The sequence below is a fragment of the Typopeltis vanoorti genome, chromosome 11 (genome assembly GCF_054136105.1).
Source record: "Typopeltis vanoorti isolate ZY-2024b chromosome 11, IOZ_Tvanoo_1.0, whole genome shotgun sequence".
Taxonomy (NCBI): Eukaryota; Metazoa; Arthropoda; class Arachnida; order Uropygi; family Thelyphonidae; genus Typopeltis; species Typopeltis vanoorti.
Genome location: NC_143559.1, coordinates 111,268,147 through 111,340,235, shown reverse-complemented (window position 1 = coordinate 111,340,235; position 72,089 = coordinate 111,268,147). Strand labels below are relative to the sequence as shown.

The window sequence follows — 72,089 nt, the reverse complement described above, 5'->3', positions numbered from 1 at the left end:
GCAAAGGAAGATATCAAAATTTTCTGCATAGTGGTGTGCTACTGCTAGTTACTTCATCTGAATTTGCTACCAGAACCACGAACTTATTTTATTATTTTTTTTATAGATATTTAATATTTTTTTTTAAATGTTCTAATATTTAATATATTTTATGTTGCTCCCAAGTAAGATTATTATCAAATCTATAGTATTTTTTATACCGTTGGTGGACTAAGGATATTTCCGCCCCTATTTTTTTATGAATTTTATAATATTTTTTACATAGTCCGGAAATTTTAGAAACCAAACGTGCAGGATTCGACCCCGCGGCCTGGGGTTGGAAAGCGAGTACGCTAATCACCCAGCATATAAAATTATAAATATGAATTAATATAAAATATATTTTATAAATATAATATATATAAACCATAAAACATAAAAAATAGAAAAAATATAAATAAATTGAGAATTATACATATATAATTTTCAATATAATCAACATATTATTGATATTAAATAATCTTTTATATTGCGTATACTGTATACGAAACGATTTTAGTATTAAAGAATAGATAAAGAATAGTTCTCATAAACGAGATTCAATACATTTTCAAATAAAGTTTATAATCATATCAATAAAGTTCATTTATTTTTCAAAGAAATCAATTATTTAAACAAAATGTATTTATAATTTTCTCTGGAATTTTTATAAAGTTATTTGAAAATAATTAAACTCTTTTGTTTACAATATTAAAAACTTACACACCAGACAAATTTAATTATGTGTATACTACAAATGGAAATAATTTCTGCATCACCTTAAAATTTGAGCAAGAAGATCGACAATAGCATTTTTTTAGGTATATGGAAAAAAAAATATGTACGAAAGTTATCTAAGTGACATAGAAACAATCATCGTTGCTTTCTGTTTCGTTAAATAAATAAATATACCGAGGATTTATAAGTATAATTTATGTATAAATTCAGCAATAAACAATATTGCTGAATTTATACATAAATTATACTTATAAACCTTCCCAAATCATTCTATTCAGTGACAACTGAAGAAAACTACTCCCATCTTTTAAAAAGTTTTCTGTTCTTAAGTGAAACTTTATATCACTGATCGCAGTTGAAATAGGGAAATTGTTATTTATTAAGTTATAATCTACATAAATATTATATTTTCCAAATACTTTGTAATTCATATAGGAAAGCAAACTACATATTTTATAAATAGAAGAGAACAAACATTGAACATCTTCCTTTAAAAAATGACATATCCTACCCTTATATTTATCTCTGCCAAGGAGGTCCAACAATAAACAACATTACATTTTTTCCTTATTAAATGCCAATACTAATACGAAGAAAACGAAATATATGTTAGAATATATATTTAAATAAATATGCGTTGATAATGCGATATAGATGTATTCTAATAATATAAAGGATGTGTTGAATTATATTTCGTTGTTTTGTACAAATTTATATTATAATATAATAATTTGAGTAATTTATAGTTAATTTTAATTAAAAATAATATATTCACATTCTTTATATTTGCATATAAAATAATTGGAGTAAAAATAATCCAATAATATATTATATTTCAAATTTTATGTTTTAAAAAATAGTTTATAATTCACATCCCTAATTTAAATTAAATTAAATAATTTAAATGAACATCCTTAAAATAGTGACTTTTGTGATTACAACCTAGGGTAGCGGATGGCAATGCTGTAGCCAATGAAGTTTTAACTGAGGCTCGGCTATTGCCGTTACTCAGCCATGACCAGAGCTTTTAGCTCAATAACACCATCCCCAGATGTTCTTCAATCAGATGAAGGGATAAAGAGCCAAGGACTCAGTCCATCTCCCCCACCCCATCCCTAAAAAAGTGACTTTGTGTTCATTTTCCTAGTCCGAATAAATCCAAACGATTGTTTTTCCTTATCCTATTCTAAACATTCTTTAAAACTTACCTGACCATTGACTTCATTATTAACTCTTAAGCCAGAAGTATTTCATACGGAATATACAAATCCGAATCGAACTGTAGACAGATTATAGCTGGGGGTATACTAGTGTTAAAGGTCGGTACTCAAAGCAGCATATTTTTCATGTATGTGGATTAAAAAAAAAAAACTGCCTTTGGTGATTTTCACCTTACAGACATGTAAACCTACATAATCGTGTTCACAAAGTAGTGAATAGACTACTTTGCGATATAGCACAACTGAAGGTTATCTACAGTATGATATTTTTGATGATTTTAACAAGTATTTAACACGTGGTTTTTATCAAATTGAATGATTATTTTTCATTGTTTTATGACTGGATTGCACAACGATGTTTGCTCTAGGAAAAAAGAAAAAAAATCGAAGTGACCGTGAGCCTTGGAGAATCCAACCCCCATCCTTCTCCCACATTCATAATCGTGCTGTATTGAGTTACAAAAGGGTTATATTCTATCTACACTTATAAATAATTCTATTCATAACTATCGATCATATCGATTTTTGTACGGCATTGTTGGAGTTGTAACTTTTTGTCTTCTTTTAGATTAATGTTATTATTTTCACCAGCCAGTTTCAGTACAAGCATTCTGCACTGAGTTGACTGTATTGCGCCTGCATTTTTATCATCATTATTTTAACGTTTCCGCATGCTCGATTTGCAAAAGAAACTCCATCAGTGGTTCGAATATAGACATCGATTACAAAGTATTTTTGTTTTATTTTCTAGAGCACACACACAAGTAGGATTATCTGTTCTGGAAGATACTCTCGAATTCTTCTTTAGCTGTTTTTACAATGATTAGCCCTCCGATCTATTTTAAATATCACTCAATACGTCTTTGCAGAACGTATTGAGTTAGGAATATCTCCTGAAGGATTCAAAGATATGCTGTTGCAGGGAACTTGCTTGGGACATACTTTTATATGCTGCAACCATAATGAATTACAACTTTATCATTTAAGTTCGTTTTTTTTACGAATAAATCATACAATGATGACCTTTCTTCCAGAAGACAAATCTACCAATAATAGTTGAAAGTTTTTCGCGGTCGATTAATATTTGATCAGAACTACAGTTCTGATCAAATATCAATCGACCGCGAAAAACTACCAAAATAAAAAATATTATAATTTATATCTTTAACATAAATTACATATTTTGCTGATTCGTTGTATTTAACAAACCATTTGTTCTATTTCATTCCATTATTATAATAATTTGTACTTTGATTAGATTTAAAATCTTTCCCTTTTTATTAAGACTAAAATTTCTTCAGTATAGTCCCGTTCTAAATCGGAGGCAATATTTACGGAAAATTTTCCTTATCGGTTTTTTCGAGAATATGTTTATAACTTGCTTTTCACGAAGGATATAGCTTTAACTTGTATTCTAACTATGAAGTAGGTTTACTATTTAAATTCTGATCATTACTAAATACTTAAAAGGAATCTGTAAATATATATTATCATTTATAATATCTTTTACCTTCGTTCCATATTACAAATTTCAGTTTCTTCATAACCCAATTTCAGTACAAGCATTCACTATTGAGCTGACTGTATTGCACCACATAATCTTCTCGTATTCAATACTTTTTGCTCGATTAATATTTTAATATTAACCAAGTGAACGTGAACAAAAAGCAATCTACTGATAAAGCAACATTTTTGACGTAGAGAATTATGTGACATCTTATCAGCAGATAAGCATTCACGACAAGCAGAAGATCTCTGATAAGATATCAACTACTCTAATAACAGAGATGTCTGAAATAAAGTGTCTTGTTTAATAGAATTGGTCATTTTTATTGCTATTTTCACTAACACTATAATCAAATGTACAGTATGGCGCAAAAAAGCAGTAATATAATTATAACGATATATGTTATGAGGTAAACGGGTTTATTAACAAAGTAATATGGGTTTACCCCTGATGATTCCGACCACAGATGCGAGAACCTTGGCTTGCACAGTGCCAAGAAGAGTCAATTCATGTTGAAGGAGAGAAAGGAATACGATGATGAACGAATTCGTCACCAACACCCGAAATCACGTACTTTATATTTAAAAATTTCCAACTGCTATACAAACAAAATAGTTACCACTTTAAGAACTAGAATTTTCATAAAAGAAATGCTAATTTTCTGGCGTATAATAATAAACACTCATAATTGACCACCCTCTTCAATGAAGTAGGACCCAGTTATGGCATGACCGGATGCACACCATGCGGTGAACTTCTCGCTGTGAAGAGGTTTCTCTTGAACAAATTCTGGTCTTGAGAAACCAAGGAAACTGTCAGTTCGTCTGTTTATATGACCGCTTAGATGGAAATGCTTCGTCCGAGAATCAGACCTTAGAGAAGGAAGGACCGATCTTTATAGACATTGGCCAGCACGCTGTGCAGTGTAATCTGTTGCTGTTAAATACTGACCCACATGAATGACGTACGAAAAGGCACCCAGCTCCTTAAGGATTCTCTGTAGTGATTACCTCGATGTCTCAAGTTTTACCGCTGGTCGGCGTTGACTGCGTTTCGGAGACTGTAACACTTACTCCAGCACACGACCATAATTCTCATTTGTGTTAATAGTTCGTGATCTGCCAGAATGCCCTTTGCATTGCGGCAAAACACTCCCGGTACGTCGAAACCTCTCGAGTAAGGCAATGATGACACTATTGCTTGGTCACACTTATGAAAACGACGAACAAACTGTTCACAAACATGTTGTAGGCTTGGACCATTTGCTCTACCGACTCCGTACGAACGAAAATAATGTTCAACAATAAACGTCTTTTGTTCAACGTCAACACCATTGCTGCAGCTAAAGGTAATAGAGTAGACGCTACGCACGTGCTCTTCTATTAATGTGCATGCTGTCGAACGACATATCTCATAACGGTGTACTGAAGGGGTGTCGAAATTCAGTACTGTTTTTTTTTTTTTTTTGTTGTACCGTACCGTATGACATTCTTATAGGTATTATTATAAATCTAAACTGCAACTTCAAGTATAAGCCAGAGAGACTTTGAAATATTTCTGTATGCGGTATATTCAATAAAAGTCGTGTTTGTGCTAGGAGTTCTCTCTCTCTCTCTCTGTATATATGTACATTTTCATAAGTATAGTATTACTGTTATCGTACGCCCATGAAATCCAAACGTCTAGTCATTTCTGTTATGCAAATTAGAACAAATGGGGATGGACATGAGTGGATAGGAGGGTGGACGGACATCAAAAAGTGGTATATGGAGAGGGAAAATCGAGGCGAAAACAGGCGACTAGTGATGTGCCGCAAGGTTCAGTGCTGCGATCATTGGTATTTAATTTGTACATAAATGATATAGGAAATAATCTGAAAAGAAATATTCAGTGTTTGCTGATGATGATGCGAAATTAGGTAGAGTAATATTAATCAAGTGATGTGCAGAGCTTGCAAGACGATTTAAATAGGCTGTCAGTATGAGAAAGATGATGAGTATGGAGAAATGTAAAGTTATACATTTTGGGATAAAGAGATTACAAGCCGCGTATCACATTAATGGCACTGTACTCCAGGAAGTTGATGAAACTAGAGATTTAGGCGTGACAGTAGACAGAGAGTTAAAGTTTAGAGGACATATTGCTAAGTTGCTAAGATATTTCATAAGATTACTTTGTTAGTGAAGAACACATTAACAAGTAGAGATAAGTAATTCTTATAGATAACTAACTGTCAATTTTTAGGGAAAGACAACGTATGCTGTTATATTAATTAAAAACTTTAATTGATACTTCCTATATTTCTGTAATGTTAGATTAACATCTTCAGGGAACATAAAATTAATGATATGTGCAGGCAGGCGTTAACACCGAACAAATATGGCTGAAGACAACAATTGAAGTAGGTCCTAGAGTCCTAAAAGGTGCCACCTAGTGGGCTAAAGTTGGTAGTACATTTGGTAAATTGGGCTGATGTTTTAAGAATGCAAGCTTCCCATATTTGGGGCAGTCTCATGCATCCAAATTTGTTGAGCTTTGGGGATTTTTTTAGAGTGAGGCTGATTCCAGGAATAATCTCTCATATTTATACTTGCTATGGTGAAGTAAGGTATTTCTTCAAGCGTATTTTGTGGCGGGTGTTCAAAGCATGGTCACAGCAAGTCCTGAGTGGCAGTATTGGTGGAAACGGATATAGTCCTTATGTTCAGATATTCTGATATTATCTGTCCTGCCTGTTTGGCGTAGTAAGACAGTTTGCAACTACCTTGGGAGAGCGGATAAGAGATGCCAATTTTTTATATGGTTTATAACAAGTTGTCAAGTCATATTTTTTTAGGATTTTTGTTAGTTTTTGAAGTACTCCGAATATAAGGAATGGTGATAGATTTAGAGTAGTCCCTGTTATGGAGGGGGGGGTTAATTGGTTTTAATATTTTTTGGATTTTATGAGAGTTGTAGCCATTGGTTACAAAGGTGTTAAGAATATGCTTAAGTTCAGTGGTAAGGACATTGGTATCTGAAATGATTAATTTTGCCCTGTTATATAGGGTTTTTATAATCCCATATTGTTGGGGGGGGGGGGTGATGGCTTGTGAATGTACCTGTATGTGTAGGTTTTCTTTAAGCAGAGAAAGCCAGGGATCCATCAGGCTGGCGTGTAATCAGCGTGTCTAGGAAAGGGAGATTGTTATTGTTTTCTTTTTCCAAGATAAACTGGATCCTGGAGAGTTGATTGTTTAAATGCGATAAGAAGTTGTGGAGTGTGTCCAAGCCATGCTGCCAAATAGCGAACACATCATCTGCATAGCGTAGCCAAACAGTAGGTTTAAGTGGAATCAAGTTTAAGGCTTTTTCTTCAAAGGTCTCCATAAAGAAGTTGGCCAGAGGTATAGAGAGAGTGGAGAACCCATAGCTGTCCCCTCTATTTGTTTATAGAATTTTCCTTGCCAAACGCAATAGCCTGAGTTCATGGTAAACTGAAATAGGGCTGAGATATCGGATGGAAATTTGGCTTGCATGAGGTCCAAAGTATCTTTGAGTGGGACATTGATGAATAAAGAGGAGACATCAAAACCGACTATTATGTCAGTGTGTTGGAGTGAGAGATTTTCAACACTGGCTTTAAAGTGAACTGAATTTTTTTATGTCTGAATGTGTGTTGCCACTGGCAACACACATTCACATTCACATTCACACATTTAGCCAGAGTGCTCACATAATATACTGGAAAGTTGCCAGTATATTATGTGAGTATTCTGGCTAAATGTTTGGCTAATGGGTCAATGCCATCCACAGTGGGACGTAATGGCACATTCTGTTTATGGAAAGAGTTAAAAGGTTTTAGCTTGTTAGTCACTTCTTCAGGCCAAAAAGTAGCCATCTTCAGGAGCCTATGGAGTGTTCTGATTTGGGAGCTGGTGGGATCATATTTTACAGGGAGATAAATAGACCGATATAATAGTAAAGAGGAAAGCTTAGTTGTGTAGTCAGTTTTATTTAGAACTACAGTGGTATTTCCCTTAACCGCTTTAATAATAATTATTTTACTGTTATTTTTTATTTCCTGTAGAGCTTTGAATTCTTCTTTAGATATGTTGCTTTTTGGAGGTTTAGCTTGGGTAAGAACACCGGCTTCATCCAGTCTAATATTGTTGGCAATATGGTTGGGAAGGTTGCGGATAGCACGTTCTACCTGAATCATTATTTCTTCAGAAGGAATTTTTTTCGGTGCTACGGCGAAGTTGTGGCCTATCGAGAGTGCGCTGATTGCTTCAGGCTTCATGGTAAGGGATGACAGGTTTATTATTGTGTTCAGAGATAGTTATTAAGGAAGGAAGCAGTTATTTCTCTTTATAAGGCCTTGATACGCCCACATCTGGGATTACTGTGCTCAAGCCCCCTGGGTTTCGTGGGGATGAAGAAGTTGTGGAGAAGTTTCAGAGGCGAGTGACCAATATGGTGAGTGGCCTGTGGAATGTTCCCTATGAGGATAGATTGAGGGTGTGTGGATTGCAGGAGAAATGTTTCAGTACTTGGCTAGAGGGATCAGAACAAGGGGTCATCCCTGGAAATTGAATAAAGTGTGGTTAGTAAGGACGTGAGGACTATAATTTTTGCTTGGAGAGTGGTGATTGAGTGGAATGGGTTGCCAGAGTCGGTTGTGAGCTCTTTGTCTGTTAATGGGTTCAAGGAGCGGTATAAATAGATTGTATGAATAGATTGGGTTTCCAGCAATGAGTCCTCAGACTCCATGGAGGTGCCCGTGTAATAATAATAATAATAATCCATACTCCCCCCCCCCCTCTGTTGCCAACTTCTCAGAGATATCTACTTTACTTTCTCATCTATAGTCCATCCACTAAGTTATATATGTTTGTCGTCCCCTTTTTGTTGTTTGTACCACATTACACCCCAAAGACAATCAATCCTACTCGTGAGTCATAATTGGTACATTCACCTGAGTACCAGCTTCTAACATATACCCGTTATAATATGTATTCTAACCTTAGAGAAATTCTGAGGCGCAGTTCTCTCGTAATATCCTTTAATCAGACAGCATATGCTATGCTGTCTGATTAAAGCACTATATAAACGAATGATAACAATCGCTTTTTTTTTTAATGAATGTCGTTCTCATTATTACAGTAATCTTCGGTATTGTGTTTTTAATTGTTATCTGTATTGCGCATTTGGACATCCTTATCTTTTGTCACATTGAGATGACATTTCTCTTCATTCAAAAAAATAAAAATAAATAAAATAATAATAATAATAATCACGAGACGACACGGCTGAGTGGCCACGTTGTCTCGTGATTGATTTTCCAAAAATGTCCAAGACATTCTCTCTCTTTACTTTCCTTATGATAATCCTTCAAATAATCTATTCATTTTTAAAGGTTAACTTTAGATTTTTTATCATCGATATGTGTCATAAACATACTGTAATTCGACTTTATAAATAAGCATAATTCTATTAGATAATTTAACAAAATATAGCATTAGAATGGTGACATAATGATGTAAAAATAAATAAAAATTAGACGAAAGAAAAAAAAAATAACATTTAAAAAAAATCCTTAGCCGCTCACAGTAATAGGGTATTAATGGTTTACCATTTTTCCTGGGTAGTAGTCGCATAAAAATTGCCCTTGGAAGATTGTCATATTCGTTATCGGTTTCGTTGCCACATCTGCAATTTATTTATAATTCTTATTTCCATATGTCACCGGGATAAAACGACCACTCCTCCTCCCTTCCTTCCTGTATTATGCGTATACCCTACGCGTACATTTTCGTTATACTGACACTGTACCATGCAGGGTTTTGAAACCAAATAGAGAGAAGTGAATAGTTAATCCTTATTCGTCTTTTACTTCCTGTTTTACACTTACGCATTTATTTTAGTACAGAAATAGTTATATTTATTTTGACGTATTCCTGATCGAAGTTAATTTCTGTAACCATTCTTAGTTCTTAGGATTTGGCTACGTGGAGGTTTTTTAAAGTTGGTGCTGTCTTGGTTTTATATGCGTTTATTTGCTGATCATCCTTAAGCCATGAAAATAAATCTTTATTTGGTCTAATACTTATTTTCCAATGTCCTTCTTGTATCTACATGTAATTCGTTCAAATTTCCGACTTGGATCATAAAGTACTATGGGTTTTATTTATTTATCTTTCATTGTCACCTTCCACAACTCCAGATTTCATACATGCATTTGATTATTCAATACTGGGATATTTATTGGTATAAATTAGTGGTCGGGACAAACCCGTATAGTAAAACTAATTAAGCTTGAATAATACACAATTTACATGTTTTGCATGTAAATGCTAATGACTGATGTTATAATTATAAATTGATTAATGTGAATGTTTATTTTCGTCAGGTCATATTTTTCCAAATTTTGCAAGAACGGTTAGAGACGAATTATAAATAGAACTGGGTATTAAATGATACTCATTAGCGCTGAAAAATATCCTCTAACTGAATGCCGATAATCCCAGTTTAGTTGCATGAAGAAACTCACCCTTCATCCAGTCTTATACGGATTCTAATGAACTAGATATGAACTGTCCTATAATAGCATTAATTTAGTTTATTTGATAACATGATACATTAAGATACATGAAATAAAATAAACTGTTCTGTCATAGCTTTAATTAGGTTTATATTATTATTATTATCATTGTTATACTGGACTCTACATGGAGTCAGAAGATTCATCGGGGGAGACCCAAACTATCCACACAATATTTATCATACCATTTCTGGCTCATTGACAGATGAAGCACTCACAACTGAGTCAGGCAACGCATTCTATTCATTCACCAGTTCAGTATCAGAATGAAAAATCTAGTCCTCATATCCTTGATCATCACACTCTTACTCTTCTACCACTATCCCACGGCTGAAATATTTCTCCTGCCCCAATCTTATAAAACCTTTTAGCAACTTAAATGTTTTCATCATATCCCCTCTTCTCCGCCTATAAACAAACCTTTGTCATCCGAAAACTCTCAGTCTATCAATGTAGGGAGCATTACTTATATCATTCACCAACTTGGTCACTCACTCGCCTCTGAATTTTTTCCACCACTTCCTTATCTCCAAGGAATCCAGGCGACCAGACCTGAGCACAGTAATCCAGATGTGGACGTATCAGCACCTTATAAAGAGAAATAATGACTTCATCTCTGCATGTTAGTGTGTTTTTCAATAACCAAGTAATCTTATGAGCTATCTTGGGCACCTTAGCAATATGCTCTCTGAACTTTTCCACATTGAAATGTCATCTGTTATCCCGTGTTATCCCATGCTGCCAGCTTATTTAAATCATCCTGCAAGCTCTGTACATCGGCTTGATTAATTATTGCGCTACCAAACTTTGCATCATCAGAAAAAAAAATCTCACAGGTCATTTCCTGTGAGATAATATTTACAAATAATATTTACAGATAATATTTACAAATTAAACAATAAAGGTCCAAGCACAGAGCCTTGAGGTATACCGTGGTCACCTGCTTCATCCTGGGCTCTGCTCCTCTATACACTACTTTCTGGTATCTGTCCATGAGCCATTCACTTATCCACATCACCAGTTTAATATCCATCTCCATTTGTTCTAATTTGATTAATAGTATTCTATGGGGTATCCGGTCAAAAGCCTTAGCAAAATCCACGAGTATCACCGTGTAGCCATTCCCCCCTCAGTCTAACTCAGCTGTCTCTCTATTATAAAAAGTTGATAAACTACTAAGGCAAGACCGACCTTTAACAAAACCATGTTGGCCCTCATAGGGTATCATATTCTTATCCACCCATTCTTGAATTTTCCACTCCCAAGGGGGGGGGGGGGAAGGAGTGGAAGACCAATTGACAATTCCCTTGCACATTCACGTATTACCCGAGCTGATATCCCAATCCAAACCTATAGCAGTATTTGCATTTAAATTCAGCGTTGCAATACCCAAAGTATCTCTGATTCATTAACTTTAATTCTCATATCAGTTATTGCTACAGAAGACATAGAAATATCCTTACTCTGGTGTTAGACATTTGAAAAGTGACCACTCGGTAAAGCTATTATTATATGACTCTGTCACCTCGGTACCATCAGCGATCACTAAACTTATCCTTTCAAAGTCATTATTGATTTGATTTTCCACGGCGAAAGAATTCTTTGGAATTTCCTATGATCTGCTTGCCTAAAATCTTCTCATAATCTGATTTACTTCCTTACTATGCTGGTAACCTTTCTAGCCTGAGCTTTGTACTGCTCGTAAGTGTGCTGATCACTTTTATACTCATAAATTCTCCGTAACATTTTCTTTTTTTTTTTTTTTTTTTTTGCAGATCACTCCTAATATTCATAACCACTACCTTATTTATCTTCCTGACCATAGGAATGCATTCCTATAGTGCTTCCTGCTGATTATATCCCATGCACTGCTAAAATCTTTCCCCTGCAGTTTTTTATGCCACGGGACGGATGTAAGCTGCCTCCGAAGCTTTTTATAATTGCCTAACCTGTAGTTCCGTATATACCACTTATTAAGAGAGAAATCCTAAGTCAGCCTCCCAAGTCAATACCGCATGATCACTCTCACCAATCGGAGGCAACGTGGATACATTACTTATGCAGAGATCTTCTGAACCTATAACCAGATCCAACACTCTCACACCACGAGTCCCTTCAGTATGATGACAAGTTTCTTGGCTGCCATTGGCTCAATGCCCAAATACGTTAAGAGAAACTTGAGTTGAGATCTGAGATTAAAATAGATTGAACATTTAAAATTTAATTTTAATATTTAAAATTTCAGATAAATTCTGCTAGTGATGCACTTTTCATGACTAAGTACTTTCTGCATAAAGATTATTGAATTTAGAAAAGATTTCATAACATGAAGTCAGGTAATCACTCACATACCACATCGCAGTAGCATGTGGACACTCCCAAATGGTCCAAAATACCATTTAGTGATATTATCACGAAGTGGTTTTATTTTTCTATCATTCTTCCTTCAATATGACCATTAGTAATATGCTTTTGTTCGACATACCCATCCTTAACGTCCTAGTTCGTACCGAAACGCGAACATTGTATTACGTAGATTTCGAGATTCTGTGCAGGTCAGTCAAGTTTTTCCACACCGTTTTCCTTGGACTTCGTAATAGCACATCAGCAGTACTCCATCGTGCATTACTGTGATGAAAATGGCATCTACCTATTCTGTAAAACTGTCACAAAGCAAAAAAAATTGCATTAAGAAATGCATTGCATATTATTTGATGTTTATCTTTCCAGCCATTACAACTTAACTCCGAGTCTATACTTGAAACAACTAGAGACACGTCTTAGCCACTCGACAACACAGTACAGATAACGCACACAGGTACAAAGCGTGCCCGATCCAAAAAGGATATGCGATATGCGACATATATAACTAGATTTTGTTTTTGGGTTTACCTCATTATGATTTCAATCACGTATATATATATAATCTGAAATGTAATCTGAAATTTAAAATAAAATAAAATATTACATATATTATATTATATATATATATTTTAATTTATCATAATAACAATATATAGATCAGAAAATAATTAGATTGGAATCATATTAATCAAAAATCTTCCAGTTAATGATGATTCATTGCAAAAAAATTAAAAAAAAACTTACCCGACCATCGCGTATATATATATATATATATATATATATATATATATATATATATATATATATATATATATATATATATATATATATATATATATATATATATATATATATATGAAAGAATGATAATTAACTCGGTTAACATACATATTTTTATAAAGAATTTAATAACTAGAACCGAGATTTGAGTAAAAAGGTGTTAATATAAAAACACGACTAGTTTCGGCCTTGTAACAGCCTTCATCAGGTGACACTTTCCCAACAATACAACTAACGAAAGAACAGCTTTAAATACAACCACAACGATTTAATGTCAGTTATATATAGAGACCCTCTATGATGTTCAGAGTTTATTTAAGCTTCAGTGTTTTAGTATGTTTTCTTTTTTCTTTCTTTTATAATGTCACCTGATGAAGACTGTTACAAGTCGAAACTAATCGTGTTTTTATATTAAAACCTTTTTACTCAAATCTCGGTTCTAGTCATTCAATTCTTTATAAATATATATTTATATATATATTACAATTACAGCACTTAAATGTATTAAAGTCAAAATTGTAAATAATATATATACTGAAAAATATAATGTTATTCAACTACAACTGCAAATTACCAGCTAGAGTTATTATTATTAATTTTTTATACAAACATTTGTATGAACTTCATTATTAATATTAAAACAATACGTGTTGTAAATACATAATATGTACTCATAAAAATTATTATGGTAAATTTTGTGGTCCCATTGCGGTAAGTTTTGGAACTTTTTTTCCCCCTCTCAGTTGTCGATTCAGAAAGATGCCCAATGTATTCCTGCAAAGTTTCGCAGCATTTGGATCACTGGATGGCGCTCCACGAGGCCTTAAACAGGGATACTTTAATTTCGATTACCCTGTATTCGATTGAGTCGGAACAGATCTACTCCGGAGGAAGCAAGTTGCCTTCAATGGTAGCCAGTGCAAATTGTCAAGTGATATTTCACTTTTCATACTATCGCATAAAAGAAAACCAATATTTCATACTACGGTCTAATTAGAAAACCATTAGGATTAGTTATAATTTTATTATATTTCTTTATATAAGAATTTAAAACATACTTTTACAATTTATATTTTAAGATATTTATTAGAATATAAGAAAACATTTAGTGTATTATACTTGCATTCATATATTAGAAAAATTCAGAATTTTAAATACCACAAGAATAAATGATAATATTAAGAATTCTTCATAGGAGTTTGTACGTTTGGAATTTCTGATCCGATTGTCCATTTCTTCCGATGCTGTGGAAAGTGCGACAAGTGCCACTAGCTCATTTGTTTTTGTTTTTTTTTACAAGAAAAAAAAAGCCAATATAAATATAGGAAACTTCACCTCTAAAATTCCATACGAATTTATTGCTATTATTGTAACTCTTTGATTATTATTGTCCATGATGTTCATATTTTGAAGTCACATTCTATTTCATACGAGTCTGCTCAGCAAGGGTTGTGAAGCTGTTGCACATTAGCACAGTAGGTTTCCTGTTTTTTAAGGCTGTAATAAGGGTCTCAGGGTGGGTACCAAAAATTATCTGCCACATTCGTATACATCCATGGCCTAGCTGAATTGAGATCTGAACACTATCAGATGGGTTATCGTAATAGATTAAGTAATAGATTAAGTTTCTAAAGTTAACCTTAAAAAATGAACAGATTATTTCAAGGATACTCATAAGGAAAAGAAAGGGATTATTTTGAAAAAGAAAATATGAAAACATGATATCGAATTTTTTTAATATACATTTTCCAGACAGTTGTACCATCATTTTTTATTTTTTATTTTTATGTGGTATGGTCATCTAAACAGAATGGGCGAGGAAAGATTAGCAAAACAAGTGTTCTCTGCCAGGTTGGCAGCAAAACTACCCAGAGGAAGACCAATATATAGGTGGATTGATACGGTACAAAGTGCCTTAGACGATAGAAATATAAGATCTGATAATGTTGGAGTCTTGACAGGTAATAGATTGATTTGGAGGAAAATTGTAGATAGGAAGTTAGTAATGATATAGTTTTTTTCATGTAGTACTATCATATCCTGTACACCCCTTGAGGGTACATGGCAGGAATTTGATGATGATGATTTTCCAGACAGGCAGAGTGAGATTTTTTTTGCTTTGCACATTTATGGAAAACTTATCACGAGATGAGGTGGCCGAGTGGTTAAGGCGATGGACTTCAAACTTGTTGGTTTACCCGCGATGGTTCGAATCCCATCTTCATCAAAATTACTTTTCGTATTCTTTCCTTTCATTGCGTGAGGGAGAAAAGAAATGTCATCTCAATGTGACAAAAGATCAGGAAGTCGAAATGCGGCTTTCCCCCAAAAAATCATGAAGAAAATACCGAGTATTACTGTAATAATGATAATGACGCTGAGCAGTAAGAATGCGAAAATTCGTCTTTATTCGTCTGTGTAGTGCTTTAATCAGATAGCATAAAGAGTAATACGCAGAGAATTGGACTCAGAATTGCTCTAAGATTAGAATACATATTATACATGTCATAAAAAAATGGCAAATTGTTATTGTTTCATTATTTTGGAATTCAGTAAAAATGGTATTCATATTGTGATCCATAATATATATTAAATATTATTTTTACACTTTTCAATTATAATATAAAAAATATAAATAAATTATAAAATACTTATACTTTTCCCCATTTTAAATGGAAATCAGTATTTTTAGATATTTTATTATATTAAAAGCTGCTTAAAATGATACTATTTTCTTGCTTAATCGCCCTTCGTATGTAAAAGGCAAGAAATTAATTTTATGAACATATTTTAAATTCTGAAGTCTTAAAAATTAGTTTCTATGCAATATAATTACAAGGTTTGTTTTTAATAAAAAAAAAGTGAGATAATTCCCATTTTATTACGCGAAAGAAGTAGACCTAACTCTAAAAAACGTACTATAAATGCAAATACAATACTTCCGAAAAAAAAAAAAACGTTACTGGCTTGCTGGTTGAAGCATAAAATGCTTTTTATTTCCCCCTCTATCTGTGTCGAGAAGCTTGATGGGGGGGGGGGTGAGACTTATGCTCGCACTTTGTGAACTATGGAGTTAGCTCTGTTCTGCTGAGAACAGGATTGCCTTGGGTCTTTTATGTTTGTAATAGTCATGTTCACTATAACTGGAAGCTTGTCTGATTAATGGGTTGGGATGAGAATGTGCCTTGCTGAAGAACTTTTCCGCATGGTCATGAAGGAGAGAATGGATGTCAGGGGTTCCAGTTTCTCTGTGGATCTGCGTGTTTCTGACAACCATGGGGCGTCCAAGATCATCCTCAGGCATTTGTTTTGTATGCTCTGTAGTTTCCGGATGTTAGATTAGGTTGTGTAACTCTATGCCGGGGATGCATATGTGATTACTGGTCGTATTACCATCTGATATAGTAGTAGCAGCTTGTTGCGCGTATCCAATTTGCTGTTGCGATTGATCAGGGGATAGAGTTGGGCTATGGTTCTGGATGTCTTTGTGCCTATGGGCTTGATATGGCTGTTGAAATTTAGCTTTTTGTCTAGCTGTACTCCAAGGTATTTGGTTTCTGTCTGCCATAGTATCTTTTTTCCGAGGAGTTGAATATCATCTTGGATGAAGGCTTTGCGTCTGGTGAATAGTATAGCTGAGCTTTTGACGGGGTTTAGTTGTATCCTCCAGTCGGAGAACCATTTCTCTAGCTTTGTGATGGTATACTGGAGACGACTGATCGCCAGGTGTGGGCGGAGAAATCTTGTCATTATGGCTGTGTCGTCAGCATATAGGGCTGTGATGGTAGTCCTCGGGTTCTGTGGAATGTCAGCCACGTAGATTGTGAAAAGTAAAGGCAATAGAGATCCCTATGGTACATCTGCCAGGATTTGACGCCTAATTGAGATGGTGCGATTTATTTTTATCTGCATGGATCTGTCAGTGAGGTATGATTTTATTAGACAGGTAAGGTTTGCTGGAATGTTGGCCTGAATGAGTTTGTAGAGTAATCCTTGATGCAATACCTTATCAAAGGCCTTGGCAATATCCAGAAAAACTGCAACTGTGTGAAGGTTCCTGTTGTATCCTTGAGTGATATGCTCCACTAATCGGTGTATTTGTTACACTGTGCTGAGCATACGGCGGAAGCCAAATTGTTAGTTTGGAATTATTCCTAATTGATCTTATTTTTCTTGTAGTCTTGAAAGGATAATTTTTTCAGCAATCTTTCCTAGGTTGGAAAGCAGGCTTATTGGACAGTAGCGTTGTGGAAGTTGTGGATTATTTCCTGGCTTTTTTATTGGTATGATGTCGGCTGTTTTCCATGCAGTGGGGAAGTGTTGCATCCACAGTATTGCATTGGTTATGTTAACCAGGTGTATAATAGCCTTTCTATGAAATAATTTGATGATTCTGTTAGTAATTCCATCTGGACCTGGAGCTTTTTTGTTGTTTAGATGTTTTATGATGTTGGTTATTTCAACTGGAGTAGTGGGGGGTGATGCTGTGTGGTTTGTCTTTTGATTGTCTTAAGGCATGCTTGACCTGCTGGTGGACTTTATATATGTGGGTGATGTTTATATTGTCATATGATGGGCTGCATTGTTTTTCTAGGTTTTCTGCTATTGCTTCAGCTTTTTCTTTATCAGTGTGCGCCATTCCATGAGCAGTTTGCATGGGGGGGGGGTCGTGTTTGGTGCGCAGGATCTTCAGAAATTTCCATATTGTGTGATCTTCTGAATTGAGTGATTACAGTTTATTGTACCAATCCTGATTCCTGTGGATTTGAAGTACTTTTCTGACTTGGTTGTTCAAGTTGTTCAGTGTTTTCTTGTCCTGTGGGGCTCTTGTGTTGTGGTATCTTTATCTGGCTTTGTTTTTTGTTCTGATGAGATCCATAATGTTTTCTGGGAGCCGACTGGTTGGATGGTTGGTTGTGGTTTTGGTGACTGCTTCTAGTGCTTTTTTAATTTAGTTTGTTAGATTGCTTACTGCTTCATCTATATCTTCTTTTTTGTGGATGATGGGAACAGGACCAATGTATTCTGGTAGGATTTTAGCTAGCCTATTCCCATGATATGAAGGTGTGCTGGAGGGCCAGTTGGTCTTGCGTGCCAAGTTTGATCAGGATTGGGTTGTGGTCAGATGATAGTTCATTGATCGTCTCTAGTTTGCATTGATAACTGATGTTTCTGAGGATAGCTATGTTAAGTACATCTGATCTGACAATACTTCCGAACTGCACAGGCACGTTATTAATTTTTATTGTATATAAATAGATTTTTGATGTATATATCTTTTTAAGATAAAAAGAAGTTTTATTTGAATATATGAAAAATAATTAAAGCCGAAAGTTTGTAGGTTATTCGAATATAAAAAAATTCAGAAAATAACTTTTCTTACTCTTCGAGGTTTTTTTTTTTTGTTCAGTATTCATCTCCTTCTCTGTACGTTGGGACTCTGTTAGACTCAATGTTTGTCACAATTAGTACTATTTTTAAATATATTCCATTTTTTCCTAATTTCTGAAGGATTGCCTTCTGCAATACCACCAGTCAACTTCTTAAACTTACATGAATCAAAACCTTGCATTCGTATAATTATTGGACCAGCTGTTCGTCGGATCTTGGCCTTTTCTGCAACCAATCCAGTCAAAAAAACATCTTCTATAAAAAAATAAGGTGTGTTAAAAGACATTTCGAAGAGGGACCGAACTGAATCGCCAGTGATGAAGTACATCGCTCCTTTAGCATAATTGGGGTAGATGATTCGATTGTACTCCTCATAGGAGGCACACCATCTAGACGCAGTATCGCGAATTGGCCTTACCCCTATTAATATTTCTCCCAGAATTGAATTTTTAACATTTGTTTTCTTCAAGGTTTCCATTAATCTTTCAACATTAATCAAGTTATCGTCATCTATCTTAGCAACGAACTGAACGTGCGGGCAGAAGTTGCTTACCCACTTCACCATGGCAACTGACTTCAAACTCAAATTCGTGTAGGTGTCAATGAAAGTAGATTGAACGATATCCTGAAATTTGTCGTTTTCGTCTGTGATTTGTTTTGCTACTGATTGGTTTTTAGTCGTTCCAAGTAAAAATATCAGTTTGGCTCCTTTGGATTTGGCGGAGCCACCCCAAGTGTCCCGAATAGCATTTCGTGCGTCGAAGTTTGAAGTAGCGCTAAAAACAACCATGATGAGTAAAAGATCTTTTCCTTCTTGGTCACACAAATCAAGATGGCTAATACTAAAGGTGTAGGGGTGTTCATTGACCACTGGCGATGCTAAAGATGAGGTATTCTCTTGACCTGGATTATTGCTATATCTGAATGCTTCATGCTCTGTTGTGTTTGAGATTGGTTTAACTATTGTTGAGTGATGTAATTCTGATCGGTGGTGAATAAGGGAGTGTTTGATGTCTGGTAATATCCATAGGGAATGAAGATCTGAATGGTACACACTTATTAATATGATGCACACCACGAACATAATGACCAGCAGAAGACGAATGACCCCATGACATGTTATCGAAGAACTCGCCCGATGAGACCTGAAAAAAAAAGGTTTTATTGAAGTGACAGTATCTGTGATATAACTTAAATAAGATTTCCAATGTAAATGAAAAAGAGTTTTTCATATTTGGCACTTCGGTTATTATTATTATTATTATTATTAATTTGAATGGTTCTATCTATGGCCATGTGTACAGATATTTTCTTGTATTTGTCTGATATATTTCTGCACTTTTTCTCTTCGCTGTTTAGTACGGCACTACTTAACTTACTTAAAAATTGCTTGTCAAAGGTATATGCGAACACAAAATGGCATTCAGCATATTCGCATGTGTTGGACCACAGTTTTATCCCAAAAAGACACGCTCGGAAATTAAGACCATTAAGGCTACTATTATCGGTGATTCGCACGGTACCTTACATCTTGGTCTGACAAAGAGAAATTGGAATAATAAGTTAATGATTTAATGTATCAAAAAGTCCCCGAGATCTAAATGTGTAATACGTACGAGCAATAGGGAAAACATTATCGGATATAACAGTCTATTAACGTTATATTAGCGCTATGTCTGTTAGCGTCATTCTTTCTCACAGAATGCAAATATCAACTAGACTCAAATATCAGCTACTACAATATTTATTGATATTTGAGATTAATGAAATCAAAGCAAAAATTTGGAACATCAATAATAACAGCAAATGGAGATTATATGACCAGAAAGAGGAGACTTCGAACAGCGATTAAGTGCCTGAGAGACTGTATTGGAAAACGAATCAGCAAACATTCTCTCGGACTTGAGAATACAAACTGATCGGCATTTGGAACACAATAGACCTGACATCACAATTATAACATAGACAAGTTTGAATTATTGATATCGCTGCACGTAGTGGTAACAACATTAACAACAAAGAACTGAAAAAGAAATGACTAAATATCGAGATCTGGCAATCGAATTTGGCAGGCTGTGGCTTAAATTTAAACACACACACCAAAGTCATCCCAATAGTTATCGGTGCACTTGGCGCAATTTCAAAACTATTTAAAAGAACTAAACATCAATGTTATAACCAGTGGTACACCACTGGTTATCTTTAATCTTGCAGACTCACATCCCCCACATACACCTTTTTGATATCTATCAGTTAACCATTCTCTTATCCATATTAATATTCTATAATCTAAACCCATAATTCTCCAATTTATGCAACAGTCTACCATACTGTATTCTGTCAAAAGACTTAGCAAAATCCAAAAGTATCATGGGGTATCCATTCCCCTTGTCTGGTTCAATGGTAACATTGTTATAGAATGTGAGCAAGTTGCTAAAATATGACCTTCCCCTTAGTAAACCCATGTTGCTCATTGAAAAGTATAGATTCACATTTCTGAATGTGATCCTTAACCAATTTGTCCAAAATCTTCATCACCTCTCCTGAGTTACTAATTGGAACCGGGCAATATGAACCGGGTTATATTTATATATTATCGATAGTGGATTTTAAAATAAAACCAATAAATCATTACATAACATTATATTTTATATTAAAAATTGTGAGGCCTGTCTAGCTAAGTTGAAGTGGTGCTTCCATCCTCAGCTCTAGGCCGCACGAAGATTGACTTCAGTTCAAGTCTAGTCGCAGACTAGAGCAATTTTTCTAACCCTGTCTTTGACCGGTACCCGAGGTAATTGATCTTTCGAAAGGACAAGCTAATTTTTTTTCTTGGAACATAAATAATTTTTCGTCCCTTAAATTCAAGAAAATCGACCGTAAAACCCACATTTAGGTACCAAGACATTGCAGCACTTGTTTGCACGTCTCTTCATCGGGTGTTGCTAATAATTAGTAATAATCTTGGGACAGCTATCTCTGATTGGCTGCCGGTGCCGATTGAATTCAAAAATAGGGTTAAATGGCCTCAGCTACTCCCGATAAAGGGAACCTGTCATAGGACATAAGCAATTATATTGTCAATTGCTTAATATTTATTTATCATTTTATATATAAAACAGAAAAATGTTTATCAATATATTTTAATTAACATGTAAATGCTTCTAAATTTTTCTAAGAAATGCAATTAAGAAAAAAGAAATAACGTTTATTTTATATATTTTTTTCAAATAAAGAAATATTTTTATTTTAAAAAAACACAGTTGCTAACAAGGGTGTGGAAAATAATAAAACATATTTCCCATATTTCAGTTGCACGTATAAAAACTTCGAATATGTCAGTTAAGAAAATAACTCTTTAAACTTCGAGTTTTATTTTATTTTTTTATTATTTATCGGCTTCCATGTACTTGACCAGTAATTTCCAGCTAAATCGGGTCACAGTTAGTACTGTTTTTAATTATTTTCCATTTTTCTCTTATTTTTAAAGGACTGCCTTCTTCAATACCTGTTAATATCTTAAACTTGCACGCATCAAATACTCGCATATCTGTCATTTTTGGACCATCTACTCTTCGGATCTTTGCCTTTTCGGCAACCAATCCTGTCAGGAAAACATCTTCTATAAAAAAATAAGGTACATCGAAAGAAGATTCGAAAAGGGGCCGAACCGAATCCCCTGTGATAATGTACATTCCTCCTTTAGCGTAGTCGGGATACAAGGATCGGTTGTACTCCTTATACGAGACGTTCCATCTAAACTTGGTATTGCGAAATGGAATTATCCTAACTCTTATGGCACCGAGTATTGCTTTGCTAACGTTTGTTTCCTTCAAGGTTTCTATTAATACATCAACATTAATTATGTTATCATCATCTATCTTAGTAACGAACTGAACGTGCGGACAGAAGCTGCTGACCCACTTCACCATGGCAACCGATTTCAAACTCAAGTTCTTGTAAGTGTCAAGGAAAGTGGATTGAATAATATCCTGGAATACGTAATTTTCTTTGACGATTTGTTTTTGTATTGATCCTTCTTCAGGGGTTGCAAGTAAAAATATCAGTTTGACCCCTTTGGATTTAGCATAGCCCCCCCAAGTGTCCCGAATAGCATTTCTTGTGTCAAAGTTTGAAGTAGCACTGAAAACAACCATGATCAGTTTGATGGTCGCATAAATCGGGATGGTTGATACGGAAGGTGTACGAGTGTTCGTTGACTTTTGGTTGTAGTGCGGGTGAAGTATTCTCTTGACTCGAATTCTTGCTATATTGCAATGTTTCATGTTTTGTTTTGCTTGCAATTGGTGTAACTTTCATTGAGTTGCGTAATCAACCCAAGGGAAATTTCAATTGCTGGTGAAAATCCACGTGTTTGGTATCTGATGATATCCACAATGAATGAAGATCTTTATGATACAAACCTGCTAATATGATACACACAGCGAACGTAATGACTAGCAGAAAGCGGATGAGTCTCTGACATGTTGCCGAGGAAATAGTCAGATGATACCTGAGGGGCGGGAGAAAAAAACAAAAACAAAAAAATACGTGTTATTCATACAACAATATTTTGGATATATCTTAAATAAGCTTTCTAGGATAAATTTAAAACAATAAGGTTTCATATTCTTTATGTATCTTTACTTTTGTTAATTTCTTTGTATATATTATATAAAGTCGTGCATAGAAGTATATTTCTCCTTTTCGGGATGTAATCTAGCTCGCTTCCTCGTGGTGTACCCTGGGTAATGCTAATTGAGATAGAACGATTTGGCTGCCAGTCTAAGTTCGCCTGGCTAAGGCATGCAGTCAAACAATACTGATTTTTCTGTTTGGCTGACAAAAAAAAAAAAAAAATTGGGATTTAGCATTAAGATGTCTACGAAGACGACCTTAACAGAAGAGGAAAAATAAATGGTAACACCCTGATTGGTGCTATATATCACCGGAATTATGGCAGTGCAACATATGTTAAGGATGATACAGAAAATGTTCTCGTCCTAACAATGAGATGATAATGATACCAATCTTATGAGTGTGAAAATCCACAACATAACAATAATCAGTGTCTATAAACCTCCTTTAGCACCATGGAATATAGATGTGATAGTCATCTATCAACATCCAACAGTATGGATTAGCGATTTTAATAGCCATCATGAAAAATGGAAGTACCGTAATAACAACGACTGTGGTACTGCCCTCGTTCAATGGGCAGAAATAAATAATATACATCTTGTATATTATATTTGATGCTAAGGACAGAAATACCTTTAGATCAGCAGCATGGCAAACGGAGTCTAATCCGGACCTTTGTTTTGTTTCGCTAAACACAGAAGGGCAACCATTACCAGGAAGATACTTTCTAACTTCCCACACAGTGAACATCGACTGGTGTTACTAGAAATTGGCATGACGCTACCTATAGCAAAATCCTTCCCACGACAGCGTTGAAATTTTAAAAAAGCAAAGTGGAGAAATTTTGCGAATGAGTTGGATAAATGTGTTCGTTGGATACCGGCTAGAGTTGCGGAGTACAAGAGATTCGTAGGCGCGATCATATCAACTGCGAAAAAATATATCCGTAGGGGTTACAGAAAAGATTATGTTCCCCGTTGGAATGAAGAGAGTGGAAATCTTTATAGAGAGAGATACTTAAAGTGAAGATCCTGAAATAGCAGATGAATTACTAAATAGCCTGAACTAATCTCGAAAAACAAAATGGATTGATACAATTGAAAATCTTCACTTCAAACGATCAAGTCGAAAAGCTTGGAATCTTATCGAAAAACTATCCACAACTAATCTACCTAAAAGAAACAAAACATAACGACCACCCTTAAGAAAATAGCTAATCAAATCATTAACATTTAACATGTCAAGGGTACCTTAGGGACCATGAACATACTAAGAAAGAACTCAGAACACGGAAAACAAATGTTCCTGCTTTTTCACAATACGCCTCAATCTTTACTATAGATGAAGTGGAAATCGTCATAAAAGATGTCAAAGCAGGCAAGAACCCCAGGCTTCGATGGCATCCATCCTGAAGGTTTGATTAATAGCGAGTCAAATACTATAAAATGGTTTTCTGAATTCTTTTCTGATATATTACTGATTGGCCGACAACCTAGCCAGTTTAAGAAGTCAAAAATAGTTGCTTTCTTAAACCTGGAAAACCGTCTTAGGAGGCAAAAACGTTATGGACCTGTCGCTTTATTGAGTTGCGCCTATAAAATGTTAGAACGCCTTCTGTACAACAGCTTGTCCATACCAACTATGGAACACGTCCCGAATGAACAAGCTGTTTTAGAGAAAAACGTGGTTGCTGTCAAGTGCTCACTTTAACATCATACACAGAAGCTGGATTCCAGAAGCAAGGAAACACATCCGTCTTCAAAGCAAGAAAATACATCGGCTGTCTTCCTGGACCTAACAGCAGCCTATGACACAATATGGCGTGAAGGCCTTATATATAAATTTCTTAGTATTGTTCCGTGTAATCGACTGCACACTTAATTTCCTCCATGCTCACTGAACGTTTCTTTCAAGTTATATTAGGAAATAAAATGTCACGACAACGAAAACTTGATAAAGTTCTTCCACAAGGGTCAGTATTGGCCCCTTACTTTTTAATCTATACACCTACGATTTGCCCGCTACCATCTCACGCAAGTTCTGTTATGCTGCTAACACTGTAATTGTAATTCGACACAAAAACATGGGTCAGGCTGAATAGGTACTTACAAAAGGTCTGAAAACAATAGGTGAATATTACAAAACATGGAGGCTCCAGTTCAATCCAGATAAAACAGAAGTATCACATGGCAGATTCCACTTTGCATATTTGCTTTGAAGGATGTTTACTACTGCACAATAAGTTTCCAAAGTACCAGGGCGTAACCTTGGACCTCACGCTCTCTTACAAGCAACACCTAACAAACGTTACTGGCAAGTTAAGAACCGGTAATAACATAATACAAAAACTAATAGCCACGATAATGGGAGCAACAGCTGATAATCTGCGTATTACAGCTCTCGAACTAGTTTTCTCTGTTGCCGAATACTGTTCACCAGTGTGTCTAAATAACACAAATGTTAAACTTGTTGATAACCAACTAAATAAAACAACGAGACTGATTTCTGGCACAATTAAATCAACTCACACACACACACACACACACACACACACACACACTGGATCCCGGCTCTTAGCAACATTGTTCCACCAAGTCTGCGCAGTACTAAAGCTCTCTTATAGGAGTATAAGATTCTGGAGAACACAGCCCTACCAATACACTTAGATCTACCAGACTTGAATGGACTGAGATCGAGACATCCACCATTACAATTAGCCCAACAACTATTACAATCTAACTTCGAACTGAAGCAAAAATTGCAAGAACGTTTTGATACTTGTTCAAATCTTCGATTAAAATCCTGATCAGCTAAGAATACGAACTAGTCAGAACGAACTATGTGCAGATATGCTTTTTTAAATGGGGTAAACGACCGTCCCCACATCGTGATTTTGGAGCTCAAAGACAAACTGTAGACCATATTGTAACCCAACGTTATCTTAGAACATATTCAGGAGACAAATCGGATTTTCTAAGTGCTACTCCCGAAGCTATGAACTATTTAACTAATATGGATATGACCCTTTAATTTTATTGGTTATTAAAATGATTCTTAATTCTATTTGCTTTTTAAATGACATCGTACTGCATGTTATGGCACTCTCGTTCATAATATGAACGAGAGTGCCAGGGGAACGGTCGTATTTTCTGGGAGCTCCCGAAAGCTAAGTACAATTTTGAATGGAAATTAGAGTAAATGTTAAAAATCATAACGTGATATTGTCTAAATTTGGTAGCTTGTTGTGTCTGTGTGAATTTGGTGTAAATTCCGTAAATTAATTTAGTCTTTAACGATACGTTTCATATATTTGAATATGGCGCCAATGCGACGTAAGATAATGGCGTCCCAAAATACGACGCCATTGTTCAAAAACTGTAGTGTGAGAGAGTTTGTCCGGTGTGATGTGTGTGGAATGTATGCATTCCCGAATGAGTCTGGAGTATGGGTTGAAAGTGATAGTGGTGGGAGAATGTGTAGAAAGTGTATGCAAAGTGAGGAGTCGAAGTATGTGTCAGGTTGTGAGACAGTTATGGTTGAAGAAAGCCAGAATGCGAGTGAAAATAGTGGCTCGATAGGGAATTGCGGTGTACAAGATGGCAATGTGAGCGGTGATCTAAGAAAGAGTGAGAGCAATTATACAGAAAGAGAAAATGGTTTGAATGATAAAAAAAATGAGGAATTATTTGTAGGAAGTGAGATCGCTAGGCTGCGCGCAGTGATACAAGATGCGCAGCGGCAATTAGAGCACCTGCAAAACTTTTTCCAGAGTGATTCGGCTAACGGAAATAAACAGCGTGGGCGAGTTTCCGAAATGAAGGAGAGAGTATTGTATGGTGACTCGTTATTAAGAGGAGTAATAGATGGGAGTGTAACTAAATCGTACTTGCCGGGTGCGAAATTTAAGGATGTAAGTGAGAGCATTAGAGTGCAAAAACAGAGGGTGAAAGAAATAACAATTGTGGCTGGTACGAATTGAAAGGTGATAAATTTTTTATGAGAGAGGACTTGAAAGTATTGTTAAAGGTAGCGAAAGAAAAGAGTGACAGAGTTAGAATGGTGAGTCTGTTACCGCGGTATGACAGAGAGGAGTTTAGAAGGAGGGCCATAATCGCAAATGATATTATGCGCAGGTTATGCGGACGGTGTGGTGTGGAATTTGTGGACGTGTGGAATGAGTTTAATGGGCGAAAGGACTTATACAAGATGGATGGACTGCATTTGAATGGACTTGGTGTGCGGAGACTGGAAAAAGTGTAGCTGAATGAAGTGAAAATGGATGTGCAGAACCAGGGAAACTAGAACTACCAAGGAGGGGGGGGGAAGTGGATATCCAGACATCAGTGAGACAGTTGAGTGTAAAAATGTATATAATGTACCTGATCCAGCAATAAGGACAAAAAATGGGAATGGGATATTTAGAATAACGCATCAAGATAGGGGTGGGACAAAGGGAACATTGCAATTCATGTATACTAATGCCAGGAGTATTAGGAACAAGAAGGAAGAATTTTTGGCCTTGATTGGCTCTTCCTGGCCACAGGTTATTGGCATTAGTGAAACATGGCTGACGGAAGATGATATAGTTAGTGGGATAGAATGTGTAGGTTATAGTATGTTTAGGAGGGACAGAGAGAATAAAATTGGGGGAGGGGTGTTATTGATGATAGCTGATGAACTGCAGCCAAGGAGAATTGAAGTATTGCAGGATAGTGAAAGGAGCTCATTTGAGGATATTTGGTGTGAGATTGATACTGGCAGAATAAAATATACAGTTGGGTGCTGCTATAGACCAGGTGATGGAATAGATGGTGGAGATGGTATGCATAAACAAATTGATGAAATGAGTGGAAGGAGGGTAAGTATTATGGGGGATTTCAACTATGGTAACATTGATTGGAAGGAGGAGAGGACACATGTGAGGAAGGAAATGGATTTTATTCAATTATTAAGGGATAACTATCTGAAACAGCATGTAATTGAAAATACTAGGGGTGTGAGAGTGCTTGACCTGGTAATAGTATCTGAGAATTTGACTGTAATGAATATGACCATGTTGCCACCTATTGGTGAGAGTGATCATAAGGTCTTGACCTGGGAGGTGGCTAAAGGTGTGAAATTTGTGATTAAGACAGGGTATATGTGGAATTACCGTGCTGGCAAGTATGACAAGCTTAGGAGATTGCTTGGATCAGTGCCATGGCATGTAAAACTGCAAGGGCTGGACGTCGATAGAGCATGGGAAGTGATCAAAGAGCATTTACAAGAGGTTATGGCTGATTGTATACCTAAGGTCCGAATAGTGAAACAAGGAGGGGTTAAATGGTTGAATAACACCATTAAGCTTGAGCTGCAAAAAAAGAAACAACTATGGAGGGAATTTAAAGAAAGGGGTGACCTGCAGGCACACGAACGGTATAAAGTACAGGCTAGAAGGGTAACGAGTGTGGTAAAAACAGAAAAAGCCGATTATGAAAGGAAACTAGCTATGCAAGCAAAAGAGAATCCCAAACAGTTCTTTCAATATGCTGCAAGCAAGAAAAAAACTGTACATGGCAAAATGATTTTAAGGAATGACGATGGTAAAGAGTTCACTGAACCAGTCGATATAGTGGAGTTACTGAGCGCGCACTTTGCAAAAGTATATCATCCAGGTGGTGACGTTGAAAAAATGAAGGAACCATTAGTTTATATGGGAATTGTGATGAATGAAGTGGAGATGAATAGTCTATTACAGAACCTTAATGTGAATACATCTGTGGGATTGGATGGTATACCGGCACGGGTCTTGCATGAAGCAGCTAATGAATTATCAGTGCCCTTGACCATGTTGTTTAATCTGAGTCTCAGGTCTGGCTTAGTCCCGAAGGCGTGGAAAGAAGGGAAAATAGTTCCACTGCATAAAGGAGGATCCAAGACTATGGTTGCAAATTACCGACCGATCAGCATATCAGGAGTCGTTGTCAAGGTCTTGGAGAAAGTAGTCAAGGGAAAAATACAGGAATGGATTGATGAAAATGAGATACTGTACAGAGGACAGCATGGCTTTGTGAAGGGTAGATCATGCCTCAGTAACTTGCTCAAGTTTTATAACAGGGTGTCGGCTGAACTGGATAAGGGAAATGGGTTTACAGTGATACTGCTGGACCTGGCAAAGGCGTTTGACAGGATACCACATGGAATTCTAATCCGTAAACTACAACATATGGGAATGGATATGGTTGGTGAGATGGATAGCTGGGTGGTTGATGGAGAGATATCAAAGAGTAGTTTATTCAGGAGTAGAGTCCAAAAAACGGCCTGTGACTAGTGGTGTGCCACAGGGTTCTGTTCTTGGACCACTGCTGTTTAATCTGTTCATTAACGATATAGGGAATGGTCTAAGTGGGACAGTTCATTTGTTCGCTGATGATGCAAAGTTGGGTAGGGCGATAGTGAATGCAGAAGATGTCAAAGTCTTGCAAGATGACTTAGATAGATTGGAGTTCTGGACTAAGGAGAATGGATGTCAATTTAATGTGACAAAATGTAAGGTTATGCATTTCGGAGTGAAAAGATTAGCAGCAGTATACCACATTGGCGGAACTGTACTCCAAGAGATTGATGAGGCCAGGGACTTGGGAGTGTTGGTGGATAGGGAGATGAAGTTTAGGGGGCACATTTCGAAAGTAGCTAAATCAGCTCATCAACTCACTTGGTTGTTGAAAAATACCTTGACGAGCAGAGAAAAACAAGTTATTGTACCTCTGTACCGAGCCCTGATAAGACCTCATCTAGACTACTGTGCCCAGATTTGGTCACCTCGGTTCCTTCTTGATGGGGAGGAGGTCGAGAGGATCCAGAGGCGAGTGACTAAGATGATAGCAGGTCTACGGAATGCACCATACGAGAACAGGTTGAAGATTTGTGGGTTGCAGAAACTAGTTGATAGGCGAAAAAGGGGAGATATGATTGAGACATTCAAATTGCTAAAAGGATTCTATAGGATTAATTCAGATGATATTTTTGAGATCAGGACTGGTGGTGGGAGAACTAGGGGACACCCATGGAAGCTGGGCAAGAGCGTGGTTAGCAGGGGTGTTAGAGCTGGGTTCTTTACTTTTAGAGTGGTAAATGAGTGGAATAAGCTGCCAGAGTCTGTTGTGGGTGCTATGACAGTGAGCGAGTTCAAGGCAAGGTATGATAGATACTGTGAGAATGTTGAACAGCTGTGTGGACATGATGTTTAGGGCCTCCCTCGATGAGTCTAAGGACTCCTGGAGTAGCCCGTGGTAATAATAATAATAATAATAATAATAATAATAATAATAATAATATTTTATTATTTATGACATACGAATAAATATATAAATCTCCTTTTCCCATATTGTTCGACACATTTCTTCACTCTTTGTCTTCGTGGTTTAACAGCTTGCTTGAGTAATTATTCAGTGGCACACTGGAAATCTGTTTCAGATCACTGGTAGAACACAAAAATTAGAACACTCGAAAAGGAAGGCTAATCGCACGTGATTGTAACTCTACCTAACCAGCTCGGTTTTTATCTCGAGAAACTGGAATATTACAGTAAGCAAAAGAAGATATCAAAATTCCCTTCATAGTGGTGTGCTACTGCTAGTTACTTCATCTGAATTCGCTACCAGAAGTACGATCTTATTTTTTTATTTTTATTTTATTTTATAGATATTTAATATTTTTTTAAAATGTTCTAATGTTTAATATATTTTATGTTGCTCCTAAGTAAGATTATTATCAAATCTATAGTATTTTTTATACCGTTGGTGGGCTAAGGATATTTCCGCCCCTATTTTTTATGAATTTTGTAATATTTTTTACATAGTCTAGAAATTTTAGAGACCAAACGTGCGGGATTCGAACCCGCAGCCATGGGGGTTGGAAAGCGAGTACGCTAATCACCCAGCGTAATATATTATAATTTTATAATATAAAATTATAAATATGAATTAATATAATATATATATAAACCATAAAACATAAAAAATAGAAAAAATATAAATAAATTGAGAATTATCTATATATAATTTTCAATATAATCAACATATTATTGATATTAAATAATCTTTTATATTGCGTATACTGTATATACGAAACGATTTTAGTATTAAAGAATAGATAAAGAATAGTACTGATAAACGAGATTCAATACATTTTCAAATAAAGTTTATAATCATATCAATAAATTTCATTTATTTTTCAAAGTAATCAATCATTTAATCAAAATGTATTTATAATTTTCTCTGGAATTTATATATAGTTATTTGAAAATAATTAAACTGTTTTTGTTTACAATATTAAAAACTTACACACCAGGAAAATGTAATTATGTATACAATACTAATAGAAATAATATCTGCACCATCTTAAAAGTCGGATTGAACAATCGACCGTGAGATGCGGTGATTGATTCATTCAATCCAATACCCTTGGAGGGTAATGGATAGCAATGCTGTAGCCAGTGAAGTTCTAACTGAGGCTCAGCTATTGCTTTTACCCTCCTGCCATGATCAGAGCTTTAATTGCTCAATAACACCTTATCCCTTCACTGTCCTCTACAGATAACGGGGAAGATGAAAAGCAATCTTGCTTCGCCCCTTTAAGCCAGTCCTTAAAAAGACTATAAGGACCATCTTAAAATTTGAGTAAGAAAACCGACAATAGAAGTTTTTGGGTATTTGCAAAAAAAAATGTACGAAAGTTATCTAAATGACACATAGAAACAATCATCGTAGTTTTCTGTTTCGTTAAATAAATATACCAAGGATATAATAAACAATATTACTGAATTTATACATAAATTGTACTTATAAACCTTCCCAAATCATTCTATTCAGTGTGACAACAGAAAAACAAAACTACTCCCATCTTTTGAAAAGTTTTCAACTCACAGTTTTCTGTTCTTAAGTGAAACGTTATATCACTGATCGCAATTGAAATAGGGAAATCGTTATTTATTAAGTTATAATCTACATAAATATTATATTTTCCAAATACTTTGTAATTAATATAGGAAAGAAAACTGCATATTTTATAAATAGAAGAGAACAAATAATGAACATTTTCCTTTAAAAAAATGATATATCCTACCCTTATATTTATCTCTGCCACAGGAGGTCCAAAACTGAACAAAATTACATTTTTCCCTTACTAATGCCAGTAATAATACGTAGTACACGAAATGTAAGGTAGAATATATATTTAAATAAATATGCGTTTATATATATATATATATATATATATATATATATATATATATATATATATATATTCTAAATATAAAGGGTATGTTGAATTACATTTGGTTGTTTTGTACAAATTTATATTATAATATAATAATTTGAGTAATTTATATTTAATTTTAATTAAAAATAATATATTCACATTCTTTATATTTGCATATAAAATAATTAGAGTAAAAATGTTAATTTAAATTAAATTAAATAATTTAAATTAACATCCTTAAAATAGTGATTTTTGAGATTACAACCTAGGGTAAAGGATGGGAATGCTGTAGCCAATGAAGTTTTAACTGAGGCTCGCTATTGCCGTTACTCAGCCAAGACCAGATCTTATAGCTAAATAACACCCCATCTACACATTTTCTTCAATCAGATGAAGGGATAAAGAGCAAATGACTCAGTCCATCCCCCCATCCCCATCCCCAAAAAGTGACTTTGTGTTCATCTTCCTAGTCCGAATAAATCAAGACGATTGTTTTTCCTTATCCTATTCTAAATATTCTTTAAAACTTACCTGACCATTGACTTCATTATTAACTCTTAAGCCATATATATTTCATATGCAATACACAAATCCGAATCGAACTGTAGACAGATTATAGCTGGGGGTATACTAGTGTAAAAGATCGGTACTCAAAGCAGCATATTTTGCATGTGTGTGTGTATTAAAATAAATCTGCCTCTGGTGATTTTCACCTTACAGATATGTGAACCTACATAATCGTGTTCACAGCGAGAATAGACTACTTTGCGATATAGCACAACTGAAGGCTATCTACAGTATGATTTTTGATGATTTTAACAAGTATTTACAGGTGGTTTTTATCAAAATGAATGATTATTTTTCATTGTTTCATGACTTGATTGCACAACGATGTTTGCTCTAGATAAAAAGAACAAAAACTGAAGTGACCGTGAGCCTTGGAGAATCCAACCCCATCCTTCTCCCACATTTATAATCGTACTGTATTGAGTTAGAAAAGGGTTGAAGTCTATCTACACTTATAAATAATTCTATTCATAACTATCGATCATATAGATTTTTGTACGGCATTGTTGGAGTTGTAACTTTTTGTCTTCTGTTAGATTAATGTTATTATTTTCACCAGCCAGTTTCAGTAGAAGAAATCAGCACTGAGCTGACTGCATAGCGCCTGCATTTTTATCATCATTATTTTAACGTCTCCGCATGCTCGATTTGCAAAAGAAACGCCATCATAGGTTCGAATATAGACTTCGATTACAAAGTATTTTTGTTTTATTTTCTAGAGCACACACACACAAATAGAATTTTCTGTTCTGGAAGATGCTCTCAAATTCTTCTTTAGCTGTTTTTACAATGATCAGCCCTCCAATCTATTTTAAATATCACTCAATACGTCTTTGCAGAACACGAATTTATTTGAATATCTCCCGAAGGATTCAGAGATATGCTGTTGCAGGGAACTTTCTCGGGACATACTTTTATATGCTGCAGCCATAATGAATTACAACTTTATCATTTAAGTTCGTTTTTTTCCCGAATAAATCATACAATGATGACCAGAAGACAAATCTACCAATAATAGTTGAAATAATTTCATAATAAGGCTTTTTCAACTACAGTTCTGATCATATATTAATCGACCGAGAAAAACTACCAAAATAAAAAATATTATAATTTATATCTTTAACATAAATTACATATTTTGCTGATTCGTTGTATTTATAGTCCCGTGCTAAATCGCATCAATATTTAGGAAAATTTTCCTTATTGGTTTTTTCGAGAATATGTTTATAACTTGCTTTTGACGAAGAATATAGCTTTATCTTGTATACCAACTATGAAGTAGGTTTACTATTTAAATTCTGATCATTATTAAATACTTAAAAGGAATCTGTAAATATATATTATCATTTATAATATCTTTTACCTTCGTTCCATATTACAAATTTCAGTTTCTTCATATCCCAATTTCAGTACAAGCATTCACTATTGAGCTGGCTGTATTGCACCACATAATCTTCTCGTATTCAATACTTTTTTGCTCGATTAATATTTTAATATTAACCAAGTGAACGTGAACAAAAAGCAATCTACTGATAAAGCAACATTTTTGACGTAGAGAATTATGTGACATCTTATCAGCAGATAAGCATTCACGACAAACAGAAGGCAAAAGGTCTCTGATTAGATATCAACTTCTCTAATAACAGAGATGTCTGAAATAAAGTGTCTTGTTTAATAGAATTGGTCATTTTTATTGTTATTTTCACTAACACTATAATCAAATGTACAGTATGGCGCAAAAAAACAGTAATATAATTATAACGATATATGTTATGAGGTAAACGGGTTTATTAACAAAGTAATATGGGTTTTCCCCTGATGTCCTGTCTGACCAGAGATGCGAGAACCTTGGCTGGCACAGTGCCAAGAAGAGTCAATTCATGCTGAAGGAGAGAAAGGAATACGATGATGAACGAATTCGTCACCAACACCCGAAATCACGTACTTTATACTTAAAAATTTCCAACTGCTATACAAGCAAAATAGTTACCACTTTAAGAACTGGAATTTTCATAAAAGAAATGCTAATTTTCTGGCGTATAATAATAAACACTCATTATTGACCACCCTCTTCAATGAAGTAGGACCCAATTATGCCATGACCTGACGCACACCATGCGATGTCCTTCTCGCTGTGAAGAGGTTTCTCTTGAACAAATTCTGGTCTTCAGAAACCAAGAAATCTGTCAGTTCGTCTGTTTACATGACCGCTTAGATGGAAATGCTTCGTCCGAGAATCAGACATTAGAGAAGGAAGGAGCGATCTTTATAGACATTGGCCAGCACGCCGTACAGTGTAATCTGTTGCTGTTAAATACTGACCCACCTGAATGACGTACGAAAAGGCACCCAGTTCCTTAAGGATTCTCTGTAGTGACTACCTCGATGTCTCAAGTTTTACCGCTGTTCGACGTTGACTGCGTTTCGGAGACTGTAACACTTACTCCAGCACACGCCCATATTTCTCATTTGTGTTAATAGTTCGTGATCTGGCCGAATGCCCTTTGCATTGCGGCAAAACACTCCTGGTACGTCGAAACCTCTCGATTAAGGCAATGATGACACTATTGCTTGGTCACACGTATGAAAATGACGAACAAACTGTTCGCAAACATGTTGTAGGCTTAGACCATTTGCACTACCGACTCCGTACGAACGAAAACAATGTTCAACAACAATAAACGTCTTTTCTTTCAACGTCAACATCATTGCTGCAGCTAAAGGTAATAGAGTAGACGCTACGCACGTGCTCTTCTATCAATATGCATGCTGTGGAACGACATACATATCTCATAACGGTGTACTGAAGGGGTGTCGAAATTCAGTACTGTTTTTCTTTTCTTTTTTTTTTGTACCGTACCGTATGACATTCTTATAGGTGTTATTATGAATCTAAACTGCAGCTTCAAGAATAAGCCAGAGAGAGAGAGAGAGAGAGAGAGACTTTGAAATATTTCTATATACGGTATCTTAAATAAAATTCATGTGTTTGTGCTAGGAGCTCTCTCTCTCTCTCTCTCTCTCTCTCTCACTCTCTCTGTATATATGTACATTTACATAAGTATAGTATTATTGTTATCGTACACCCATGAAATCCAAACGTCTAGTTATTTCTGTTATGCAAATTAGGACAAATGGAGATGGACATGACACTGGTTAAGTGGATAGGAGGGTGGATGGATATCAAAAAATGGTACATGGAGGGGGAGAATCGAGGCGAAAACAGGCGACTAGTGGTGTGCCGCAAGGTTCAGTGCTGCGATCATTGCTATTTAATTTGTACATAAATGATATAAGAAATAATCTGAAAAGAAATATTCAGTGTTTGCTGATGATGGAAAATTAAGTTGAGTAATAGTTAATCAAAGTGATGTGTCAAGACGATTTAAATAGGTTGTCAGTATGAGAAAAGATGATGAGTATGGAGATATAAAGTTATGCATTTTGGGATAAAGAGATTACAAGCCGTGTATGACATTGATGGCACTGTAGTCGAGGAAGTTGATGCAACTAGAGATTTAGGGGTGACTGTAGACAGAGAGTTAAAGTTCATCATCATAATCAAATTCCTGCCATGTACCCACAAGGGGTGTACAGGATATGATAGTATTACATGCAAAATTTACATTATTACTAACTTCCCATCTGCAATTTTCCTCCAAATCAGTCTGTTACTTGTCACGACTCCAACATTATCAGATCTTATATTTCTATCGTCTAAGGCACTTTGTACCGTATCAATCCACCTATATCTTGGTCTTCCTCTGGGTCGTTTTGCTGCCAACCTGGAAGAGAACACTTGTTTTGCTAATCTTTCTTCGCCCATTCTGTTTAAGTGACCATACCACCTGAGATTAGCTCTGCTAACGCATTCCTGGATGCTGACAATGTCAAGTTGTTTCCTAATATCCTCGTTTTTAATATGATATTGCCATTGATGCCATTTGTTCACGCCTCTAATCTTTCTCAGGACTCTCATATCTGCAGTCTCTAGTCTTTGGTCAAGTATTTTACTTCTGACCTACCTCTCAGATCCATAAGTTAAAACTGGTTTGAACACTGTCTTGTATACAGCTAATTTAGTGTTCCGACTAATTTCTCTCTTATTCCATATGAATTTATTCAACTGACTTCCCACCATACCAGCTTTGCTGATTCTGTTGTCTATTTCTATATTTAATTTACTATCTTCACTAAAATTCGTGCCTAAGTAGCTGAAATGTTTTACAAGTTCCACGGGTTCCCCATTTACAACACAGTTGATATTTTCAATGTTCTGCCTATTTTCATTGTCTTTGTCTTTTTATTGCTGACCTTCATACCATATCTATTACAACAACTATTCAATTTAGTCAGAGAATCTTGCAGACTTGTAGCGGATTTATTTAGAAGTATAACATCATCCGCATAAAGCAAAGAGCTGACATTAACATCATCAATTTTGATATCATGTTTAATACCACTTTCCTTCATAATGTGATCCATATAGATAATGAATAACAGAGGGGATAATGTACATCCTTGTCTCACACCAGATTTAACATTAAACCATCTTCCTGTACTTCCTTCAATTCTAACTGCTGACTTACAACTCAAATAAAGACTAAGTATTGCTTGATATAATGCCCCATTGACACCATATAACTGCAGCATGTTGAATAGCTTCTCTCTTGGCACCTTGTCATATGCCTTTTCCAAATCGACAAAACGTAAATACAGATCTTTGTTATATTCCCATGCTTTCTCGACTATTTGTCGTAAAGTGAAGATCTGATCCTGACAGCCTCTATTTGGCCTGAATCCAGCTTGTTCTTCACCAAGCTTTTCTTCCACAATTCTTCTCAACCGTTTCTCAAGTATACTTGCATAGATCTTGCCAGGAACACTAAATAGGGATATACCTCTGTAATTCTCACATTCAGTTTTATTTCCCTTTTTATATATGGGTACTATGAGAGCTCTACTCCAATCATCGGGAATTCGTCTCCCTGTCCAGGCTTTCTGAACTATGCAGTGCAGCCACTGCAAGACTCTTATACCACCATACTTCAGCATTTCTGGTCGAACATCATCTACTCCTGCTGCCTTTCCACATTTCAAGCCTTTGATGGCTTTTTCTACTTCAAGTATGGATATGTATTCCTAACTGCATGCGTGGTCAGTGTTTTTTACCACTGAGCTGCCATCACTGCTTGTTTCATTTAGCAGTTTTTCAAAGTAATTACTCCATACTTCAAGGATATATTTTTCTCCCGTTTTCATGTCGCCTTTATCATCTCTAACTACTTTTACAGCACCCTTTCCTCCATTCCTAAGCTTCTTCAACAACCTCCAGAATATTTTGCCACATTCTTGATATTTATTTTCTATATTCTTGCAAAAGTCCTCCCATGACTTTTGTTTAGCTAGTTTTACACAGTGTTTAGCATTCTTGCATTTGTCTCTGTACTCTCTAAGAGCACAAGCTGACTTATTTGCCAGGAACTTTTGATATGCTTTCTTCTTTTCCTTCACTGCCTCTTTAACTTCCTGTGTCCACCGGGGAGTTCTGATTTTTTTTATCCTTGCAGACAACCTCACCACATGCCTCTCTGGCAGAATCAATCAATGTTTTCTTCAGAGTTTGCCACTGAATCTCCAAGGTTTGATTCCTGTTCTCAAACTCTTTCATTTTGTTTAGAGGACATATTGCTAAGTTGCTAAGATAGTTCTTAAGATTACTTTGTTAGTAAAGAACACATTAACAAGTAGATATAAGTAATTTCTATAGATAACTAACTGTCAATTTTTAGGGAAAGACAACGCATACTGTTATATTAATTAAAACCTTTAATTAATACTTCCTATATTTCGGTAATGTTAGATTAATATCTTCAGGGACCATAAAAATAATGATATGTGCACACAGGCACTAACATTGAACAAATATGGCTGAAGACAACTGAAGAAATCGGTCCTAGAGTTTTTTTTTTTTTTTTTTGCAGATAACTCCTAATATTCATAACCACTACCTTATTTATCTTCCTGACCATAGGAATGCATTCCTATAGTGCTTCCTGCTGATTATATCCCATGCACTGCTAAAATCTTTCCCCTGCAGTTTTTTTATGGCATGGGACGGCTGTATGTTGCCTCCGAAGCTTTTTATAATTGCCTAACCTGTAGTTCCGTATATACCACTTATTAAGAGTGAAATCCTAAGTCAGCCTCCCAAGTCAATACCGCATGATCACTCTCACCAATCGGAGGCAACGTGGATACATTACTTATGCAGAGATCTTCTGAACCTATAACCAGATCCAACACTCTCACGCCACGAGTCCCTTCAGTATGATGACAAGTTTCTTGGCTGCCATTGGCTCAATGCCCAAATACGTTAAGAGAAACTTGAGTTGAGATCTGAGATTAAAATAGATTGAACATTTAAAATTTAATTTTAATATTTAAAATTTCAGATAAATTCTTCTAGTGATACACTTTTCATGACTAAGTATTTTCTGCATAAAGATTATTGAATTTAGAAAAGATTTCATAAGACGAGTCAAGTAATCACTCACATACCACATCGCAGTAGCATGTGGATCACTCCCAAATGGTCCAAAATACCATTTAGTGATATTATCACGAAGTGGTTTTATTTTTCTATCATTCTTCCTTCAATATGACCATTAGTAATTTGCTTTTGTTCGACATACCCATCCTTAACGTCCTAGTTCGTACCGAAAGGCGAACGCACATTCATTTCTATTAAATGAATATTATTATCTTAGCATCACTCAAATCGCATGTATACGACTCGTCATTTCCTTTCACAACATGCGGGAATTATGGGAAGATAACGTATATTGAATAGATCCTCGGTATGTGGTCATCACTCACAATGAATGATTTGTCATATTTTTGTGAAGCTAATTCACATGATCTGTTTAATATACGCTTGCCATAACGTCATAAGCTATCATTCCACGCCTACTATATATATATATATATATTACAACTATAGCACTTAAATGTATTACAGCCAAAATTGTAAATATATATACTGCAAAATGTAATCTTATTCAACTACAACTGCAAATTACCAGCTAGAGTTACTATTATTAATTTTTTATACAAAAATATGTATGAACTTCATTATTATTATTAAAACAATACGTTTTGTAAATACATATTATATACTCATAAAAATTATTATGGTAAATTTTGTGGTCCCATTGCGGTAAGTTTTTGAACTTTTTTTTCCTCTCAAGTGTCGATTCATAAAGATGCCCAATGTATTCCTGCAAAGTTTCGCAGCATTTGGATTCACTGGATGGCGCTCCACGAGGCCTTAAACAGGGATACTTTAATTTCGATCACCTTGTATTCGATTGAGTCGGAATAGATCTACTCCCGAGAAAACAAGTTGCCTTCAATGATAGCCAGTGCAAATTGTCAAGTGATATTTCACTTTTCATACTATCGCATAAAAGAAAACCAGTATTTCATACTACGGTCTAATAAGAACACAATTAGGATTATTTATAATTTTATTACATTTCTTTATATAAGAATTTAAAACATACTTTTACAATTTATATTTTAAGATATTTATTAGAATATAAGAAAACATTTAGTGTATTATACTTGCATTCATATATTAGAAAAATTTAGAATTTTAAATACCACAAGAATAAATGATAATATTAAGAATTCTTCATAGGAGTTTGTACGTTTGGAATTTCTGATCCGATTGTCCATTTCTTCCGATGCTGTGGAAAGTGCGACAAGTGCCACTAGCTCATTTGTTTTTGTTTTTTTTTACAAGAAAAAAAAGCCAATATAAATATAGGAAACTTCACCTCTAAAATTCCATACGAATTTATTGCTATTATTGTAACTCTTTGATTATTATTGTCCATGATGTTCATATTTTGAAGTCACATTCTATTTCATAGGAGTCTGCTCAGCAAGGGTTGTGAAGCTGTTGCACATTAGCACAGTAGGTTTCCCGTTTTTTAAGGCTGTAATAAGGGTCTCAGGGTGGGTACTAAAAATTATTTGCTACATTCGCACACATCCATGGCCTAGCTGACTTGAGATCTGCACACTATCAGATGGGTTATCGTAATAGATTAAGTAATAGATTAAGTTTCTAAAGTTAACCTTAAAAAATGAACAGATTATTTGAAGGATACTCATAAGGAAAAGAAAGGGATTATTTTGAAAAAGAAAATATGAAAACATGATATCGAATTTTTTTAATATACATTTTCCAGACAGTTGTACCATCATTTTTTATTTTTTATTTTTATGTGGTATGGTCATCTAAACAGAATGGGCGAGGAAAGATTAGCAAAACAAGTGTTCTCTGCCAGGATGGCAGGAAAAGACCCAGAGGAAGACCAAGATATAGGTGGATTGAGACAGGAAAAAGTGCCTTAGACGACAGAAATATAAGATCTGATAATGTTGGAGTCTTGACAAGTAACAGACTGATTTGGATGAAAATTATAGATAGGAAGTTAGTAATGATGTAATGTTTTTCATGTAGTACTATCATATCCTGTACACCCCTTGTGGGTACATGGCAGGAATTTGATGATGATGATTTTCCAGACAGGCAGAGTGAGATTTTTTTGTCTTGCACATTTTTGGAAAACTTATCACGAGTTGAGGTGGCCGAGTGGTTAAAGCGATGGACTGCTAACGTGTTTGTTTACCCGCGTTGGTTCAAATCCCATTTTTATCAAAATTACTTTTCGTATTCTTTCCTTGTATTGCTTGAGGGGGAAAAGAAATGTCATCTCAATGTGACAAAAGATCAGGAAGTCGAAATGCGGCTTGCTCCCCAAAAATCATGAAGAAAATACCGAGGATTACTGTAATAATGATAATGACGCTGAGCAGTAAGAATGCGAAAATGTTTATTCGTCTGTGTAGTGCTTTAATCAGATAGCATAAAGAGTAATACGCAGAGAATTGGACTCAGGATTGCTCTAAGATTAGAATACATAATATTCATGTCATAAAAAAATGGCAAATTGTTATTGTTTTATTATTTTGGAATTCAGTAAAAATGGTATTCATATTGTGATCCATAATATATATTAAATATTATTTTTACACTTTTCAATTATAATATAAAAAATATAAATAAATTATAAAATACTTATCCTTTTCCCCATTTAAAATGGAAATCAGTGTATTTTTAGATATTTTATTATATTAAAAGCTGATTAAAATGATACTCTTTTCTTGCTTAAATCGCGCTTCGTATGTATAAGGCAAGAAATTAAGTTTATGAACATATTTTAAATTCTGAAGTCTTAAAAATTAGTTTCTATGCAATATAATTACAAAGTTTGTTTTTAATAAAAAAAAAAGTGAGATAATTCCCATTTTATTACGCGAAAGAAGTAGGCCTAGCTCTAAAAAACTTACTATAAATGCAAATACAATACTTCCGAAAAAAAAAAAAAAACGTTACTGGCTTGCTGGGTGAAGCATAAAATTCTTTTTATATTCTACTCTATCTGTGTCGAGAAGCTTGATGGGGGGGGGGGTGAGACTTATGCTCGCACTTTGTGAACTACGGAGTTAGCTCAGTTCTGCTGAAAGCTGGATTGCCTTGGGTCTTTTATGTTTGCAATAGTCATGTTCACTTAACTGGAAGATTGTCTGATTAGTGGGTTGGGATGAGAATGTGCCTTGCTGAAGAACTTTTCCGCATGGTCATGAAGGAGAGAATGGATGTCAAGGGTTCCAGTTTCTCTGTGGATCTTCGTGTTTCTGACGAACCATGGGTTGTCCAAGATCATCCGCAGGCATTTGTTTTGTATCCTCTGTAGTTTCCGGATGTTAGATTTGGATGTGTGACTCCATGCCGGGGATGCATATGTGATTACTGGTCGTATTACCATCTGATATAGTAGCAGCTTGATGCGTGTATCCAATTTGCTGTTGCGATTGATCAGGGGATAGAGTTGGGCTATGGTTCTGGATGTCTTTGTGCTATGAGCTTGATATGGCTGTTGAAATTTAGCTTTTTGTCTAGCTGTACTCCAAGGTATTTGGTATCTGTCTGCCATGGTATCTTTTTACCGAGGAGTTGAATATCATCTTGGATGAAGGCTTTGCGTCTGGTGAATAGTAGAGCTGAGCTTTTGACGGGGTTTACTTGTATCCTCTAGTCGGAGAACCATTTCTCTAGCTTTGTGATGGTATACTGGAGACGACTGATCGCCAGGTGTGGGCGGAGAGATCTTGTCACTATGGCTGTGTCGTCTTTTTTGTCTTTGGATTGTCTTAAGGCATGCTTGACCTGCTGGTGGACTTTATATATGTGGGTGATGTTTATATTGTCATATGATGGGCTGCATTGTTTTTCTAGGTTTTCTGCTATTGCTTCAACTTTTTCTTTATCAGTGTGCGCCATTCCATGAGCAGTTTGCATGGGGGGGGTCGTGTTTGGTGCGCAGGATCTTCAGAAATTTCCATATTGTGTGATCTTCTGAATTGAGTGATGACAGTTTATTGTACCAATCCTGATTCCTGTGGATTTGAAGTACTTTTCTGACTTGGTTGTTCAAGTTGTTCAGTGTTTTCTTGTCCTGTGGGGCTCTTGTGTTGTGGTATCTTTTCCTGGCTTTGTTTTTTGTTCTGATGAGATCCATAATGTTTTCTGGGAGTCGACTGGTTGGGTGGTTGGTTGTGGTTTTGGTGACTGCTTCTAGTGCTTTTTTAATTTGGTTTGTTAGATTGCTTACTGCTTCATCTATATCTTCTTTTTTGTGGATGATGGGAACAGGACCAATGTATTCTGGTAGGATTTTAGCTAGCCTATTCCCATGATATGAAGGTGTGCTGGAGGGCCAGTTGGTCATGCGTGCCAAGTTTGATCAGGATTGGGTTGTGTCAGATGATAGTTCATTGATCGTCTCTAGTTTGCATTGATAACTGATGTTTCTGAGGATAGCTATGTTAAGTACATCTGATCTGACAATACTTCCGAACTGCACAGGCACGTTATTAATTTTTATTGTATATAAATAAATTTTTGATGTATATATCTTTTTAAGATTTAAAGAAGTTTTATTTGAATATATGAAAAATAATTAAAGCAGAAAGTTTGTAGGTTATTCGAATATAAAAAATTCAGAAAATAACTTTTCTTACTCTTCGAGGTTTTTTTTTTTTTCAGTATTCATCACCTTCTATGTACGTTGGGACTCTCTTAGACTCAATGTTTGTCACAATTAATACTATTTTTAAATATATTCCATTTTTTCCTAATTTCTGAAGGATTGCCTTCTGCAATACCACCAGTCAACTTCTTAAACTTACATGAATCAAAACCTCGCGTTCCTATAATTCCTGGACCAGCTGTTCGTCGGATCTTGGCCTTTTCTGCAACCAATCCAGTCAAAAAAACATCTTCTATAAAAAAATAAGGTGTGTTAAAAGACATTTCGAAGAGGGACCGAACTGAATCGCCAGTGATGAAGTACATCGCTCCTTTAGCATAATTGGGGTAAATGGTTCGATTGTACTCCTCATAGGAGGCACCCCATCGAGACGCATTATTGCGAATTGGCCTTACCCCTATTAATATTTCACCCAGAATTGAATTTGTAACATTTGTTTTCTTCAAGGTTTCCATTAATCTTTCAACATTAATCAAGTTATCGTCATCTATCTTAGCAACGAACTGAACGTGCGGGCAGAAGTTGCTTACCCACTTCACCATGGCAACTGACTTCAAACTCAAATTCCTGTAGGTGTCAATGAAAGTAGATTGAACGATATCCTGAAATTTGTCGTTTTCGTCTGTGATTTGTTTTGCTACTGATTGGTTTTTAGTCGTTCCAAGTAAAAATATCAGTTTGGCTCCTTTGGATTTGGCGGAGCCACCCCAAGTGTCCCGAATAGCATTTCGTGCGTCGAAGTTTGAAGTAGCGCTAAAAACGACCATGATGAGTAAAAGATCTTTTCCTTCTTGGTCACACAAATCAAGATCGCTAATACTAAAGGTGTAGGGGTGTTCGTTGACCACTGGCGATGCTAAAGATGAGGTATTCTCTTGACCTGGATTATTGCTATATCTGAATGCTTCATGCTCTGTTGTATTTGCGATTGGTTTAACTATTGTCGAGTGATGTAATTCTGATCGGTGGTGAATTAGGGAGTGCTTGATGTCTGGTAATATCCATAGGGAATGAAGATCTGAATGGTACACACTTATTAATATGATGCACACCACGAACATAATGACCAGCAGAAGACGAATGACCCCATGACATGTTATCGAAGAACTCGCCCGATGAGACCTGAAAAAAAAAGGTTTTATTGAAGTGACAGTATCTTTGATATAACTTAAATAAGATTTCCAATGTAAATAAAAAAGAGTTTTTCATACATGGCACTTCGGTTATTATTATTATTATTATTATTATTTTGAATGGTTCTATCTATGGCCATGTGTACAGATATTTTCTTGTACTTGTCTGATATATTTCTGCACTTTTTCTCTTCGCTGTTTAGTACGGCACTACTTAACTTACTTAAAAATTGCTTGTCAAAGATATATGCGAACACAAAATGGCATTCAGCATATTCGCATGTGTTGGACCACAGTTTTAGCCCAAAAACACACGCCCGGAAATTAAGACAATTATGGCTATTATTATCGGTGATTCGCACGGTCTTTCACATCTCGGTCTGACAAAGAGAAATTGGAATAATAAGTTAATGATTTAATGTATCAAAAAGTCCCCGAGATCTAAATGTGTAATACGTACGAGCAAAAGGAAAAAATTATCGGATATAACAGTGTATTAGTGTTATATTAGCGGTATGTCTGTTAGCGTCATTCTTTCTCACAGAATGCAAATATCAACTAGACTCAAATATCAGCTACTACAATATTTATTCTAGCCAATCAAGAACAGACGTTACAGACTAATGCAATCAAAGCAAAAATTTGGAATATCCATAATAACAGCAAATGGAGATTATATGACCAGAAAAAACATCGATTCAGTACCTGAGAGACTGTATTGGAAAACGAAACAGCAAAAATTCTCTGGGACTTTAGAATACAAACTGATCGGCATTTGGAACACAATAGACCTGACATCACAATTATAACATAGACAAGTTTGAGTTATTGATATCGCTGCACGTAGTGATAACAACATTAACAACAAAGAACTGAAAAAAATGACTAAATATCGAGATCTGGAAATCGAAGTTGGCTGGCTGTGGTTTAAACACACACACCAAAGTCATCCCAATAGTTATCGGTGCACTTGGCGCAATTTCAAAACTATTTACAAGAACTAAACATCAACGAATTGGCCACATATGATCTATATCTATATGATCTATAATAATAATAATAATAATAATAATAATAATAATAATAATATTCTCAGATGCTTGCGTAGAATATGAATTGTTCCATATCATTATTGTTTAAATAATATTTTGTTTTGACTGTGTATCAATTATGTAAATAAATAAATAAAAATAAGGTAATATATGACATCGAGCCTCCGTACCTTTTTTTTTTTCACCCGAAAGAAAGGGGTTTCGTCCATCAGAACAGGCAAACCGGTCCTGTGAACACACATGGATTATAGTCATGAATACATCCCAGCTATATGCTGGTTCAGAGCCCGGATAAAATTGGGGGTGGGAGAAGAAATGGTGAACTATCCTGTGAAAATCTCACCAGGAACACTTTGGGGGAAATGCCTACAAAATCACCTACGGTCGGAAACGACTGAAAAGGGAAAACCAGGTAAAAGAACCATATGACACGCATGAATTATATTTCATCGTTCCTATAAATTTATAGTTATACTTGTCTGTTTATAATATAAGAATTTAGCAATTTAAGGAATTTTTATTCAATATAAAATTCAAATAACATAATAATATAATTTATATTTGTTTATAATAACACAGGCCAACCCCTCGTTATGAACCAAGTCGAATTTATTTCCATAAGATAGAGTGCGTTGTTAAATTTGCTAATTCGTTTCTGAAATAAATTATCTTAATATATAGATAACAAAATACATAACTCAATAATTAACTTATTCTAAAAAGTTATTGTAAATTTATATAAGTGAAGGAATTAAACGTTTTTCACTTTTTATTTCATCGTTCAACTCTGTTAATGCCTTTGTAGTGTAGAAAAAACAAAGCTTTGGTTTTATCGTATTCCAATCCAAATTGTTAAATTCTATTTCTTTGAAGCCGACGTTTTTTTTTTTTTTTAAATAGAAATAACCACAGAATGAACAGAGTTTGCATTGATAGTATAATCACATTATGTTTTTATTTGAATATTGTTGTAGCTGTTGGAGCGATTGAAATTCTAGTCCGTTACTCATCGCAGACGAAATTCAGGTATCGTCAAATGTCTGTAAGCGCAGGTTCTGTGTTTTCTTCAAATGAATTGAGATCACAGTTTGTTAGTCCGGGAAATGTTCATAAAGAACTGTTCGTTTCTTGAAGTTTGTAAGTAGAAGTTAGTCTGTAATCAGATTCGAAAGTGTTCTATCATATTATAAATCTTCAGCGTTTAAATAACTCTTCAAAACATCTCTTGAAATACAGTTGAAACATTTGTATTTCGAAATATTTCTTGAAATACTTTACGTGGCGTTTTTTAACTTAGTGTTAAAACTTCGTTCCAATATTTGTAGTAAATTATTGCTGCCACTTGAACATTCTACAAAACTTACCTGACCGTTGGCTCCATTATGAACATTATGAATCAATTGTGTACAAAATCAGCGATATGACTCAAATGAAAGCAATGCTTGTCTTTTGATAATTTTAATACTCGTGGTTTATATCAGTGGAACGAATAATCTTTCCTTGTTTTATAACCACGTTGCACGATAATGGTTTTGCTCAGAAAATTATAAAAAAAGGCAAGGAAGGATTATTCGTTCCACTGATATAAACCACGAGTATTAAAATTATCAAAAGACAAGCATTGCTTTCATTTGAGTCATATCGCTGATTTTGGAAACAGAAGTTTCTTATGTAATATAAGGAATAAAAGCCTCTACAACTGTAGCAGTCCAAACTTTTTTTGTGGTTTTCCTTTAAAATCCGTGTTCATAGTCCACCAATCAGCTGTCATTATTAAAAAAGAGCTTCTGAAATTCTCCTGTTTTGTTCCGTGTGTACAAGTTCTTCACAGTGCAACTGCCGAAAGGTAGAATTATTTTCATTTCCCTTTATACAAGGAGTTAGTGCTTGTTTAAAACATAACATACCGTCCTTCCAATATATGCGTTTCTTTATTACTGTTGAAATAGTTTTAATGCATTCCTGGTCTTCTCACCCTCATTATATACTTCTGGTTCAAATCCTAATACTCTACGTAGTTCACTTGAATTAATTCATATTCATAGCCTTTTTAAGTGAATTATGAATCTGCAAGCTGCGAACTCAAATCTAAATTTAGATGGCGGATTGTTTACTCGAGTCTTAAATGCCGTATTCTATTATTTTATTTTTTATGCCAACTGGCTTTATCAAAATGTTTAAAAGTATTATTTAGTTCATCAATTTTGTGCAGATTTATTCACATCGATATTGACTTGAATGCTGATTTCGAATTCTGTACAGGCATTGGCGTCTTGAATTCTATTAGAAATCCTCCAATTTTTCGTATAGTTTTCAATCTTAAACTATCAACCTCACTTATTTAATACTAATTTTTCATTATATAATAACTCGGTTCCTGAGTGAATGAATACAACATCTCTATTGGAGATTTGCCTCTTTTCTTTCAACAATATATTTCATACAGATAAAATACATTTCGTATACAAATTTTGGAGTGACCAATGCATCGTAATGGTCTTTTAGAGGTACTGAGATTTTAACAATTTCTTTCGGTGATCTATCTCTTTTCATTATCATGTAAGTCACATTCGTAAATTAGATTCAAGTATTGAACAGAATTGTGTTTAAGATCAAACTCAATGAGATTCGATCCAATACCTTCATCTAAATTAATAAAAACAAATTTTCTTGGTCTTTAGACTCTTGTCTAAAGACGAAGAAAATCTTCGTCTTCACGCACGCACGCACACAAAATATCTTCACGATCAGTCCCATCATTATCCACCTTAAAAGCTTAGTATTATATCTATTTTGGGAATTCGAGTGCGCAATCTTCTCAGTTAATCTTACATCTGTGGGATAAACTGGAGCGTTGAATTAGGTCAAGGGACATCCGCTTCACAACAGTGAGGCGTAAGCCCAGCACCCCTCATTACAGGATGAATGATCCAAACTTCCTATTGATGGCTATCGTACGCTTTTGGAAAGTATGCCCGGTAGGTGCTGCAGTCATTTCAGAGAAAGGAGGTCCTACATCTTATTAAGGTGGGCATCATGGCTGTTTGTTCCTCACATTATGGTGACGGTTGGCTTTTTTTCAAGCAGTGTATGTAGTGAAATGGTGAAGGGATTAAATTCGTCATTTAATGCTTTAAGAGATGAATCGATGTTAGAAATTTGGGCTTGTTCATGTCCCAGTTTTGTCACAAGTATTTTAACGTTAAATAAGTTTGTGGATGAGCTAATTTTTTTTATTCTAATTTTTACGTTCAAATCTGCAAGTTGCTTTTCTAATTTATCCCTGTTTTATTTTGGATATGATAATATTAATTATTTGTTGCATAATTTCATTCTTCATATTATATTCTCATGATTAATATTGTTACCCAAGTAATAATTATGTTAATCATTTTAACATAACTTTTAACTCATGCATTTTAACCATGAAAAGATTAACATGACTGAAGAGAAAGTAGACAGATGCACACGTAAAAGAGATAAAAATAAACTACTGATAAAGCAATTTTTTGTTATTTTTTTTGAAACGACACTTATGTGACAACTTATCAGTTGATAAAATAAATGTCACAACAAGTAAATAGACTTATAAAATAACAGATTTCTTCAATTGCCACAGCTGTCTGAAATAAAGTGATTTATTGACGAAAACTGGTAAACTGTACTACCAATTTTCCTAAATAAATGAAAATTGAAAAACGAAATAATCTTGGTAACAACGACCAAGAATAATCGTAATTAGCAAATTGGTAAAAACATAATATTTTACAATCCGAAAAAATTAAGTCAAAATATAGATATAATTTAGTTTAATTGTTGCAGATATACCAGTATATCTGACCTTTAATTGTCAAACAGATACACGATCTTTAATTTTTCTGCTCTGAGTCATGGGCAAATTCCAGCCATTTCCAACAACACTACTAGAGAACGTAAGATAGTAACAAACATCCACCCAACCATTCTTTTGTAATAATATTGAAGTTGTTATTTCTTAATCTTTCTTCACAAATTTCGAGTTTTATAAATATGATCTGTGATTGGTACTTAGTTCTACTCCGCCAGGTTTTCTAGTATAAACTTAAGCTTCACCTTAGAGAACTGTAGAAGTGGTCGAGGAGGAAGTGAAAAAAGCAACTCGTAATGAAGAATCAGCAGCAGCAACAGCAGATGTACTACGAATCAAAGACGCCTGAATAAAGTGCTTCAACTAATCACATAAACAGCAGTGGTATTATTTCGATAACATGAGGTAGGAGAAATGGTTAACTGCTCTCACCAAGGTTCAACTAAATCTGCACTTTCCGTTCAGAAATTATGTTGAATGTTCTGTTTGTTTCATGTTTAGTTGTGCTTTATGCATAATATGTGATGTGAAGTTAAGGAAGAGATGCAATGACAAGTGGGAAATGCAAGAGGGATGTGGAAGAGTGAAATCACTGAAGACATATTGGATGGAATCATGAAGTGAGCGACAGTGCAACTGAAGGGTTCTGAAGAATGTAAAGATGTTGGGAAGCGAACATTTGAGATTGAAGAAATGAATTCTTTGTAATTTAGAGATTATGTTTTTGCTTAAATTTTTTTTTTGTAAAACTTTCTTACGTGTTCTTTTTTTTCTTCAATATGGTAATATATGATAATGAATTCCTCTTTATATACGCTTATATACCAAAGCAGTTCGAACATTTTACTATTCATTATGATATCAAAAACATGGTCAGTGAGAGTATTGTTATGTTTTGCATCTTCTCTCTCTCTTCATGAAATTTGTGCATATTCTTATGTTCTAGCATCGAATTAGTAACGAGTAGTCCATGTTCTGTACAATCATCAAGTACTTGCCATTATTATTCACTTTGTTCTTTTCTCCAAATGCTCCCAAAATTTTTCCGTCTGTCTAATATTCATTTTTAATTTGCTGGTTGAATTTCCAGCAAGAACAAGAAATATTTTTTCAGCTGCCTTCTTTAATGAGCAGGAAAATTCCTACATTTCTTCCTTAAACAGAAATTCTGCGCAATAATAAGCCCAAATGAAGCCCAAACGATTCAACATTAAACATGCGATTGTTATCTCAAATGTGTTTATTTATATCCCTGACTGAAGAATTACTCCAAAGCACAAAATGGCATTCATTTTGAAGGTAATTCAGAACAAGGATAAAAACAATAAATTTTAAGCTACTATAAATTGCTTAAACAAGCAAATGTGATATTTATATTTTAGGTTCACGAATGTATTAAACTATGATTTTTATTTAATTTATTTTATTAAATAAATAAATTATAAAAGTGCTTATTCTTTTCTCATTAAAGCGTATTTATAATAGAAATTGGTGTTATCGTTACATTATATTTTATGATATTAAAATTCATGTCATCATATTATAATATTATATTATAAATTGCTTACGCTTATGATATCATGTTAAATTTACATTATTGTTACATTATTGTTATTCTCTTATTAACAAATTTCCACCTAATTACATTCTATTACCTTGTAAGCACTCCAATATTATCATATTTAATATGTAGGTAGGTATTTCGAGGAACTTTTGACTGAATTAATCCACCTAAATCGTGGTCATCCTCTGCATCTTTTTCCAAGCTTCTTGGCATCAAACATCTATTTCGAAAAGCTTTAGATTCCCATTCTGTTTCACTGACTATATCACCTTAGATAAGCCCCTCTCACACACAGTTTTGAACGCAACCTTCCTAATATCTTCATTTTTGATATAATTGTGCCATTGATGCCAGCTGTTCAATCTCCTAATCTTTATCAGAACTCTCATATCTGTGGTCTGCAGACTTTGATCAAGTGCTTCATCTCCAACCTAACTCTCAGATCCCTAACTCAAAACAACTTTGAATTCTGATCAACTTGAATTCTTTTTAAAAAATTAAAATTGAGACACGCGAACTGTAGCTCCAACTAGAAATATTATTCAAGAAACGCATGAAAGAGTTCGAAAACAACAAACAAACTTGTTTGCCACAAAACCTCAGTGGAAAACTCTGAAGAAAACATTGCTTAATTCTTAATTAAAAATTAATTAATTAAAAACATTGCTTAATTAAAATTATAAGTTCACCACATATCACTACATAAGGTGATATGTGGTGAACTTATCTGCAAGAACATTATATTATATTATAAATTCTTTAATTTTACCCTTCATAACATATATAAAGTATGAAAAATAAGTATATTTTAACATGAATCATTCTAATATTACTGATGCTAATAATATGATAAGTTAGAAAATAATTCCTTAATCTTCGAATAGAATGTTTTGGCAAATGATTCAAAAACAGACCAGCTGCTCATCTGATCCTTCCATTTTCTGCAACCAGTCAAGAATATATTCTGTATAAAATAAATAAAGTATTGAAAAAATAGTTTCGAATAGGGACCGAACTAATTCTCCCTTGATGATGTAAATCTTTCTATAGCATGATCTGGGTGTAAGGTTCGATTGTTGTCCTTATACGAGGCAGACGTTCATTTATACTTAGTATTGCGAAATGGACTCGTCCTTACTTTTATTACATCCAGTATTGCATTGCTAAGCTTTTTTCTATCAAGGTTTTCACTAATCTGTCAACGATAACCAAGTAATCATTACCTATCTTAGCAACGAACTGAGCGTGCGGACAGAATATGTTGATCTACATCGTCATAGCAACCGATTTCACACTCGGGTTCCTGTAGTGTTAAGGAAAGTGGATTGAATAATATTTTGGAATTTGAATGCAAATCTTGTTAGAATGCAAATCTTTAACAATTTTTTTAAGTATTGCTTATCAGGGGTTCCAAGTAAAAATATCGTGTTGGCTCCTAAATTTGGCGTAACTATTCGAAGTGTTCAGAATGGCATATCGTGCATCAAAGTGTGAAACTACATGATGAATAAAAGACCTTTTTCTTGGTTCTCCCACAAATCGGGATGATTAAGATTAAAGATACGGGTATTCATTGTTCTTTGATTGTGCTGAAGGCACATTGTCCTTTTTTTAAAAAATTAGATTTTCGCTATATTGAAATGTTTCGTGATTTTGCCACATTCCATATTGAGGGTATCTTCAGTCGAGTAATGTGTGGTGAACCCAACGGGGGTGATGTGATTTGTTGTGCAAATGTGCTTGTTCCATGTCTAATTTAATTGTAATTAAAGGAATGGATTTACAATTTTTGGACATTACAATTAAATCATTTAATTGTAATGTCCAAATATTTAAAGAGACGGAGTAAACACGATAAACACTAAGAACATTCTAGTGTTCTTAGTGCTTATCGTGTGTTAGTGTTTACTGCTGGCGCAGAATGCATATAAACAACAGCGGAACTGTACGACGGACAGTGTCGCATTACACTAATAGCTCGCATCTCACTATAACGTGCATATGCTTGCGCGCGTAGCAATATGACACTGTGGTAAACACAGTGCTGCTAGCGTCCTTCGCCCTCCTAAGTGCTACAAGATGGATTTTTATTATTTTTTATACAAAATATGAGAATTGTATAGGAATGTTGATGATAAAATTAAATATTATAAGCAAATACAAATAAATTAATAAATATATTTATATATCGAGAAAAATTGGGGTGATGCAGTTCCGCAGTGCCTATGCACGAGCCGCCCTTGCCTACGAAGAAAAATCTGAGTGGAAGATATGAAAAAGCCCCCGAAAACTGACACGTACCAAAGACATAAAAATTATACTGATTACTGCGTCTAAAGTTGTCTCTCGTCATATTTCTCAAATGTAAAATCTCAATGCATATTATTGTTTTACTGCTGGTGACGTAACTACTTACTTCACCAGCATTTGGGATCTGAACCGTTTAAAAGAAACATTTGTTGGACTGATCCAAAAAAAGTTACTAAAAAGTAATTTTAATGAAGAAAGAAATATGGCGTTATCGGAAAATATCTTCAATGTGAGCAGGTAATAACAGATGGATCGTTGCTGGAAGTATTGAAAAATGTGGCAATTGCAATCTTTACTAATATTTGGTCAAACATTGCAAGAATAAAATATTTTATAACAAATTATTTGCATACCTGAAATAGTTTACTTTTAATAGTTTTTTATTACAAGATGGAGGTTAGATGAACCGTTTTTTCAACACAAACTTGAAACATAAACAATTTATTTACATAAGATTATTATTATCATCGGATCACCGTGAGAATCCAAATTTCTATTCTACATTTTTGTATGCCTGCCCACTCTTTGATTTCCAAGAGGGTAATCATGAAAAAAAAAGAAAAAAAAAGAAAACTGTACTTCTATTATATATTGTATTGCAAACTTCGCACGGATATCTCCTTAATCTTTCTCATCCATTCATAGTATGAAAAATCAATCTGCCGGCAATTCTACTCCATACATCCGCTCAGCAAGTCATGTTTTTATCGCTATTTTTTATATACATCGCTGTTCCTCAAAGACATTCAGTCTTACCTGTAAGCCATACATTTCATAATCGGTATATTAACCTGTAAAGCAAACAAAAAATTATAACGCTGTGATTCGAACCCACCCATAGAAACCCGTATGCAATAAGGGTCCATCGCCTTAACCACTCGGCCACCTCGTCTTATGATACTTACCATAATAATATTCAATATATTCTCTCTCTCTCTCTCTCTCAACTCTCGGCTAAACTCAAGCGAAAGCTAAAATGGTCTGAGAACATATCGAAACGCATATAAGCAGGTAACGTCTGAGATTAACCCCATGGGATCCTTAAGGGTCTCATGCCAGTCCCAAGCCTGGATAAAGGAGGAAGGTGGTCAAATGAGTGTCGATACTCTGGAGATAAAGAAAAAACACGATTATTCTCTGATGCCTATACGATCAACAGCCAAAACATGCTGGCTCGGACGTAGCCCGGATGAACAAGGTCCGCGATACCAATCGAGCGATCGGGGTTGGATCGAAAAGTGAGATACCGAAAAGAAACAGATACTGAAACTAACAGAATTATTATCAGTAGGAACATGGAATGTATAAACACTTTGGATGGCAGGAAAACTAGAATTACTTCGCGAGGAATTGAAGAGATATCGGTGTGATACACTAGGACTGGCGGAGATGCAATGGACATCTCAGGAGAGATAAATGGATGCGAAGTCATATGGTCATGGCATGACACCAAACATGAAGCAGAAGTTGGCTTTCTTCTTAACAAAAGAGATACAGAGGCACTGTTAGAATACAAACCAGTCAATGAACGAATCATAGTAGCAAGATGTCAAGCAAAACCATTTAATATATCAATGGTCCAGATATATGCACCCACATTTGACAGCACAGATGAGGATATTGACTTATTTTACAAAAATCTGACAGAGACAATAGAAACAATGCCAAAGCAAGATGTACTAATTATTGAAGGAGAATGGAATGCCAAAGTTGGAATAGATAATGATGGTTTGATAAAAATCTCTGGATGAGAGAAAGATGTAAAAGTTTTTTTTGCCTTGGGTTTAATATACAGTACGTTAAAGATCCCAAGAAATTTTACACTTGATTTTAATCCTTTTCCCAAGTAAGTAAAACTTTCTACATCTTTCTTTCATACAGAGATTTTTATTAAGAAGGTCAAGAACCCTGACTTCTGCATTACTTGAACCTTGGTATCTCTCCCGGATCTGGCTCCCACTGAAGAGACCTCAATAAAGGCCGAAACCGGTCTGGATAGGCACCCTTCCCATTATGCATTGCATTATACACGCCTGAAAGGGGATGTACTTTGCATTATGGGATACATATAAGGCAAGTGATATGAAGTCATTAGTCTCTATATACAAGTAGCTCAGACGTGAATATATTTCACGAGCAAAACTTTTTTTTGCTTACCTGCGAAAAGGATCAAATCCAAGTATAAAATTTCTTGGTATCTTTAACACGTTCATTGCCAATCACGCGATATCGCGCGACGCCAGTTCTCACCAAACGGCCGATCACGCGTTATCGCGTAGACGTCGTTAACTAAATAAAAAAATAAAAAAAAGTTGGCCACCACACGAAATTCCAATTTTCAGCTTGGCAATGAAAGTGTTAATATACAGGGTGTCCCTGAATTCATGACCCAAACGTGAGGGAATGCTAGTACACACCGAAACCACCAATATTCGTCATAGAATATGCGGCCGCAAACGCCGTGAGGAGTCGGAATTGGAAGGGCAGACACAGGTTTTCAGAATGACATTTATTGGAGATCATTACAACAAATGCTCAAACGCACATTGCCTGCTGCGACAGACAGTCGGGCTATCAGATCCTTTGTGGACTGCACGGGCGTCTCGTACACGACACTCTTCAAATGTCCACACAGAAAGAAATCGAGGCAAGAAAGAGCGGCGATCTGGGGGGCGGGGGCGATGGGACCACCGCGCCCAATCCACCGGTTCCCGAATGTGGCATTAAGATGCTGACGCACGTGCCTGCTGAAATGGGTGGATGCCCCATCGTGCTCGAACCACATACGGGAGCGGAATGGCGACTTGAACATCCTGAAGCAATTCCGGAAAAACCTGTTGCAGAAAAATTCGATACGTTTGCCCATCGAGGCGATCCGGCAAAGTAGGATCCAATTAAGTAGTCATGCACGATGCCCGCTCAGACATTGACGGCGAACTGTTGCTGGTTCGACTGTGGTCGTGTACCACGGGGTTTCTGGGCTGCCCACAAATGCGCATTATGGACATTGACTACGCCTTCACATGAAAAAGTTGATTCATTCGTAAAGAGCACATGAGCGGGGAAATCGGGCTGTACGACACTTAGCTGCAGGAACCACTGGGCTAAATCCATGCGCAGGGGATAATCAACAGCTGTCAATGCTTGCACTTTCTGCAAATGATAGGGGTGCAGCTCTTCTTCATGCAGTACTTGCCAGACACCGTTCCGATGCACACCGAGGCTCAAGGCGGCAGATTGCGTGTTTGTACCTGGGTTATCTGTCACCCTACACCAGATGTCCTCGCTCATAGCTGGCGTTCTGACCGTCCGTGCTTCCGGCATCATGTTGACTGACGTGGAAGGTGCCTGCCTCACACAGATGACAGTGCAGTCGCGCATACATTTTATGATCGGGCACACGGCGTGTAGGATATCGCTCACGGTAGAGTCTTTGCGCCTCTCTACCATTGCCCTCGGCTATGCCGTACATCAGGTGCATATCGGCTTTCTCTGCGTTCGTAAACTGCTCCATCTCGTGTCCTGTCGATGTTGAGAATGCTGAGGTTTGGCCGATCCAGCGCTTTTAAGAACCGCGCCACCTCGTCTGCACCCCATACTGGAACCGGGCTGCGTTTGCGGCCGCATATTCTATGACGAATATTGGTGGTTTCGGTGTGTACTACCATCCCCTCACGTTGGGGCCATGAATTCAGGGACACCCTGTACATACAGGGTGTCCCTGTATATATTTAACTAATTCATAAAAATGAGAAAAATTGGTATATTAGAGTGCGCTTTGTACGAAAGTGAATCGCAAGGAGGGGGAGTTTTTTGGAGGGGAGAAAAAATTACTTCAAATTTTAACCAAATTTTCAGCATAGAATTCTCATTTGCGAATACTTGGAAATGAGAGTTCTATAAAACGCAGGGGGTACTGCTGACTGCTCGTAATGAATGCGTGCAAATTTCCAATCATTCCGGGGTACAAAATTATATTTTGTGAAAAGAAAACATTGTTACTGTGATGCTTACTTTGGTGGATAAGATATTGTTAGTGAAGTTGTCTTACGTAAATAGTGAATCGGTAGCGGAAGTTTCACGAAAGTTTCGAACACAGAAAAGAACGAACAAAGGTCGAGATCCTATCACTCCTGCCAGAATACAGTCTCTAATACGTTTCGAGAAAACGGGAAATTTGTCAGATCGCCCTCGAACATGAAGACCAGTGTTATCCGAAGTGTTGCGCTATCGCAAATGAACGGCCTAGCGGCACAATCAACAGGGTAGCAGTGCACGGGAAGCTGCAATAATCACAGTCATAGCGAAAATGTCCCTATTCCTCATCAGTTATCTGCCGTACTATCTTTCGCAAATGTTTTTGAATCATTGATAGTTTTGGTCCAGTTATCAGTGATGATTAGAGTTACAATTGACTAGCCATCGACTTAAAAAACAAAACAACAACAACAAAAAAAAAAACGTTATGGCTAAAATGGCCTCACCTACTCTTTTGGGAATAAAAGGCATTAGCGCCTTTTATTCTGAAGTTTGGCAGCACCCGAACAACAAGAAGCTTTCAACCAATCAAAATACTTTAACAGTATTGACCCAGCCTACATTAAATAAACTGAGAAATTTTAGCCTTTTATTATGATGAAGGCTTTCCCGAAACTGGTGTATTTCACCCTAGAAATCAAGTTCGTCTTTCCTCATACCAAGACCTTAACGGCATTTTATATCCTTATAGTTTTTACGTTCTTTTTTAATATTTTTCATTTTTAAATTTTACAAGTTTTCTAGTGTATTTACTAATCATATCACATCATTCATTACCGGATTTATTCTCGTCTATCCTACTCAATTCATTGGGGCTTCATCGTACTATTTCACCTATCACTAATACCACATTCGTTCATCGTCATCTGCAATCTCTAAATTTCAAAGATCCTTATTGCCAAAGGAACAACAAAGGTAGGCAATATATGTTTATTTTAATTTTTAATTAAAAATAGGGTTGCAGTCAAAAGACAGGTTCGATCTAGGGTGCACCATAACATAAAATCGTTTCTTATCTTTTTATACGAAAGGCATTGTCGTATTTTTAAGGTGCAGCGTAAGAGTTACAATTAATTAAAAATATTTCATAACTCGTAACATCAGTAAAAATGAATACGCTTGTTAAAGATCCATACTTACTTTATAGCCGAATATTATATAGAACTTGCAAAGCAAACTTATCAGAATACAATCCCAGGCATCGGAGTTGTTTTAGCTTGTACCACTTAAAAGACGAGCGTTGCTCATGCGTCCGTATATAACGCACGGCGAAAAAAAAAGATGGAATTCGTAATCCATATTTGATTCAGTTTGTCCATCTCTTTTCACGCACTTTGTTCCTGCAGTCTAGATGACGTTCGACACTGGAAACACATCTCATCCTGAACAGATTCTCTTTTTTTTTTTTTTTTTCTTTTAGAGGGTACGTCTTTGAAACAGATATTCTTCGGACTATTCGTTCGCTAGATAATACGCTGGACAAAAACAACGGAAAATTTGTAGCAGTTAACAGCCGTAATGTCCACATACAATTATATACATTAATTGAGAATGCGTAAGTGTTATTTTATTACCCACAACAGTGCTGAATTCAATGTTTTCAAGACTATTCGGTCAAATTCTTCATTTACTCCGACAATTTTAACTTAGTAGCCATCCTCCTAATTTCAACTGAGCTCATACGACATCATGAAAAATCAAGCAAGGAAAAAATAGATTGAATGCAGAAAATGGAACACCTCCTAAGACCTTCCGTATTCACTTTACAAATATATCATATTTTTTCTAATATCAACAATGTCATTCACATAATTCACAGAATGTTCCCTGAAACAGAGACAAATCGGCTAAATGAATATACAGTACTGTATACGTAATACACAGAAAAAATATTGGCCTAGCCTGATTTGCTTCAGCCATAAATCCAAATAATAACAGCAAGTCATCAAATCTAACAAATTCTTCTAGTAAACTTTATTGTCTGAGATTAAGGTGAAAAAGATTAAATGTAAAATATTAATATTATCGTTCAGGGGCGAAATGGATCATAGAATCAAAGAGAAGTTGGAAATAAATACGAAATATTAATTCAAATAGTAAAGCGCAAATAATATAATGATTTGACCAAAGAACAAAATTTTGATTAACTTTAAAATATTTTGTAGAAAGAAAAATCAGTGCACATATAATAATAATTTAGAAATTTAAGTATATTAAGTCGTAAATATATTAATAAAAAGAATCCTTTTGGTCAGTTCACACACCCTTTTGATTTTAGAATATACTTTAATTAAATTTTGAAGAAATGTAGGCCTATTGAATGAATAAACGGATACCCTTAGAGGGTAACGTATAGCAATGCTGTAGCCAATGAAGTTCTAACTGAGGCTCGGCTATTGCTGTCATCCTCCTGCCATGATCAGAGCTTTAATAGATCAATAACACCTTATCCCTACACTGTCCTCTACAGATAACGGGGAAGATGAAAGGATTCTTGCTTTGCCCCTTTAAGCCAGTCCTTATTATAAGGACTATAAGGCCTATTGAATGAAGTTACAGAATTACATCTTTCAGCATCTCAAAATATATGTTTTGGGCATTTGTGGTATTTTTATTGGTGGTTACGATAAAACCAAGAGAAACAAAATTTGTGAGCCAAGCCGTTAATTGCAAGTGCCTGTTTTCAGATGAAAACACAGGTTTTCGTGAAGATAAACCCTACCACCATCCTACTACACCGGCTGACTCATTTTTGAAATACCTAAGTTCTCAGACGGGAATCAAACCTGGGTTGTTCCACCAATTTTAGAATATTTTTAATCATAAAAAATGTAAAAATAAATATGTAAAAGTTTTTATAATTTCATTGTAAATGTTTCTGAAATATTAATGAAAATTAAAAAAATACATTATTATTAAAAGAAAAACTCTATCTTAGAGCTCGTTGTGTAACAATTAAGGCAGTCAACGTGATTTTTCTGAAAGACAATCATGATTACTCAGACTGTTGGTGCTCTTCACTCCACTTCATCTAACGCACAAAATATTTCTCTATCAAAAAGTATAGGTTACTAATTGAAATCACTTTTCACTCAGTGATTTCATCATTTTCTCATCATTTTCTGCGTCGTTTTCAAGGCGATTCAAGACTTAATCGCTCTTTCCCTCCTAAAATGGCAATTCACATCGAGATACGAATTCTAATGATCTTTTATGAAAGGCACACTGCACTTCAGGTAAGTGACAAACACTGCAGCTCTCTCTTTCTCTCTTCTACATTTGAATTTGGGTGCCCACGTGTATGTATTGTGACTGAGGCGCAGTTCGGGGAAGCAAATGCAATGTAATTGCTTCGATTCACTTTGATGTATGAAACGCATATAAAAAATAAAATAGTATGTATATAAATTAACATTTTAATATAACATATTTTAAAAGTATTAAATTTTACTAAATAATTTGTAAATCTTAAAAAGTTTTATAAACATTTTTTTGAAAAATATTATTTTTCTCATTAATTTTGAATATTTCTTTGTCATGTCTAGCAGTTATTTATAAATAGGATCTATGCTGGAGTTATTCACTGATCTCACATCGAATAACGGATATTAGTTGTGTCTCCGTACTGTTTCTGGAGTAGAATGTTTTTCTAATTCCAGGATCGAAGAATAGCAGGAAGGGCAATCAGGGTGCAATAACGGCAGCACTCTACCATGAGTGATTGCTGACAGCTCTAGAGTGTGTGTGTGTGTGTGTGCGGCATTTGGATAGTAGCAGAGTTTTGATTAACCAACAAACTGAGCTTCCTTAGCTCAGTCAGTTTCGACGCTGGCTTAGGATGGGAAGACCTGGGTTCGAATCCCGTCTACGATGAGAATAACCTTCACCAGGCCTTTTCAGCTGTAAGTGAGTTAGCCGTTATATTGAGGTGGAGTCGTGTTTTTCAACACGGGTTTTTCATCCCTAATTCAGGCAAATCGTCAGGAGAACAAATCAAGGTTCCGAAATACTAGCATTCCTTGGACAGTTATACACACATAGGTGACCCGTTAAGAACAATAGAAGAAGTATTATTGTCTAGCATACGATATTTATATTACTGTTTGTTATTATAATCTAACATAATCTCAGATTAACACTTTTGAGTCACAGTAGAGTTTTCGAACTTACCTAGTTTCTCTTACAAGAATATTTACCAAATGTGTTGTTATTGTGCGTGTTTCTGACATAAAGGGTGAAGCAAAATGCTTTTCCTACTCCCCGCTATCTGATAGGGAAACAGTAAGTGGGAAAAGTTGAGCCAATTGCGCGCCCTGATCGGGCTTAGAGATTAAACATCATAATTGGAGTTTAAGATATCTTTTGGTCTTTTAATGTTTGAAGTAATTCATTGCTTCGTAATTTGCAGCTAGTTGAACCAGTTTGTTGGGGTGTATTTTCAATATTTTCAGATGCTTTTCAAAAGAACTTTGTTGCTATAGTTTGTAGGAAAGTGTAAATTTATGTTCGAAGTAATCCATGGAGAGTTTAGGATAACCACCATTTGTCCTGAAGTCCTAAAATGGACTGGCTAGATGGGCGAAGCAAGAATGCTTTTCATCTTCCCCATTATCTGTAGAGGACAGTGTAGGGATAAGGTATTATTGAGCTATTAAAGCTCTGATCATGGCAGGATGGTAACAGCAATATCCGAGCCTCGGTTAGAAATTCATTGGATACAGCATTGCCATCCGTTACCCTCCAAGGGTATTAATCACCGCATTTCAATCTCATATGCTCATGTCCTTATAAGGACTGGCTTAAAGGGGCGAAGCAAGAATGCTTTTCATCTTCCCCGTTATCTGTATAGGACAGTGTAGGGATAAGGTGTTATTCAGCTATTAAAGCTCCGATCATGGCAGTAGGTTAACAGCAATAGCAGAGCCTTTAGAATTTCATTGGCTACAGCACCGCCATCCATTACCATCCAAGGGTATTAATCACCGCATTTCACGGTCGATTCTCGAAAAGTCATATTCTCATATCGTCATTATAAGGAGAAGGATTGGCTTAAAGGGGCGAAGCAAGAATGATTTTCATCTTCCCTGTTATCTGTAGAGGACAGTGTAGGGATAAGGTGTTATTCAGCTATTAAAGCTCTGATCATGGCAGGAGGGTAACAGCAATAGCAGAGTCTCAGTTAGAACTTTATTGGCTACAGCATTCCATTACCATCCAAGGGTATTAATCACCGCATCTCACGGTCGATTCTCGAAAAGTCATATACTCATGTCCTTATAAGGACTGGTTTAAAGGAGCGAAGCAAAAATGCTTTTCATCTTCCCCGTTATCTGTAGAGAACAGTGTAGGGATAAAGTGTTATTGGCTATAAAGCTCTGATCATGGCAAGAGGGTAACAGCAATAGCCGAGCCTCACTTAGAACTTCATTGGCTACAACATTGCCATCCATTACCCTCCAAGGGTATTAATCACTGCATTTCAAACTCATATTCTCATATCCTTATAAGGACTGGCTTAAAGAGGCGAAGCAAGAATGCTTTTCATCTTCCCCGTTATCTGTAGAGGACAGTGCAGGGATAAGATGTTATTGAGCTATTAAAGCTCTGATCATGGCAGGAGGGTAACAGCAATAGCCAAGCCTTAGTTAGAACTTCATTGGCTATAGTATTGCCATATTTAAAGGTAAATCCGTCTCTAAAAAGTCGGACGATCCCTAGGCCACTCAATCGTGGGCGAAAGACCGTCCATCTCAGCGTTTGCTCCACTCAGTGATGGCCTTCCACTCACACACCACCACCGAGCAGAACCGCTCATATTCCAAAGAAAAGCATTCACCAACAAAGCCGCTCAGCGGGTCGTGCCGGAGAACACTTTCCCCGGAGACTCAAATTGCTCCCTTAAGGCAAAAACCTTAAGCGAGCGAACTCAAATTCTCGAATCTCTGCACCCCAGAGGGTAACAGCAACAGCCGAGCCTCAGTTAAACTTCATTGGCTACAGCATTGCCAACATTATCCTTCAAGAGTACCTTACTCCTATATTCTCATTTCACGCAGGACATATATGGCAAAGAAGGTGAAGCTTGACGCTTTTCATATTCCCTGTTGTCTGTTTCTGGAGCAGTGATGTGAGAGATTTGTGAGCTATTTTAGCTCGCCCTGAGTGCGAAGAAGTGGTTATTCATCGTTGAGAGTTAGGATTGCTTTCGGTCATTTATGTTTCCAGTGGTCATTACCATCATAGTTTCCGGCTTGCTGTATTAGTTGGTTTGGATGCGTAGATGTCTTCATAAAGAATTTTTCTGCTAGGGAGCGTAGTAGTGGAGATGTAGGGGATATTTATGTCCCGGTGGATCTGGGCGTTCCTGATGAACCACGGATCGTCCAGTATCATTTGCAGGCACTTGTTGTGTAGCCTTTGTAGCTTGAGGATGTTTGTCTTGGAGGTATGGCTCCAGGCTTGGGAGGCGTAAATAACTGTGGGACGGATCACTGTCTTGTACAGTAGAATTTTGTTTCTTGAGCTTACCTTGCTATGTCTGTTGATCAAGGGGTATAGCTGGGGATAACTTTTGAAGCATTAGTGCATGTGCTCTTGATGTGGCTGTTGAAACATAATCGCTTATCGAGAAGTATTCCGAGGTATTTAGCTTCAGTTTCCCAGGGAATTTTAGAGTTGCACAGGGTGATGTCTCCTTTGGGGGATGCTCGTCTTCTTGTGAAGAGTTTCGTTTTGCTTTTCTGGGGCTTTAATTGTAGTCGCCAGTCTTTAAACCATTTTTCTAGATTCAGGATGGTGTCTTGTAGTTTTTTGGTAACGAGATGTGGTTGGCGAGATCTGGCTAAAATAGCCGTGTCATCTGCATAAAGGGCGATGGTCGATGTGAGAGGATTTTGAGGGATGTCTGCCATATAGATGTTGAACAGGATCGGGGCTAGCAGTGATCCTTGAGGAACTCCAGCGAGGATTTTCCGTTGGATTGAGACTGTTTCATTGATTTTGAATTGCATCCTCCTGTTGGAGAGGTATGAATTAATCAGGTGTATCATGTTTAGTGGAAGGTTAGCGATGATAAGTTTGTAGAGGAGGCCTTGGTGCCAAATCTTATCGAAGGCCTTTGAGATGTCTAGGAAGACGGCTCCATTGTGTTGATTCCAATTAAATCCTGTGGTGATGTATTCTACCAGTATATGGATCTGTTGGGTGGTGCTGTGATTTTGACGGAAGCCAAATTGTTCTTGTGGAATGATATTTAGTTGGTTGACATGATCTTGGAGTCTGATGAGGATGATTTTCTCAGCTATTTTCCCTAAATTGGATAGCAGGCTGATGAGAGGATAATTTTCAGGTGATACTTAAGTAAAGCCAATCTCTAAAAATTCGGACGATCCGTAGGTCACTCAATCGTGGGCGAAAGACCGTCCATCTCAGCGTTGGCTCCACTCAGTGATGGCCTTCCACCCACACAACACCACCAAGCAGAACCGCTCATATTCCGAAGAAAAGCATTCACCGACAAAACCCCACAACGGGCCGTGCCGGAGAACACTCTCCCCGGAGACTCAAACTGCTCCCTTAAGGCAAAAACCTTAAGAGAGCGAACTCAAACTCTCGAATCTCAGCGTCCCATTAGTCGCCTCTTACGACATGCTTGGATTTGCATTGGGGCTATTCTTATTCCGGCCACCACACGGGGAGATGCGTAATTTTCAGGTAGGTGTGGGTCTTTGCCTGGTTTGTGAATTGGGATATTCTCATGTCACTGATAACTGATAAGGCTTGATGGATATCAGTCCCGTGGACTCTGATCCCTTCATCGCTATGAATGGTTCCCAGTTTAAAGGAAGAAAGTTTTTGAGCACTTGGCTCGCCCTAATTAGGGCTGTGTTGAAAGATTTCAATCTGTGATCAGTGCCGCCTTTGGGCGTTTATGTTTCCATCTGTCTTTTTCATCATAATCTGATGACACACGAATGAGTGGGTTGGGATGGAGTGATGCTTGAGCAAAGTACATGGTTGCTATCTGGAGGAGAAACTTGACTTGACGTGGATATGTCTGGCAGGTTTCCGTCTTGATGGAGGATGGTGTTCCTTACAAAGCACGGGGCATCGGAGATCATTCGGAGGCATTTAGTCTGGATTATTTGTAATCTTTTGATGTTGCTAGGAGAGGTGTGGCTCCCCGCTGGTGAACCATAAGTTAGTATGGGACTAATGATTGCTTTGTATTTTCTGGGTTGACTTTGCTTCTAAGGTTGAATAGAGGTTACAGTTGAGCAATTGCTGAGTTTGCTTTCTTTAAGGCATGAGAGATATGAGAGTTAAAGTTGAGGCGGTTGTCTAGTTGAATACCTAAATATTTGGTGTTGGATTTCCATGGAATAGTTGTGTTGAAAAGTTTGACTTCTCCGTAATGGGATGCCTTCTGCTTGTGAAGAGAATGGCAGTACTTTTGTCAGCATTCACAGATATTCTCCATTTCCTGAGATATCTTTCCAGGTTTGCTGCTGCGGTCTGCAAACGCTGTGTAGCTAAGTTCGGCCTGAGAGATCTACTTAAAATTGCTATATCATCCGCATAGTAAGCTGTGGTGGTTGATGTCGTGTTAGAGGCGTCAGCAACGAAGATGTTAAAAAGCAGCGGGGAGAGCAACGAACCTTGAGGAACATCTGTAGTGATTATTTTCAAAGAGGATTTAAGTCCTCTCAACTTGACTTGAAATTTCCTACCTTATCAAACTTATCGACTCCTTAGAAAGGAGTCGATAAGTTTGATAAGGTAGAGCGGAACTTTGGCCATAAATAATTTATAGATGAGGCCTTTGTGCCAAACCTTATCAAATGCCTTTGCTACATCCAGAAAAACAGCACCTGTATGTTGTCGCCAATTGAATCCAGTAGTGATACATTCGACCAGTCTGTGAACTTGATGTGTAGTACTGTGTCCGGTTCTAAACCCAAATTGCTCCTTCGGTACTGTGTTGTTATTGTTCACCACATCATGAAGTCGATTTTTTCTGCAATCTTTCCCAAGCATGAAAGGAGAATGATGGGTCTGTAACTGTGGCGCTTTTCCCGGCTTATGAATGATGACTATATCTGCTTGTTTCCATCGGGATGGGAAATAGTTTAGTCTGAGCATTGCATTTATGATTGCTACCAAATGCATGACAGCTTTGTGCAGAAGGGCCTTGATTGTTTTGTTGTTAATTTCATCTGGGCCAGGAGCTTTTTTGTTGTTGAGTTTCCTAATGATTGAGGAGACATATCAGTTAATAAATGAACTGGGAGATGGGCTGAGTCCTTGACTGTTTATCCCGTCATCTGAATGAAGAAAATCTGTGTGGATAGGGTGTTATTGAGCTAAAAGCTCAAGTCATGGCTGGGTAACGGCAATAGCCAAGCCTCAGTTAAAACTTCATTGGTTACAGCATTGCCATTCTTTACCCTGGAAGTCCTAAAAAAGGACACTGATCTTCTAGGTTCCATCTCTGATCGGACTCACTGAGTAGACATGTCCTTATCCTTATAAGGGCGGGCTTAAAGGGGCGAAGCAAGAATGCTTTTCATCTTCCCCGTTATCGATAGAGGACAGTGTAGGGATAAGGTGTTATTAAGCTATTAAAGCTCTGATCATGGCAGGAGGGTAATTGGAATAGCCGAGCCTCAGTTCGAACTTCGTTGGCTACAGCATTGCCATCCATTACCCTCCAAGGGTATTAATCATCGCATCACCACCCCTCGAGCAGACATGTGACAATTGACATTTATGTCTTTAGGGGTGAAGCAAGATGCTTTTCATATTCCCCGCTATCTGTTGTGGTTACAGTGAAGGTAAAATTTATGAGCAGAATGCTCGCCCTGATTGGGCATGGAGATTATGCATCACTAAAGGAGGCCAATATAGCTTTTGGTCTTCTGTATTTGAATATGTCCGTTGGATCGTATGCTGTAGCTTGTTGAACCAAATCGTTGGGATGTGTGGACGTCTTTAGGAAGAAAAACTTGGTGGCTAAGGATCGTAGAAAAGAGAAAATATAGGGAATATTTGTGTCTCTGTGGAGTTGAATGTTTCTAACATACCACGGGGCGTTCAAAATCATTCTCAGGCACTTGATCTGCACTCGCTGTATTTTGATGATGTTAGCATTAGAGGAGTGGCTCCAGGCCGGAGAGGCATAGGAGATTATAGGACGAATTGTCATCTGGTATAGTTGCAATTTGATCCTGTTGCTGAGCTTGCTATTTCTATTAATTAGCGGATAGATCTGTGCTATGGCTTTAGATGCCTTTGTGCATGCAGACTTGGTGTGTTGATTGAAAGATAGCTTTTTGTCGAGAATTACACCCAGGTAATTTGTTTCTGACTGCCAGGGAATTTTAGTATTGAATAGTAACAAATCTCCTACAGGAGACATTGGCCTTTTTGAGAAAAGAACGGCTGAGCTTTTCTGGGGGTTGACTTCCAATCTCCACTTAGAGAACCAACCCTCCAGCTTTAGAATGTTTTCTTGAAGCTTTCTGGTAATGAAAAGGGGTCTGAGAGATCTGGTTAGTATTGCCGTATCGTCCGCATATAGGGCCAAAATGGAAGTCATCGGATTGTGCGGGATGTCTGACATGTATATAGAGAACAGTAATGGAGCCAGTAGAGATCCCTGCGGCACTCCATCAAAGATGTGGCGCTGGGAGGATGTAGAACCGTTGATTTTTACTTGCATTGATCTATTCTGAAGATATGAGTGGATTAAATGAACCATTTTATTAGGTGAGATGCTGGCTGAGATAAGCTTGTGCAGGAGCAGACATGTGAATTAGTATGTGGAAATATAAGTAGAAACCACCTATAAACTTTAAAAAGGTGTAGGAAAATATATTTAATTTCAACACATGAAATAAAATAAAACAAAGAATAAATAAATAATTTGATAATAGAAAGAATGTTTTTATTATTTTTAACTTTTTATTTGGTAATAATAAGCTCAAATATAATAAAAATAAAATTTTATTAACAATATTTGTGATTGCATACTTATAAATCTCATCATATTTAGCAGTCGATACTATTAGATCACCTAATATTTCAAATTGTCGTAAATATTAACTGTAAACATCCCAAGCATATAGCAGTTGTTCATAAAGGATTTAATTTATCATGTATAAGAAATATAACATAAACTGTATCTACTTATCCTTTGAATCTATGAAATCACAGCTTAAAATTATATTCGTTCATTCGTATGTTCTTAAGTGAAAACGTCTATTATGCAACACACGGGACATTAAACTGTCTCTAAAAAGTAGAACGCGAAAAGCCTATTTTTCCGATAATATAAACTCATCCTGTATTTCATAATCTTTAGATTAATTTACGTCTTTAATTATTAAAAGAAATCAAAAACAGGTTATTAAAAATCGTTCTAGCAGCATGCAGTCATCATTTTCTACAGTTATAAATTTACACACAAATTATCATTCACTGTAATGTGGTTCACTCCTGTAATTAAAGTCATAGCTGTCAAAATATTCCTTATGCTGAAACAGTTTACTGATAGCAATTTATTTGTTCATGTATAAAAGTGTTCGTGTTGGTATTCATGTGGGGTTTGTGTTGATAAAACTTTATTTGCAGTTTTTAGAAGTGTGTTGGTTGTGTGTTTGGTTTTTTGTGGAGTGTTGAAGTGGGTGTTCGTAACATTAGGCGCAACGAGTCTTATGGTGTCTGTTTTGTTCTGTTGGGAAAGCGTATTATGTGGTCAGTGAGGAATTCATTGTGGTTGTTAAGTTGTTCGTGTTCACGTTCATGTGAGGTTTGCGTTGATAAAACTTCATTTACGTTTGTAGAAATGTGTTGGTTGTGGGTTTGTTTCGTGCTGGATGTGCTGAAGTGAGTGCTTCCACTGCACACGTTAGGTGCAAGGAGTGTTATCGTGTCTGCGTGTGTTCTTCTTCTGCAGAAAGCGTATTATGTTGGAGTGTTATTCGGAGAATGCTCTTGTTTGTGTTAAACATCATTGTAAAATTACAAACACCACAGACATATTAAGAAAACCTTACCTGAATTCCTGCGAAGTTCTGGATGTCCTGTGTTTTCTTAAAATTCTTCATTATATAGTTCTTAAAATTTCTTGCCAAGAAAATTTGGATAGTTCAGTGCTTTCTTTGTCGAAACATAACTTAATATTCCCCTTAAAATTATTAAATATAAATGAGCTGTTCAGTGATATTACGCATCATTTATAAATATTAATACAGATTAAAGTTTATATATATAATTACTAAATATTTAAATATTTTTATATTTGCATAAGAATGTTACATAAATATATCAGCTTCCTTAATGATTTCTGTATTATTTATTTATTGATTGTTCCATATATTATATGTATATAAGTATTAATTATTAAAGAAATACTAATTCTAGAAAAAAAAGAGTAAAATTTTACAATATATCACTGGACTTGTCAAATGCGTAATATTCGACGCAAATTATTATTATTATTATTATTATTATTATTATTATTATTATTATTATTATTATTATTATTATTTGGTAATGCATTTCATATCACATTCACGCTTTCAGTGCTGGAAGAGTGTGTGTGTGTGTGTGTGTGTGTGTGTTTCATATTCTACTGCAGTAGTGTTGTAAACATCAAATCCATCAAGCGTCAGTAGGCGCTTCTGCCACACACTGAATTGAAACTTCGAACTTCCAATAAACGACAACCAGCCACTCTCTCCTTTAGATGAGCTTAGTAAAAGCTGCGAGGATGCAAACCGAGATATTACCCATCAACTGGGATAAATATAAAGAAATAAAATCTATTTATTGCAACTGCAATATCTAAATGCATTAAAATTAATAAATAAATGTACGCTTTATTCAGTTTTTTTTTTAAATGCGACAAAGAAATCAAGACTGATTTTCCTTTCGAGTTATGCTTAGACAAATATTTAGCTGTTAAAATTATAATAATAAAAGACCTCAGAACTGTAATATTTACTTCCAGTTTAATTATTAATTGAAAGTAATCAAATTTTGAAGTCTGAACTCCATTCTTTCTACATTATTTGAACACATAATAACAATTTCTTCATAAACATAATATCAGATGCCTTCTTTCCTATTATTCTATAAATTAACTCTTACAGGAAGTAGTTAATAATAAGAGGAGAAATTACTCACCCCGTTAATATTCTGACGAGACAGAAACATAACATTCGGTTGACATTTCATATTTTTGCAGAAAAACGCAGTCATCATCAATAATGGCTCCAATACGTTAATAAAACAAAACCCAATAAACTGCTATTTTACAATTGATAACAAAGGGCAGCAAATTGTTCGATGTTATTTGAATCTAATAATGAAATTTTTCTGATTATTCACAGATTGACTACACAGACGTATGTGTTTCTTTTATATTAATAACTGGTCGTAATTATAAAAATATATTGAACAAATGCATGGTAGATATCTTTCTAACACTGCATGGTAGATATCTTTCCGAATGGGTTTTGTAAGAAGACATGTTACAAATCTCCTGCATGCATGCGAGGTAAAGCATACAGGCCTATCAATCTGACTCTAATGAAACCATACCATACCAGGAATATAATAACAAAAATAATGATGATGATGATGATGATGAGCTGTGTAACTCAGTGGATGTGGCATTTGCACAACGTGGCGTTTGACCACACGAAGGAAGAATTCGTGCGGGGAAATCTAGTCGGAACTAGAGGAAAGTTTTCTAAGACTTTTTTCGATCCGTTAACGAGTTAATCGATCTTTGTCATTGGAAAACGGGTTTTTCTTTTCCAGAAAATGCGGGTTTTTCGTCCCGTAAACTCAAGATAATCGACCAAAGTACCCACACTAATGCAGTCATTAAATATATTGTGTTA

At 35.8% G+C, this 72,089-nt stretch overlaps 3 protein-coding genes across 3 annotated transcripts; all 3 read right to left on the bottom strand.

Annotated features, from left to right (window-relative positions):
• Window positions 1–18,659: 18,659 nt before the first annotated feature.
• LOC150101940 (beta-1,3-galactosyltransferase 5-like) lies at window positions 18,660–33,031 on the bottom strand. Its single transcript, XM_090399937.1, has 2 exons — window positions 33,014–33,031; window positions 18,660–19,746 (listed from the first exon to the last, which is right to left on the bottom strand). The coding sequence occupies exons 1-2, from the start codon at window positions 33,028–33,030 to the stop codon at window positions 18,660–18,662; spliced, it is 1,104 nt and encodes a 367-aa protein (XP_090256063.1). The 5' UTR covers window position 33,031.
• LOC150101941 (beta-1,3-galactosyltransferase 5-like) lies at window positions 22,030–22,887 on the bottom strand. The gene has a single exon (XM_090400739.1). The coding sequence runs from the start codon at window positions 22,885–22,887 to the stop codon at window positions 22,030–22,032; it is 858 nt and encodes a 285-aa protein (XP_090256865.1).
• Window positions 33,032–43,355: 10,324 nt separating the features above from the next.
• On the bottom strand, window positions 43,356–46,440 carry LOC150101939 (beta-1,3-galactosyltransferase 5-like). Its single transcript, XM_090400415.1, has one exon. The coding sequence runs from the start codon at window positions 45,294–45,296 to the stop codon at window positions 44,271–44,273; it is 1,026 nt and encodes a 341-aa protein (XP_090256541.1). The 5' UTR covers window positions 45,297–46,440; the 3' UTR covers window positions 43,356–44,270.
• Between the last annotated feature and the right edge of the window lie 25,649 nt (window positions 46,441–72,089).

Excerpts from the sequence above, each read along its gene's own strand:
- LOC150101941 (XM_090400739.1), bottom strand. The coding sequence starts at position 22,887 with ATGAAACATTGCAATATAGCAAGAATTCGAGTCAAGAGAATACTTCAC.
- LOC150101939 (XM_090400415.1), bottom strand. The coding sequence starts at position 45,296 with ATGTTCGTGGTGTGCATCATATTAATAAGTGTGTACCATTCAGATCTT.